The sequence below is a fragment of the Aricia agestis genome, chromosome 6 (genome assembly GCF_905147365.1).
Source record: "Aricia agestis chromosome 6, ilAriAges1.1, whole genome shotgun sequence".
In the NCBI taxonomy this organism is placed as follows: Eukaryota; Metazoa; Arthropoda; class Insecta; order Lepidoptera; family Lycaenidae; genus Aricia; species Aricia agestis.
This window is the reverse complement of record NC_056411.1, coordinates 17,491,549-17,555,934: the sequence shown is the minus strand read 5'-3', so window position 1 is coordinate 17,555,934 and position 64,386 is coordinate 17,491,549. Positions and strand designations below refer to the sequence as shown.

The 64,386-nt window shown below is 35.5% G+C and overlaps 2 protein-coding genes, 1 long non-coding RNA gene and 1 other non-coding gene across 4 annotated transcripts; all 4 read left to right on the top strand.

Annotated features, from left to right (window-relative positions):
* Positions 1-18,817: 18,817 nt before the first annotated feature.
* On the top strand, positions 18,818-21,026 carry LOC121728234. Its single transcript, XM_042116375.1, has 3 exons — positions 18,818-19,139; positions 20,052-20,818; positions 21,018-21,026. Exons 1-3 carry the CDS (start codon positions 18,959-18,961, stop codon positions 21,024-21,026), a joined length of 957 nt encoding a protein of 318 aa, XP_041972309.1. The 5' UTR covers positions 18,818-18,958.
* A 52-nt stretch (positions 21,027-21,078) lies between these two features.
* LOC121727982 lies at positions 21,079-23,002 on the top strand. Its single transcript, XM_042116065.1, has 2 exons — positions 21,079-22,587; positions 22,644-23,002. The coding sequence occupies exons 1-2, from the start codon at positions 21,131-21,133 to the stop codon at positions 22,645-22,647; spliced, it is 1,461 nt and encodes a 486-aa protein (XP_041971999.1). The 5' UTR covers positions 21,079-21,130; the 3' UTR covers positions 22,648-23,002.
* Positions 23,003-34,757: 11,755 nt separating this feature from the next.
* Positions 34,758-63,142, top strand: LOC121727876. The gene is made up of 5 exons (XR_006035739.1): positions 34,758-34,769; positions 45,397-45,404; positions 51,797-51,803; positions 53,859-53,861; positions 63,005-63,142. It is a non-coding gene; the product is annotated as an uncharacterized LOC121727876 (long non-coding RNA).
* Positions 45,187-45,259, top strand: Trnar-ucg. The gene has a single exon. It is a non-coding gene; the product is annotated as a tRNA-Arg (tRNA).
* Positions 63,143-64,386: the final 1,244 nt, after the last annotated feature.

The window sequence follows — 64,386 nt, the reverse complement described above, 5'->3', positions numbered from 1 at the left end:
TGGGCCTCTATCAGTAAAAATCGTCACGTTTATAATAAACAATATTATGTACTTAAAAATTTTTGCCCATTTGGGTCGGGGTCCCGTGGCATTTTGCCAGCCCTATATTTACGCCACTGGACATGGGATACTTTTTGTCTCGGGAAAATGTACGGTTCCCGAATCCCGCGCGGTTACTCCGTTGTGCAAGAGTTATGGCACAACGGAGTTGCGGGCGTCATCTAGTAAATTTATTATATTACATATTATTAATCATAAAAATCAAAGAAAAATTTCTTTGATAATGAAATACATCTGCATTTTCCATTTTTATTTTGCATGTATGGTTGAAAAGTTGGTGAAAATATATTTGTTTAGATTATTCAATACATAGCTCCACTTTCACGTCGTACAGTCGATTACCTACTCTGGTCTGTGGTATTACTTTTACACGGATGATTCGTTCTCCATCATCATGGATTTCGAAGACTTCATGAACATGATTGCTATGGAATTAGTTTGTGCTCTATAGTTGTTAATTAGGTAAACAACCTGTTTTTAGTAATAAGTAATAACTAAGAAGATGATCTTACAAATTAATAAATACAAAGTAAAAATCATATTCAATGAATTTGAAAGAATATTTAATGATCGTGTATATTTAAGTAAATATAGCTTTCGATAAGTACTGATTTTCCGCGGAAAAAGTCTGCGGAAATATTATGAAGTCCACAATCAATAATAATTTGGCTCATTACTTTCTATTGTGCTAAAAATATAAACAATTACCAAAAAAGTGCAGTGACTTGTATGAGAATCATATGAGAAAAGCGCCTGTGAGTTTCCGCCGTCAACCGACCCGCGGCGTTGCCGTAGCTTAGCAACGATATCCAAGAGGCCTATAGGCAGATGGCAGTATATTATGTTATGTCAACTAAATATTAGTCAGGATTGACATAACCCGACCCAATTACGTAGGCCATCTGCCCATGAATGAATTTCTCCATGTTACTACTTGATTGATGAATGATGATACATGTACTATCACAGAAGTTGACTACTAGGCAGGTGGCGGACCTACGTAATTTGGTCGCGCTAAGTCAAACCCACCAGACCGATCACAGCTAACATTGAATTGACATAAGCCGACCAAATGACGTAGGTCCGTCAACTGCATAGGAATCAATTTCTCTGATCATCATCTAATTCATGACAATAAGATACAATAATTCATTGATTTGATGGACGTACCCAAATCAGTGTGTTTACGTGATCAGCTGAGTCAGCATCGATCTCTAAATAGATCTGTCGAGTTAGGCACACGTGTATGTTATAGTTTTACTGAATGTCATTCAATTATATAATGATTAAGAGCCTTTTACAATGGAGCTAGTGTCACAGACTTTGGCGAAAAAGCAGAACTGGCAGAAGAATGAGAGAATCATTCAGCTCTCATTTTTCTGCCAGTGAAGTAGTGAGGAAGATCAGTGCTCTGTGCTATAGATAATTTAAAAGTGCCAAGTGCCAACAGATAAGAAAGACAAAATAACGAGTGCTGTAGAAAGTAGAAATAAGAGACTCACGGAGAACGCTCTTATGACTTGAGCGCTTCCCGGATCCAGATGGCGGAGAGAAACGGGGCTATATTATCCTCCGAAGCCTGATTTAGTGCGTTTCATAGAAATAGCTCGGTGTCTACTCCGTTACGTATTTTCACGGGAAGGCGCGGATTCTTATCGAAAGCGTCAAAAACCAAAATACTTAGAAAAAAGTCAAAATACTTACGTAAAATTTTTACGGCGACTTTGAAAATCAAATATGTATGTGTATATCACACAAGTCGTCATCAACATTTATTTATCTAAACTATAATTTTGACTAAAACCCCGTTGTAATCTTTGTAATATTTGCTCGATAAATCAGAGCCTTATAAATATAGATGACCTTACTTACTCGATACTCCTAATTTTTAAGGCTCTATAATTCCTAATTTGACATAACAATCAAAATATCTTCCTCTGTCTGCCTAAGATTCAATTTATCTGCATGTACAATCCCCTTTATATCGAGACGACCAGCTAGTAACAGACTAGACAGTCGCTGTGTCAGCACAAACCCCGCGGCCGCAGCACGCCCTGGCGCGTGTAACACAGATAACTGTGCCCGTTGACATAACATAATGTAACTATACAGTAGAGCATCATTATGGGCTGAGTGATCTACACGCAGTATAATGTGCAAGATTTTTAAGCTAATGCATAGCTTTTATCGTGGCGCGACAACCGAATCAAGAAATTCGGTACTTAACGAAAAAAACACTATTTCGACGTATTATTATCTAACGTCTTACTAGTTGTCGCAATTAAAATGAGCCCAAACACGAAACCATTGCTCAGAGTTGGTGAGGAGTTGGGTATCCTACCAGGTGATGCTGCAGCACCAGGTCAACTTTCTATTAATGTGTAAATATTCATAAATGTCATGAACTAGAATGCAATAAAGCCCATCAAACGACTGCAAGTTGCTAATCGGCCCTTCACGAACCAGATGAACCGCGATTTTTCAGCACGGAACAGGCTGATGATGATGAACTATAGCTAAGAACACTCTCAATTAAGTCAGCTTTCAAATAAAAAAAACTAGATCAAAATCAGTCCACTCGTTTGGATGCTACGATGCCACAGACAGACAGACAGACAGACCGACAGACAGACACGTCAAACTTATAACACCCCTCTTTTTTGTCGGGGGTTAAAAAATAAATTATGAAATCGACAATTTTGGGTTAGTCGCCTATGATTTCAGGTAACTTTAAAGAATTATAACGATGATGTAACTTCTTGTAGCGCTCATAAAACAATGGAGATTGTCCATTTTTTTTTTAATTTTGCTCATTACAAAAACATTTCGAGGAATAAGGTCAGTGATCGTTTTTCTGTATATAAACGAAAAAAATACCCATTAGTTACTTATATTTTTGAACAAATACGTTTAACCTTTGTTTGACCTACAATGGCGTTAAATTAGCAATAAATTCGAAGAACATTACGTTTCGAACTTTTGGTAAGCTTCTCGTATCAGCTTTCATATAATGAGAACTTGCATTTGACGAACCAGCCATTATAAATAAGATTGAAAGAAAATTTAAAACATAATATGCAGAGGTCAATAATTGGCGGCCGATGATGACGTCAGAGCGAAACTTTAAAAATTTATTGAGAAAAAACTAGCCAATGAATTTCAAAATTATTGAATATAAGTAAGTATAGTCTTAAAATACCCTATTTTAACTAAATAAAATATAAAAAGTACATGTGATTTTTTTTGGACAATGCCCATTATTATTAGTCTCTTCAGTCTTCTCCACTAATAATGATAATAAAATGATCTAGCATAAAGATAATCTACTGTATGTTATTTACATTCCGCCATTACTCACCTAGTCCAGGGGTGACACATTATTATCTATCTACTCGTAAGTACGATGTAAGTGAATCATTGAGGAGTAAACAGTAATTGTAGCTGGAATTCCGGAAGCCAAGAAGGAAATACACATCAGTCATCTTTGGATAGTGTTTTGTGATAACACCTACTGAAGTTAAAAGTTTTAATAGAGAACAAAATATGAAAAACCTTACATTTTAAATAACGCTGTTGTTTAAAATTTCATTCATCCTTTATAATAATTTTTGTGTATCGTAGTCGGTTACTGCTGTCGATTCTGGCTTACAGGAGTAGCAGTAGAAGGAATATGTGTAGTGGGACAGTGCTCATTAAAAAAATATCATTTTAAAAAGTTTAACATTTGAATATCTTGCAATTAGTTATTTAAGTAACATTAAGTACTGCAATGATAACATTTCGATAATTAGGTGAATGTTAAAAAAAAAACATTACCAGCTCTAGCTTTCAGTTATTATTTCATTGACAATGCTAGGTAGAATACATTTTACGTTCACCCCCTGTACTATGTTACCATGCTGATTACACCTGTATTGCAGACGCGAAGCCAGCGAATTAGTATAGGCCAGGCGCCGGGTGTAATTCTATATTATTACTTGGTCATTAAAACCTGATATGAAGTATTAGAAATTAGTTCACACGAATTATAAAATTTTCGATTGTAAACATTAATGTTTACGGAATAAGAAAAAACAAAATGGTGGCCTAACAATGTTCCTATAAAGAGGTATTTTTATAGAATTTTCTCCAAAGCAAAATAAAATTAGAATTCTAAGCATCTTCAACATGCTCGTTTCATCTCTCTTACAATTTTCTGTTCATATTATTTTACATTCTCTACATCTGTGGATGGGCATTGCAAGGAGAGAGTCACTTTTGACTTCTTTGTTTCTGTGAGAAACACCTCAATGCTAAGTCAGGAATTTGCTCATACAAATATTAACACTTTCTGCGCTAAGTACTCTCAGTAAACTACATGCAAGGGACACATACATAACCTAAATTATCATCTCTTTGTTTTGTATCAACATCCGTTATGGATGATTTATACAGTATTTTTCAGAGTGAGGTATCCACTCCTCAAATACTGAAGTGCCTGGGACAAGATTTTTAAAAGTCCGTATGGTTGCCCAAGCGCATACGGCATTCTCGCATCATAGTCGGCCTAGTCCAGAGGAAAGAACTAGTCGATACGTCTGGAACCAACTATGTGCGGGTTTCCTCACGATGTTTTCCTTCACCGTACGAGCGCCCGTATTATGTATTTGAGATCAGAAAATGTCTCATTGGTACACGCCCGTACCCGGGTTCGAACCTGCACCGAACAGCAGCAACAGCGAACGAAAGGTCTCCCCATTAGGCCACGGACGCTCGAGACATCATCAAATGAGGCGAAAATTGTTCTAATTCCTTCAACGAATTCATGAGATTGTAAATATGGAGCACATTTGGTGAATTCGGGACTCGGGGAGTCTAGTCTCTGGGGAAATGTGGGGATCCGGGTTATGTATGTTATATTTTATGAGGATGATTAACATGATGAGCTGAACATCCGCTTCCTCAAAGTTGAAGTTTTTAATATGTAGCCAGTTTAAGTCACAATTTGTATAATAATGTTTTTACTCTAGCAGAGTCTGGAAAAAGATTATAAGGGTCTTCAAAGGTTTTAAATATCACACTAATACATACTAATATTATAAATGCGAAAGTGTGTCTGTCTGTCTCTTACTTCTTCACGCCTAAACCGCTGAACCGATTTTGCTGAAATTTGGCATGGAGATACATTGAGTCCCGGGAAAGGAGATATGATACTTTTTATCCTGAAAAATGTACGGTTCTTGCGTGATAAAATATTATAAATGCGAAAGTGTGTCTGTCTGTCTGTCTGTTACTTCTTCACGCCTAAACCACTGAACCGATTTTGCTGAAATTTGGCATGGAGATACTTTGAGTCCCGGGAAAGGACACAGGATAGTTTTTATCCTGAAAAAATGTACGGTTCCCACGCGATAAACAAATTTTGGCGCAACAGAGTTGCGGGCGTCATCTAGTATTATCTCAACAGCGAATTTAGTAGGAGTTGTGTGTATAATATTTTCCTTTTCCCCGGAAAAATATTTTCTGTAGTAGATTAAAATTGATCTACTGAACCTTACATCAAAATTGATCTACTGAACCTTAAATTTTGCATCTCTCCACGTAAATACTAAATATTAGTTCAAGTATTTCTGAATTTGAAATCAATCATGTCTGCGTTAGCCGGGTTTAGATATGAGTACAGTTTGAACTGGATTAAAAGATAAATACGTTCGAAGTATATTGAGCCGGGGTCAATGAACCGTGACACGCACAGCACTGCCAACTGCCAACTTCGTTAATCAATGAAAGTGGAAATTTACTTCACTTTCCTATAATTGCTGATCGAAATCTATAAATATTATATTTATAAATGGCACAGTAGACTAATTAGATCAATGCTCAGACCCAGTGCCGTAAATAGCCTTTTTTGCGCCCTTGTTTTTTTTTTAGACATTATAGGTACCCAGAGCAAAATATGGCTATTACAACCACCAAAAGACCAATTACAATAGTAGTAGTAGTTTTTTTAAAGAACTGATGTGGGAAAACAAGCAGTCGAGCCATCTGATGTTAAGTGGGCCCTTCGTCTGTTACTACTTACGATTATACCACCCACACTGTGCAGCACTAAGGGCACAGTGGGAACTTATCGGCAAACTAAAAAAATAATAGTCCTGCCTGGTCTGACCATTCTTGCGCCCTCCAGAGTCTACGCCCTGTGCCTGGGCACCGGTGGCACCGCCCTATTTACGGCACTGCTCAGACCAAATTTATAATTTAGGCCGCATTAAGAGTTTAGTTGAGGTCAGCCTGCCTAGCATACGCCAACGAGATATCTCACCCTACATGTTTTCTCGATGTTTGATGGATGTCTCTTCATCTCTATTGACCCTAGCATGACAAACATTTTTTCTCGCGTAGATCTATCATCGAAATAACACATTTTTATAGAGTTTTAAGATTATGTCGAGATTTTGACATTATGAGACGAGTAGTTTTTAATTATATCGAGAGTGAGATATCTCGTTGGCGTATGCTAGGCAGGCTGAACATTTCTCTAGGTTTGTCAATTATACCCCATATTGATGATATGACCCCAGTCAGAATATGCCCATTCCACCTTCGGGTATATTCAGACCACTGACCACGATCGATGCCGCTTATTGTAGATACGATAGAATAGACGGCTTCTATCCAAAACCTCAACGATGATGCAGTTTCAGTTTTTATCTATATCGAGCTCGCAACTCCAATATTCTTCGCCATTTCGTATAGTTTCAGACTTCTTCTACCATGCCTGTTTACAAAATCCACTCTGCATAGGTTTTTTTTTTATGAAATAAGGGGGCAAACGAGCAAACGGGTCACCTGATGGAAAGCAACTTCCGTCGCCCATGGACACTCGCAGCATCAGAAGAGCTGCAAGTGCGTTGCCGGCCTTTTAAGAGGGAATAGGGTAATAGGGGAGGGTAGGGAAGGGAAGGGAAGGGAATAGGGTAGAGGTTAGGGGATTGGGCCTCCGGTAAACTCACTCACTCGGCGAAACACAGCGCAAGCGCTGTTTCACGCCGGTTTTCTGTGAGAACGTGGTATTTATCCGGTCGAGCCGGCCCATTCGTGCCGAAGCATGGCTCTCCCACGTATTTACTTACTAAATTATTAATAAGTATTAGTAGGTCCTAATACCTTTTGAGTAAACTATGTTTTCCGCGTAATTTCTATTCTAGGATAAATCTTTCAGAAAATAAAATTACTTTGTTGTAAAAGTTCCGGAACTTAGTGACCCAGTAGTCCTGTAATATAAGAAATTGCGTCGTGCCCTGCATCTGTGCCCTGAAGGGACCACGATATTTTAATAAAAATATCCTGTAGATCAAATAGGGCGCAGGAGTTTTGAAAGTACCCTGATGTTGAGATTAAATGTGCCAAATATGTGAAAGTTTTAAGATTAGGTATACCGGGTATACGTACGGTACAAATATTATATTATTGTTCAAGATTACAATTTACAAGAAAAGTTACATCAACTGAGTTAATCCTACAGTTATACATAGAGTAAGAGCCTGCGACGGCCAGACTTTCCTGATTTTAGGAAAGCTGAAAATTTACCTGTTTGTGACTTGTGACCTTTACAAAGGTATTAGAATGATCAGCAGGCAGCAACTATAGAGTTCCGGTCGCGGTTACTTTAGGAGGTCTCCAGTTCTGAAGGTCTACCTGACCTTCGAGAAAGAATAGGCTCAATTTCATAGCTTATATTGTTCGCGGTAAGTGGAGGAATCTTGTCTTCCAATGTTGGACATTTTTGACAGTTGCTACCCACTGCCAGACACTTTCTTAAAGTATTAGACTTTTCGAAGAAACTCCATAGTTGCTGGTCGTTCTTACCTCAGTAAGGTCACAAACAGGTAAAATTTCAGCTTTACGAAACTGAGGAACTTCTGACCGTCGCAGGCTCTTGGCATATAAATAAAATGTCCTTTACAACTACATACATCGTTAGAAGATGCAACTTGATATTGGAATTACTCACAAACAAACATCTTCCCTTCAAGAAATTCTCTTGTGTTACTTTTTATCTTAATCTTAAAAATGCATCACTTCAATCCCAAGGCACTTGTCATCTGGAATGAAGATTGAGAATCCCTATAAACAAGGTGTGCTATTTTGGGATTTAGGGATCAAATGGATCATAAAAATTTGGACCATTTTGGTGTATTTTGTCAAAATCAAAGACGCGATAATCATGCCATATAAATCCATACACTTGAAGAACATTACCTTCCTTCTATCCAGTCGGGTATAAGAGTTTTCGTAGTACCCGCTACGGGGCCTCAAACACGAGGCTCCTCTCGAGCTTGACTCAAAGGACAGCACGTACCTACCGTAACGTGGTAATTATTCACGTGGACTACGTTTTATATTGTACCACTACGTGATCTACGTTCGTTTAAAATTTTCCACCGAATTCAGTTTGTATGGACCAGGAGCGCAGGAGTTAAAAGGATTTTAGTTTATATTAATCAGAATTTTTAAATTAAGAATTTTCAAACAGGGAAAAATATGTAGCTTCAGAGTTTAGACGTCTAACTTGGTAAGTGCAAATATGGACCTTAATATTTAGAACTAGGGTCCAATTTCGATTGCTACTTAAATATTTTTGAATGACGAATATAATATTATAATAGAAATCAAAGTGTAGTATTTCCTGTGTACATCGGAAACTGAATGTTTATTTGAATTTGGAATTCTCGTAATGTTTAGGTACGGCCGCGGTCGGGTCGACGCACGGCCTTGTCACTCGCTGTAATGTTGAAGGATTCGATATCTTTTATCAATTATAAATACTATGTAAATGAATGTAAACGTTGGTTAGTGATAGCATTATCGTGTATCCATGAGCACTAGGCAAACTGAACGAGGAAAACGAACAATAATAATATTTAAAAAGTTGCAACTTCTCAGTAGACAAAATAAAAGCACCTCCATTTACCTACTATTTTACAACTCTACTGGCACACAATTTTATAATAAGAAAAAAATTACCCAACCAATATAGTAGGTACTTATGTCTGTCTGTTGCTCTTCACACTGAACTGATATTTATGAAATTTAGAACAAAAATATTCCCGGGAAAGGGTAGAAGATTTCCATTTTCCAGCGCCACAGTAGAATTAATGCGTGAACGAATTTCAACCTAGCTAAATACATTTTGCTACTGTATCTAATGCTAGGTCCACACCGCGAGTGTTTCTCACACGTGGTCGTGTATTAGTTGTGCTAATACAACAAAATATACGACGCTACTCAATGAAATTATTGTAGTGCGTTAATTTGTTGCACACATCCTCATCATGACTATGTAGATAAGTCCGGTTGCCGGGTGAAGGTAACCGATTTCTCTTTTCCCTTTTTCCAAATTCTTTTCCATAGAGCTTTCTGTCTCTTCCGAACATAAAGTTAATATACCTAGCGGAATAGAGCAACAATCTTGAGCTGTCAAACGAAACCGAAATTGGTTTCATCTGTGTGTAAAAATATGTGTACGTATACACTTACACAAGCATGATTGAATAATTATAGAGATTAAATTGTCAACGTGGGGCACGTGCCGACTGGACGTCAAAAAAAGAGTGCCGCTGTCATGTATCACACGTCTCTTTTTACCACGCAGTGTTACTGATAGTGACATCCCGCTTGCTCAGGCCTTTGTTTCTCTATTCCGCTAGGTAGTAGGTATATTAACTTTATGATTTCGAACGAAAATATCGTTGACGGCTTGTCGCTGCTATACGTATTCATACAATAAATGAAAAAGTGTATCTATCTCTTGCCTCATTACGCTTTAACAGATTTAGACAGGTAAGAAAATTCTTTTAGTCCTGCAGGCTTAGCATAACAACATTAGAAACGGGAAAGAATCGACATACTGACATATTTTAGTGATAAAATGGCGGATTACCTTTATATTCTTCCGTAGAAAGAAACCGCTTCTATGGTGACCATGCTAAGCCTAATAGAAAAAGACGTACGCCGTAACCACCGTAACATAGTTTTTATTCAGAAAAAGATATACATTTCCTGTGCGATTCTTAATTTTGGCGCTTCACTCATATCTCGTGAAAGGAGTTAAAAATTCAATTTTCCAACTGTTGTCTTCTTTTAAACCACATTCTTCAGCACACAAAAACAGTAGCTTAAAGCTGTCAGCGATGTTTACCCCTCCCCCCCCCTACCCCCCGGCAGCCATGACACTAATTACGCAGCACTGAAGACGGTAGTTTTCCTTCAATTCATAAGTTTGAATTAGCAGGGTTGGCGCCCCTGAGAAAAGGTATTGGGTGGGGGAGTCCGTGGGAGTAAAAGGAGGAAAATCAAGTGATTTTTTTAAAGATTTTTTTCTATTTTATTTTATTACCTGTTGAGACTATTGGACCGCAAATATATCAAATATATTTGTAACAATAATTATAAATATATTTGATTGAATGGAACTTTGGAAACTATGTTTATTGTGCTTTAATTACTAAAATACTTATAATACTTATGATTAAAAAAGCCTCGTTTGTATATTAACAATTTTATTTTTTCTTGTCCAGCTAAATGTCTTACTGCCGCACTCAGGGCACAATAGACATAAGGACCAGTAGTTCGACTGCAAAGAGACGGACAGGTTTCAATATCTGTCAAATTCGTCGGGTTTCACTAGGATTATAAGCGGAATGTGCCTCGCGCTGGCTGATATAATTTATTTTTAAATATTTAAAATAAAGATTTCAAAATTGGATTCTGACAATTTTAATCGGATCTGCCAAAACACAAACAACAATACGACCAAAGAGGAACACGTCCAGCGAATATGTCATAGTTTTAAATTCGTAGGTAACAAGTTAACAACCCTAGCGACGATTTTCGTCATAATACGTCAAAATTAAAAATTTCAACATCAGTTCTAAGTCGACATACTCTATCATTCTGTCTACTCTGCTCAGGGTGGATTAATTACTTAAATGCAATAAGTTCAAAATTTTGACATAACATACAATATTATCTGTCAAACTCTTCATTAAATCGAAGGTTAATCGAAATTAAATGTCTCTGAGTACAGCGGATAGATAATATTCTTTTACTTAACACTGAATTCATTTAACTATAACAATAATAATTATTATAATAATCGGCCAAGTTCGAGTTGGACTCGCGCACGAAGGGTTCCGTATCATTATAGAGCAAAAATAGTAAAAAATTGTATTTTTTGTTTGGGAGCCCCCTTAATTATTTATTTTATTTAAATTTTATTAAAGTATACAGGTGAGTATTTTGTGTACATTTCAATTGCCTACCTGTTGTCATCATTGATACCGAGCAAAAAATGTTTAAAAAATCACGTTTGTTGTATGGGAGTACCCTTAAATATTTAATTTATTTTGTTTTTAGTAAGTATTTGTTGTTATAGCGGCACCCAAATTCAACTCTCTAGCTATTACCGTTCTAAAGTTTCAGCCTGGAGACAGACGGACAGACATCGAAGTCTCAGTAATAGTGTCCCGTTTTTACGAACCCTAAAAACCGACAATAATAACTTCCGAAAACACAAATTTATTATTTCTTGCACGTTTTAAGATATACTAGCTATTTGGCTGAGCTATGCTCGGTATTCGATAAAACACGAATAAAATGACATTTCTAAAAATGATTCCTAGCTAGATCGATTTATCCCCTATATACTAAGCCCCCGAAACCCCCTATATACTAAATTTCATGAAAATCGTTGGAGCCGATTCCGAGATTCCAATTATAGATACATAATTATTATACAAGAATTGCTCGTTTAAAGATATAAGATATATATATATATATATATATATATATATTTTATTTTGTTGTCGTTGGCAGCCCTAATCCCGAGGGGTATAAGGACTGGCGCGGCGAGTGGAAGCTTTTGGTGCGGCCAGCGTATTTCACTTTTCTATAACGAGTCTACCTTTACACCGTAACGTAATATTAGTAGTGAAATAGTTACTGAGAATTCAAAGAAAAATAAATAGTTATTGAAAAAAGCGAGGTCCCTTCTCTTCCTAAATCCTAGCGCGTCCAAAATATATCCCTGGCCTGTTTACTCGTTTAATGTTTTTTCATTGTTTACTTCTGCCAGAACTGTCGTGAAACGAGTTGTTTTCTTTGTTCTGTCATGAACGAAAAACGAAATTGAATGATATATTATTGTAACCTGTTTTCGTAATACAATATTTTCGGAGGTCAATAATATAATAATTAATAAATAATAATTGTTTATTAACAGAATATTCAGTTGTTTTTCCGACAAGATGTTTTCCGTCTTTTATTTTAGACTTCATGATTTATAACTTGCGATTTCCTGATTTAAATTGTTTTCCCGCTAGACTTGAAATTATTTTTATGGTTAGCTGAAGGCGATTTTTCAATTGTCCCGCCTTTAGCCGGTAATAATTAAAAGATTGTAAAACTTGTCTGGGTCAGCTGCTGATGTTCTATATTATACTGACAATGTTGTATAGATACATAATTATTATTAAATCTTATTTGATGTTTATTTAATGGTACCGTATGAATCGTTCGGAACAAAATTTTAAATTATGTCTTTTCCCATACCTCAAATCATCTACATACCAATTTTATCAAAATCATTTAAACGGTTTGAACCGGTCAGACACAATTCTATACGAATACAATATTATGCGGATAGTAAAAAAAATTGGATCACCAATTTTGAGCGTTCGTAACGGTGTAAATATTCGTCCTCGAGTGTCAAGTGCATTGTTGACTCGGCCTCGCATCGACGGTCCAAGGCTCGGCCGATAAAGTGATTTCCGTTTTAATTGTTCTTCTACCGACTTATGCTAGCCTGGTACTTTCTCATGGTCAGCGGAGCTTTCTCTCGTGTTTGTGCAAAAGTTTCATTGCTAAACGAAAGTTTTTTTTTATTGTGGCAGAAAGAAGATAAACACCGCCAAAGGACAGCAGTATCACTTATCAGAGGAGTTAAAAGTGGGTTTCCAAAATACACGTCTTCTAATTTGGCGAAAATATACAAGTTACACGCTGCTCGGGCTAGCCAATTCGTGTCAAAGTCACTACTACTCATCAATCGCCCAGTAAAAGTTAGTCGGTTGACCGGTTTATTGTTAAAGTCATAAATAAGCGGAAATAAATAAAATCACCGAAATAGCGCCAGGAAATTATGAATGATATTTCGTCGAGCTCTTGTGCTTCTTTCGTCACTCTTGCTCTTCGGGATAAAAAGTATCCTAATATTTCCCTTTCCCGACACTCAAAGTAATTCCATACCAAATTTCAGCAAAATCGGTTCAGCGGTTTGGGCGTGAAGAGGTAACGGACAGACAGACACACTTTCGCATTTAATAACTAGAGATCGCCCAATGGTCAAAATTCGACCTTAGATTCAACGACATTAGGACTACTACCTATATTTTGTAAAAAAATATTGACTTTATCATATATTTTTTCAACTCTTGTCTCTGGGACTCAGCTGATCTCAGACTGGCCGTGTAAGCATTGTCTAATAGCATTTAAGATTCAATAAAAAAACTATAATCCATTTTCAATTTGTCACCTTGTTGTCAACAGACGTCAACCATAAGTAAAAGAGTATAATTCGTATGTATAGGCTTGTCACTCAAAAATCTGTCATTTTCCCTAGTGTGTGTGTTGTAGTGTGTGTGATGTTTTATTTGTTAAAATAATGTATGATAAAAGCATAATTTCAAAATAATATTAGTTCGATGCACTCCTTCAGAATATAAACTATAACTGTGCAAAATTTCATTCACCTACGTTTCCCCAGTTTTCGTCAAAAGGGATACAACGTTTTTGGCTCACGTATTAATAATTATATAGATATATAGATATTAGTATGGATATTATTATGATAAGTATGCCATGCAAGATTGTCTTATATAAAACAAGCGAATACTCTTTAGCAGCCTTCTAGCCTCTCTACATTGCTTGTCAATCAGTTTGGTGTTTGCTAGCGTGTGGGGTATTCATAAATCTGATTAATTAAAAGTTAAGGCCGGCCGCAAATTGTCCGAAATTTCTGATCAGAAACATATGAACTTCCATCCGATCGAGTAATCTTGTTGTGTCGTCCCAACCAAGGTTTTTGGGCCCAGTGGGCCCAAACACCAGATATGAATTTTTAACATTTTTTTCATCTGGCGATTGGTCCCAAGTAATTATTTTTATGACTTTTGGGCTTATGTCCGTAGGGCTAGCAATAAAGTTGTAGATTTGAATAAAAACCAAAATAATTGCTTTATATGAAAGCATTTATAATACACTTATTGAATATAATATGATATTTAAAGAAAAATAATACAATGGACATGTATACAAGGTGTAATAAAAACAAGTGATAATACTTTAGGGTGTGTATGTATTCCTTATAGAGAGTTCACTGTAAAAGTAGCAGCGCTGAAAGACCAAAAATTTTTTTCACTTTTGTATGGGCAAGCGCCCGAACGTCACGAGTTTCCCCATACAAAAGTGAAAAAAAATTTGGTCTTTCAGCGCTGCTGCTTTCACAGTAAACTCTCTATAAGGAACACATACACACTCTAAAGTATTATCACTTATTTTTGTTACACCTTGTATATTAAAATCTCTTATGACATAAATAATAACAAAAGTACTTATTTTCTAAATAATCTAATTATATTATTATTGTATAGTTATTTCAGTTTAAAATTTATTTATAATTATTATTTTTATATAAAGCCTATATATTTCTTTAATTGGCAAATTATAGGTATATTTATTTTTTTGTAAGAGACCGACTAATTAATTAATTACGCGCCATTGTTGTGGCAGAATGTTAAAACTATACGTATTTAATAAAACCTTTATATCAACAACATTCTGGCAATAAAGACATTTGAATTTGAAAATGAAAAATATTTTGTATCACGTAGGTGCTATGGCAACTTTATGCCGATAGGCGCGAGCGGCTATAGCCCGGCTGGGCTTAATCGACATAGTATCGACAATAGTCTCTTTTAACAATTATTATATCTTACTTAAATAAATATTAAATAAGTTATTATTTATGTAATTAATTATTATTATTTTGAATATGAAATATTTCCTGTTAATGCGGTGTTGCAATAATTAGTAAAATGAAAACTCGTATATCCAATACGTGACCTATAATATTATGTTAGATATTTTTTAAATTTACAAAACAATATTATGGTTATAAACTTATAACTTATTATTTTTGTGTGTGTTTTTGTGCCTACTTCAAAATTTCTTGCCAGAAAATAATGAATCATAAAAGTGGGACACATCGCCAGATGATAAAATGTTAAAAATTCACATCTGGTCATTGGGCCCACTGGGCCTAAAAACCTTGGGACGAAACACCAGAGTACTCACCCGATCGACGTCATCTGACACATAATGTCAGATGCCTGCCGGAACGCACTCTGCTCATATATTTTGTATCTGACGTCCGGTCCGGATGAGTTGTCAGATGCCGTCTATCGGATGGCAGAAATTTTTAATTGCGTTCCGGCGGGTGTCTGACATTATGTGTCAGATGACTCAGATGACGTCGATCGGATATCAGTTCAAATGTTTCTGACGGATTGCGCTCTCTCTTACATTTGTACTGAGCCGAGTGAGCTCGAACTCGCCGGAAGGAAATTTCGGATAGTGTGCGGTGTGGCGGTCCGGCCGACGTTCAAATGTTTCGTATCAAAAATTTCGGACAATGTGCGGCCGGGCTAAAGAAAAAATATTAGTACATTACTGATAAGCCCGGCCGCACATTGTCCGAATTCTGATCAGAAACAGTTGAATTTCGCCGGACCGCCACCCCGCACACTATCCGAAATATCCTTCCGGCGAGTTCGAGCTCACTCGGCTCAGTACAAAATGTAAGAGACAGCGCGGACGTTCAACTGTTTCGTATCAGAAATTTCGGACAATGTGCGTCCGGGCTAAAGGGTTGGATCGCGTGATCACCACCGCTACCACATACCAGCAACGAAAGTGGGGTTAGTGAGGGGAGAAGGCTGAAGGGCCAATAACCCTTGAAACAAAAACTTCTATTTAAAATAGAAGTCTTTGCCTTGAAATCAGACAGATTTTCTATTAATTTTTTTCTACATTGACTGTTTTTAGGGTTCCGTACCTCAAAAGGAAAAAACGGAACCCTTATAGGATCACTTTGTTGTCCGTCTGTCCGTCCGTCCGTCTGTCAAGACCCTTTTTCTCAGGAACGCGTGGAGGTATGAAGCTGAAATTTATATCAATTACTCAGGTCTACTGTCCCTTGAAGCTGTGAAAAAATCAAACTTCTAAGCCAACGCAATCAAAAGATACAGCCGTTTATGCCGCAAATTTTCGACACTTGCAAGGGAATCAAAACCTACAGGGTGCTTCCCGTGAACTCAGAATCTTGAAATTTGGTACGAAGCAACGTCTTATAGCATAGATAAAGGAAAAATTACGAAAACCATAAATTTTTAGTTACATCACATAATATATTTTTTTTTAATAATTTTAAACTTACTACCCATTTCCTCATAAACGCGTAGAGGTATTAAATTGAAATTCATACCAAATACTCAGGTCTATAATACCTTTAAGCTGTCGGAACCCTCGGTGCGCGAGTCCGACTCGCACTTGGCCGGTTTTTTTTTTAAATAAGGGGGAAACGACCAGCAAACGGGTCAGTTCACCTTATGGAAAGCAACTTCCGTCGCCCATGGACACTCGCAGCATCAGAAGAGCAGCAGGGCTAAATTGGTCGCTTAGAAGAATCATGATATGAATCATAATATGATTAATTTTTCTAAAATCGCAAAATGATTTTACATTTGTCAGTTTGACAGTTTTGACAATACATTTGCTGAATTGATTGAGAGGAATTGCTAAATGTGACCATTTTAGCCCTGCTGCAGGTGCGTTGCCGGCCTTTTAAGAGGAAATAGGGTAATAAAGTGTTGCATACTTGCTTACATAATATTATTTGTCTGTCTGTCTCTATAACCCAGACTTCTTAAGCCGCTGAACCGATTTTACTGAAAATTGGTTTGCAAATATTTTGAGTGACAGTTTAGATTTTGTTTTGGAAAAATGTACGGTTTTTTTTTATTTCAGCGTAACAGTGAATTGCGGGCGTCATCTAGTATATCCATACTAATATTATAAATGCGAAAGTGTGTCTGTCTGTCTGTCTGTTACCTCTTCACACCCAAACTGCTGGACCGATTTTGCTGAAATTTGGCATGGAGATACTTTGAGTACCGGGAAAGGACATAGGATACTTTTTGTCCCGGAAAAATGTACGGTTCCGCCGCGATAAACGAGTTTTGGCGCAATGGAGTTGTGGGCGTCATCTAGTCATATTTAAAAGAAAAATAGAATGAAATAAATAATGTATAGGTATATGCATAATTTAAATTACGGTAGAAAATACTCGTAATTTCCCTACTAGGATTTGAGTTTCCCGTAACCTGTTATTATTTTTACATTTTCCACGTATCCGCCTTTAAATCAAATTACTCTTTTTGTTAAAAAGCATTTTTGGCAACGAAGCGGCAGAAATATTTGCTGCTGATTGAAATATTAGTTACAAACACACGATCACGTCACGATACAAACAAGAATCTTACAAACATACGTTTTTACAACAATATTATTGAAATTATTCTCTTCTTTGTATTAAGTATACCTGGTGTTCCGGCGTTTATGCGATAGATCCGACGTACACGACCACAGATAATAATTATTGTTCACGAACCTTTCCCGTCCCTTTGACAGCTGTCACCTGTCAGCTGTCACTCTGTCCATGATTCTTGTACAATTTTTCAAGCGCACAAGCAAGTTGAATAATTATCGATTGTAATCTTTGTAATACAAAATTCATAAGTCACAAAAGGTTTTTAATTTGCAAATCCATGTTAGGACTACAAAGTTCTTAACATATTTTGGTCCTTCGAGCCGGATTCCTGCTACTTGCACAAAACGAAACCAGCGAACTTTGGAGACCGGCGTGGTTGGAGGAAGGCGCGTATGCAGAATAATCCCAAGGATATACTCAATTTACGCGAGGGAGGATCCAAAGGAATCAAGGATACTAAAGAGGATCATCAGTTGTGTGCCGGCGCAAGCATAGACTGATATTATACAGATACGTTGCATTCGCGTGAGTACTCTGGTTCTTTCTTTGATTTCCACTATGAGCGTAGAGGGTACGAGTAAACGAGATAAATCTCCTTACAGGTGTATAGAAAGCGAAAAAACCGAAACATTACTTCGCGAATTAATCAAAAAACGTGGCGTTTTGAAGGCGAGACTTACAAAGTTCGCCAGTTATTTAACTACTTGCGTTTCTGAAGCACCTACTAATTTGCATATAGATATTAAGTTGCGCATCCAAGGCGCAGTTGCACTTTTTAACGAATTTAATTCTGTGCAGAGCAAAATTGAGGAAAATGTGCCCGAATCTTGTCTCGAAGAACAATTATTGCAGCGTGAACAATTCGAGAATAATTATTACAGTGCACAGGCTAGTGCCGAGTCCTTATTAAATGCTAGAACCTCTGCTACAGGCTCTCAGTGTCAAGGCCAGCATAATAATCCATTACAAACTATAAGATTACCTACTATCACTTTGCCCGAGTTCGATGGTATGTATGAGAGTTGGCTCGAGTTTCGAGACACTTATATGTCATTAGTTCATAATTCATCAGAGCTTAGCAACATTCAAAAATTCCACTATCTCAGATCTTCGTTGAGAAGTAGTGCATTATTAGTTATAAACTCATTAGAACTAACTTCCGATAATTACATTGTTGCATGGGAACTTTTACAAAGCAGGTATAACAATAATAGATTATTAATTCAAAATCACATCAAGTCTATATTTAATATGCAACCAATAACCAAGGAATCTCATTTATTAATTAGGAATTTAATTGACAGCACATTAAGGAATTTACGAGCTCTGAAAATATTGGGCGAGCCCACGAATTTCTGGGATGCTCTTATCATATTCATTGTTGTTTCAAAACTTGATAAAATAACCGAGCGTGAATGGGAACAGCACAAAGGTAATTTGTTCACAAATAATAAGGATTTAAAATTAACTCTTAATTCTTTATTAGATTTCTTAAAGGGTCGAGCTGATATGTTAGAAACATTGCAAGCGTCAGTCACTAAGACATCAAATGATATTAAAAAACCAAACAATTTCGGTAACTTTCATAATAAATCACATTGCAATGTTACTTCTAGTAAAGTGCATGATCGCCAAAACACCAAGATTAATAATTATAAGCAGTGCTTGATGTGCAAATTAAATCATCCACTCTATTCTTGCACTAAATTTATAGAAGCTAATTATAACACTAAATTAAAGGTCATACGTGATAATAAGTTGTGTTCAAATTGTTTGCGTTCAGGACATACAGTAAACCAATGTAGATTCGGAACCTGCAAAAGGTGTGATCAAAAACATAATACATTAATTCATTCTCATTCTAGTTCAGTAAACTCGGTATCGCATAATGAAGCTTCAACTTCTGCGGAGCTGGACACGCCCTCCGTGCCCGCTCAAACTGCAGAACACTCATCCGTAAGTCATGCACATGCGCAAACTTTATCTATTGAGAAAAATAATAAGCCTCATTCATTACTGCAACCTGTTTTACTATCGACTGCGCTTATTGAGGTAGCTGATAAGAATAATAAATATCATTTTGCTCGTGCATTACTCGATAGTGGCAGTCAGCGTTGTTTTATTAAAAAATCTTTTTGTGACTTACTAGGCGCGCAATTAATACAGTCCACTCACGAAATAAGAGGAGTAGGTAATTCAATTACCCAAGCTAGCCAACTCTGTGAATTAATAATTAAATCTCGCATTAATAGTTACACTACAAAGATAAAATGTTTTGTTTTACCTCAAATTACATCTAAATTGTCGGTATATAATCTCACACATAAAAATTTCTGTATTCCAGAGAATATTGAGCTGGCGGATCCCAACTTTCTGGAGTCACAAGATATAGATATTTTGCTTGGCGCAGAGATGTTCTGGGATCTACTCACTCACGGAAAAATAAGGCTACCTAATGGACCTTATTTGCATAATACTTTATTCGGCTGGATAATATCCGGTGCAATATATCATAAATCACTAAATGATAATGCTGGTCATATCCAGTGTGATTATACACAAACGATGGATGCGCTATTACGACAATTTTGGGAACTTGAGGAGCTACCCAAGCGTCAGGATGCGCAGACTGATGAGGATCAGATATGCGAAAATCACTTCCTCACTACAACTACGCGAAACAGTGATGGTAGGTTTTGTGTTTCTATTCCTTTTAAACAGTCACCTGAGCTTTTGGGAGACACTTTTCCTCAGGCAGAACGACGTTTTCTCGCACTAGAAAGGCGATTACAACGCTCGGATACATACAAGCAAATGTATTCTGATTTCATTCATGAATATGAGAATTTGGGTCATATGACCAGGATTTCCTCTTATGACAAACCTCATTATTTTATGCCCCACCATGGAGTTCTTCGTGAGTCTAGTTTGACCACAAAGCTACGCGTGGTATTTGACGCTAGCACAGCTTCCAGTTCTGGGCTGTCTCTCAATGACATACAGCGTGTAGGCCCACCTATACAAGGTGATTTATTTGCCATTCTTCTACGTTTCAGGCAGCATCGCTTCGTGGCATGCGCCGACGTTGCGAAGATGTATAGGCAAGTCCTGGTGCGCGAGCAACAGCGCCACCTGCAGTTAATTCTCTGGCAAGACACTCCATCGGAGCCTCTAGGGATATATCGTCTAAATACAGTCACTTACGGTACCGCATCTGCTCCCTTTCTTAGTGTACGCTGTATAAAGCAGTTAGGCGTCGAATCTAATAATCTTGACGTTCAGAGAATTATCAAGGAGGATTTCTTTGTAGACGACTTAGTAACGGGAGATGATGATAAATCTAGGTTATTGTATTTATGTAATAAAATCGCTCAAACATTACAGTCAGGATGTTTCCCACTTCGAAAGTGGACATTCAATTTTATGCACAATGATTTAATGTCATCTCATGATTCGCTTGAGCATTTATGTTTAAATAATAACAGTAGTTCTAAAACTTTAGGCATAGGCTGGCTAAATATGTCAGATGAATTTTATTTCAATACGCTTTATGATTTTGATAGTAATTCGCAAGTTATAACTAAGCGCTATATTTTGTCACACATATCACAAATATTTGATCCTCTTGGATTAATTAGTCCATGTATCATGCAGGCTAAAATTATTTTGCAGCGTCTATGGCTGTTAAAAATTGATTGGAACGATCCAGTTCCAATTGATGTCATTGCGATATGGAATAGATTTGTGTCGTCGCTAAGCGTTCTTAATAATATAAGGGTGCCGCGCTGTGTACTAGGTGATAGTTCAAATTATACGACTATTGAACTACACATATTTACGGACGCTTCACAATTAGCGTACGGTGCTTGTATTTATGTTCGCACTATAAGCGATAATTCAAATATTTCTGTGCGTTTATTATGCGCTAAGGGTAAGGTTGCACCTCTAAAACCGGTAAGCATACCGCGCTTAGAATTGTGTGGTGCATTGTTAGGAGCTAGATTATATGATAAGGTAATTTCATCGATTCATCGTAAATTCGATTGTGTTGTTTTCTGGACAGACTCAACAATAGTATTAGGATGGTTGCGCATGTCTCCTAATCTGTTACAAACATTTGTCCAAAATAGAGTAGCTGAAATACATGAACTCTCGGGAGTCTTGCCGTGGCATCATGTTAGCGGGAAACATAACCCGGCGGATTTAGTGTCACGTGGCGTGACAGTCGATGAACTCGCTAAATCTAGATTATATTGGTCAGGGCCTGAGTTTCTACATGATAAACACTTCATTAGCACTAATATATCTCACCCTCCTCATGTTTCACCAGAGTTGTTGCCGGAGACGAAACGTAGTTGTCATCTATCGTTTATCGCTACAAATACAATATTTATTAATTTTGAAAGGTTTTCAAATTTTCTACGCATGGTACGCGCTATAGCTTATATGTTACGATTTTTGCACAATGTTCGTAATAAAAATAATAAACGTACGGATATTTTAAGTACTAATGAAATTATAGAATCTCAAAATTTATTAGCTAAAATATCACAATTAGAATCTTTTCCAGTCGAGTATAATTTATATATAAAAGAAAATAAGGTAAAAGATAATCACTATTTATCAAAACTAAATATTTTCATGGATAGGGATAAAATATTGCGCGTTGGAGGCAGACTAACTAATTCCAATTCATTTTCATATACCAAAAAACATCCTATTTTGTTAGGTAGTAATCATAGTTTCACTAAATTGTTATTTCGCTATGAACATGTTAAATTGTTACACGCAGGTCCTCAAGCGCTATTGTTTAACATACGTGACAATTGGTGGCCGATAGGAGGTAGAAATTTAGCTCGAAAGGTAGTACACGAATGTATTATTTGTAAACGCCTCAGAGGAAAGACTCTCACTCCTCAGATGGGAAATTTACCCACTGAGCGCATAAGTCCTACATATCCATTTTCCAAATGTGGAGTGGATTACGCCGGGCCAATTTTCATGTTAAACCATAAAGGCAGAGGAGCTCGTAAGGTTAAATGCTATATTTGTCTATTTGTATGTTTTGTTACGCGGGCCATACACCTGGAGCTTGTAACCGATCTTACATCGGATGCCTATTTATTAGCTTTAAAACGTTTTATTTCTCGCCGTGGAAAACCATACGAGATATTTTCTGATAACGGGCGTAACTTTGTAGGTCTTATGAACGATTTCGCCAAGTTTTTGTCTAAATGTAGTTCTGATATTAAAGATTATGTTTCTAACGAACAAATTAAATTTCGCTTTATCGTACCTTATGCTGCTCATTTTGGGGGTCTTTGGGAGGCTGGAGTTCGCTCATGCAAGCACCACCTTCGTCGAGTAGTCGGAAATGCGAATCTCACTTATGAGGAATTGAGTACAGTCCTGGCACAGATCGAAGCTGTTCTTAACTCTCGCCCTCTTTCGCCAATGTCAACTGATCCTAATGATTTTTTACCTCTGAGTCCAGCTCATTTTCTTATCGGACGCACCCTAACTTCACCAGCGTGTGAAAACTTGATGGAAGCTAATACTCTACGGCTTACTTGCTATCAAAGAGTGGAGCAGATGAGGCAGCATTTTTGGTCAAGATGGATGAAAGAGTACATCTCGGAGCTTCAATCCCGGACAAAGTGGAAGGCAAACGATGACCATCTTCTACCTAACACATTAGTTGTCATTAAAGACGACAACCTTTCCCCGCTAAAGTGGCACTTGGGCCGAATCGTTAGTCTGATTCCAGGGAAGGACAACATCACTAGAGTTGCTGATATTCGTACGGCATCTGGGATTATCAGGCGAGCATGTACAAAAATTTGCCCTCTGTTTACACCAGACGAGAATAATTGAAAGTCACAACTTTCAAGGCCGGGGCCATGTTCCGGCGTTTATGCGATAGATCCGACGTACACGACCACAGATAATAATTATTGTTCACGAACCTTTCCCGTCCCTTTGACAGCTGTCACCTGTCAGCTGTCACTCTGTCCATGATTCTTGTACAATTTTTCAAGCGCACAAGCAAGTTGAATAATTATCGATTGTAATCTTTGTAATACAAAATTCATAAGTCACAAAAGGTTTTTAATTTGCAAATCCATGTTAGGACTACAAAGTTCTTAACACCTGGGTTCTCTGGAAGAAACCGCTTGTAGCGGTAAGACCGCCAATTTGCGCAAATCCTTTATTTTTATTGCTATATTTTAATTGTGCAAATAAAGAATTTTTATTATTATTATTATACCTTTTTTCGTCGAGAAATTTCTTATCGTGATGGATTGGACAGCCTAGTAAGTGGACGCAGCCCTCATAAGCTCGGCACTCGGCAGAACTGCAACACCGTTCGTGCCCAAGCCACGGACACATCAAGAGTCAAGACCTCTGCGACTCTTACCTTCACAAAATTCACTTTATTACCGTCTCATATTAATGGTATAATTATACAGTGTGTAACAAAAATAAGTGATAATACTTTAGGGTGTGTACGTGTTCCTTGTAGAGAGTTCACTGTGTAAGTAGCAGTGCTAAAAGACGATTCACTTTTGTATGGGCAAGGGCCTGAGCGTCACGAGTTTCCCCATACAAAAGTGAAAAAAAATTTTGGTCTCTCAGCGCTGCTACTTTCACAGTGAACTCTCTACGAGGAACACGTACATACCCTAAAGTATTATCACTTATTTTTGTTACACTCTGTATAATAATAATATCTATTGGACGCTTCACACCACGTCAGTCTGGCCCCGTGGTAAGTACCTGAAGGACTTGTGTTACGGGTACCAGACAACGGAAATATATTTAATACTTTTATACTATACATATAATATTTAAGATTTTTATTATTTGATACACATATTTAATACACATCCATGACCCAGGAACTTTGAAAACTTTTTGTTCCGTCGGCGGGATTCGAACCCGCGACCCCCGGCTTGAGCTACCAACAGCCCACCAACTGAGCCACAGAGGCCGTCAAAAATTATGGCTCCCCTTTGAAAAATATTTCACGCAGTAAATAATAAAGATACCATTTAGATTTTACATGGCTCCATGGCGTTCCATTAAAAGTAAAATTGTTTTGGTTTCCATTATCCTCAAAATTTAGGAGCTCCTACGCTTATTCTTTTATTAACCACACATCTAAAGCCAAGGTCAAAAGCATCCATCAGGTATTTCGTCCAAATTAATCGGGATTTACGATAGGAACTGTTCAGGGCAATGTGATAAGACAAGGCCAAATCCATTGGCCTTGGCGTGGCCTTGGAGATCCACAGGATGCGGTAATAAAAGGTATATCTGACGTTGACAAATCACCAGTAATTCCCTTTTATGGGCCCTGTTATCCGATATATCGGGAAATTTGGCATAAAACGCCGTAAGAGAAAAATATTGTATGTAAAAAATCGACCAAGTGTGAGATAGACTCGCGCACGAAGGGTTCCATACCACAATAGAGCAAAAAAAGGCTGAAAATTGTGTTTTTTGTATGGAATTCAATTATTTAATTTATTGAAAGTTTATTATTAATTATTAAAGTACAAATACAACTGAGTATTTCGTAAATATTTCAAGTGCCTATGTATTGCCGTTATTATATCGAGCAAAAAATTGCAAAAAAATCAAGTTGTTGTATGGGAGCCCCCCTTAAATATTTAATTTATTTTGTTTTTAGACATCGAATAGGGTCCCGTTTTTACCCATTAGGTACGGAAATTTAAAAAAAAGTTCGCTCGTGTCTTTGTTTTTTTTTTAAATCAAGCGACTTACAATTCATCCATAGTAAGCATTTTCTTTCATAGAACTCAAAATATATCCCATACTTACTTAATTTAATCAAAATCAGGTAATTAGTAATTAATACGAGTAATTAATACCAATTATTATAAAATAGAGAAAATATCTGTTTCCATCCTGTATGTTTGTCTGACGCCACCTCTTCATGCTGAAACAGCTGAATCGATTTAGTACGGAGGTACCTCAAGAAACGGGAATGGGCGGTTTGTTGCGGAAAAATGTACGGTTCCCTTGCGATAGAACTAATTTCGGCGGGCTTCATCAACTGTATAGAGCTTCTGCACGAAAGAAACGATTTGAGTACACACGCCAAACGAATTCGAATCGTTTTTCCCCGAAACTGGGTAAAAATGCCGCAAAATCGAACTTTTTCGTATAAAGTACTAGGCTCACATAAGAACGAAAGCACAGAAACTCGTTTCGTAGTCGTTTTTGCGTAAGCTTTACGGAACACTTCGTTTTCGGTGACTAGGCGAACAGGACTTACCGAAAAATTTTCGGAATTCGGATGAAATGAAAGTGAAAATTATTTCTATCTCTCTCTCTCTCTCTCGGGGCACGTCCTTTCATCTTTACGTATCCCGTATTAATTAAAAAAATATAAAAATATAATAAATTAATAATACCTATCTATAACATAATTTACTATAAAAATCAATTATAAACTTTGATAGTTGCTCTTACTCGAGTACGGCTGAACCGATTTGGCCCTAATTTTAGTCTTAAAAATAAATTCGTGGATGTCCAGGAGGGATTTATTTAGGAGAAAAGTGTTCAGATACGAAGTTCACCAGGTAAAAGTAAACATAATATTTTAAACTCATTCGAAATATTATATCGACCTACTACCACATTTTCTACTACCTAACCTCACTACATTAAAGAAACAAAATTATTTTACCATAATAATTTAAATCAATTAATATGGCACTTCTGTGTCCGAATTAAGTTTTCAAGAAATTCAAGAATCCACGGATGTTTATTGTGTCTGTTTCATGCAAAAGTAACTGAATAGCTGATATTGATGAAATTATTTATGCTAGCTGTTAGGTTCTGAAAATAGAGGCAGATTATAGTCCCAAAACGGTAGTTTTACTAGCTATCCTAACGCAGGAGCCGCGAACTTTGCTATTGTTTATAACCATACAAGTTACTGTTTATCACCAGGGGATCAGGAGGGGCAGGGAGTACAAGTGACATCATTAGCTCCTCTCCATAATCCGACACAAAGGGCATCAACGTGACCACGTGTTAAACTTTCCAACATCGCAACCGGCAACCGCTGTATTTTCAGCGCAAATTATGAAATGCGTTATAAAATATTACTACTGTAAGATTTCCTTCATAAAGCTGATGCAAGAGTTAAAACACCATTCCAAATGAATGGTTATGAGTTATGACTTATGTAAGTATTTTGTAACCTTCTTAACAGTAGTGCAATGTTACAGGCTACAGCTATACTAGGATTTGGAACACTAAGGGTAAGGCAGACAGAACTGAGCGCAGCGGAGAGGACGCACTTGAAAATAAACTTTAAAATTATGACACTAAAGAGCGATAAGGGATTCCCGCGTACGCGCAAGCACGCGCGAGCATTTCTCGTAATGGCGGCTCTCGACATAGGCGAACGCGTTGGCCAACGTCTAAATACCTACGGCCAACGCGCGAACGCCCGTTCTACACATTGGGCCAACGCGTCTGCAGACGCGTTGGCCAACGCGTTCGCCTATGTCCAGAGCCGCCATAAGGTTCTTGTCAAGCATTTATGCACTTTAGCATAATTATTTTAAAGTTTATTTTCAAGTGCGATAATAAAATCTTCTCCGCTGCGCTCCTTTCTGTCTGCAATGACCCTAACAGCTAGTAAGCAACCGTCACACAAAATGACACCATCTTTTAGGGAATAGTACGCAGAGGGCGCTCCTAGCACATAGGTACAGTAAACAAGATACTGACTGGACACTGGCAGTTGGCACTCATAATATTAAGCGTGAAACAGCTGTCTTTCTAGTGATCTTGTCAAGCACAGGATGGATTCTACATTGAGATAAATTGATCCTGGTTACAACTTGCAGGTCAAAATATAAAACAAAATATCAAATGTTTGACAGGTAACTACAAAATCTAATTTATATCTTGAACTCTACTAAGTGTTGTTGCCCGTGTACCCATCTTAATTAACGAAATTAAGACGTAAGTGCTGCTCTATTTGAGCGCCCTAAATCACCTTAATTAGTCGTCATAGTTCACCGGCCGTCCTTTGTTCTGAGGTCGTTTCGCTGATCCCAGATACTGGGTCAATACGATAGCTACAAAGAAAGTTATTGCATCAATGTTTGTATTGGAATTCCAAAAACTTATCCCTAAAAGTGAATCTTGGCCTTGACCTAAAGACGGGAATGGGTCAGTTCACACTGCAACGTGACAAGACGATCCATTTATAAATGAGTCATTCAAAAATGAATTGTATTTGTTACACAAGAAGACACACATTGAATTATTGATAAACGTGTCCCCAGTAACCACGGTGCTGAATTACTTATAATATTATATCCACGCCCCGTTGCAATGTGAAATGACCTTAACTAAGACTAAAATAATATGTATATGATTTTATACTTTATATTGTAATTTGTAACCAACTTCCAAAAATAATCTTTGGATCAATTATGTATTAGAAAGCAAGTACCAGCTCTATTACTATTTACTAGCTCTACATTAATTTTTAATCATAATATTTATGATTGTATTATTTTGGTAACTAAAAGAATAATAAATAATAAAATAATAATTATTAATAACGTCATTATCATAAAATGCAGATCTATAACTTATTAACTTCTGCGCTCCTAGTATAATTCCGAATCATTTCGATCGCAGAAAACTAGTGATTCGAATTCGAATATTTTTCGACGACTTGTGTTCTTTGTTCTTTATGTGCTCCTAGTATTATGGTGAACTTTGTCGTAGTCGAAGGACTGATCGGACCGACGAACCTATTTTTTTTCTTTTTTTTCCCCACCGTGGCACTCCCTAACCCACCACCCACGGCCAGCACGCAGATTATCAGAAAGTTATTCAGGGAAGTAGCTAACGGAGTTCTAATACAGCTGAACCTAATTTTTTTTTCTTTTTTCCCCACCCCACTACTCCCACACCCACCGCCCACGGCCTGCCAGCACGCAGATTATCAAAAAGGGTTGTTCAGGGAAGCAGCTAACGGAGTTTTAGTACCGGTGAAGCTACATGACCTCTTTGGTCGCCAGCTCTCCGTCGATTCGGTTCTGTACGACGGACCAGACGTGAGCAGCAAAGACACAGTCATCATCAAAAGTAGCTAATGCGGCAAATGTTGTTATGCCATATAATATTAATAGTGCTTCATAAAAAGAGCCACGGAGGTGTCAACCGAACACATAAAAGATTATAATATAAAAATGGCTATAAAAGACAGGAACGATAAAGTCCTAAGCCACATGGCGGGTAGATTCGACACAGAACGATATCTTTTTAACAACCTAGAAACTCCACCCAGCTTGAGTGACCCCTCTCCACCAAGCCAATGTCACAACATCTAAAGGCAAAGGGTGGAGCAGCATAAAATCTAAGGAAATCGGAAAATGTCGGATCTACTGGCCGCCACACCGACTGGGACCTCACCGTTCAAAACATTAATATTATTATTATGCAATTTATAAAACAATAAATATATATATTTATTTATTATATGTATAACATATTATACTCTATTCTATTAAATATATAAACACATATATATATTAAAAAAAAAAAAGTGTCCATGGCGTGATGGACCACAATTAATTAAAATTCATAATATTATTTCAATTATCCTTGCTGCGAAAAATCTAAATAATAAAATAACAAAAAAAGGATATGGACGAACAGTCCATAGACGGCCTCAATTGTATAATAAAAAAAATATATATTAATAGTGAATTATGACGCAAAATCATATTATTATTATCATTCATGTTACCTTCTTATCCCTCTATTAAAATCCCACATCAAGATAGGTTGCGTAGTTAGAGTGACTTTCTCATAAACTAAGCTTATGAAGTGATTTGTTGAAACGTTTCTTATAATAACGAATACCTAAAAATTAACTTAATAATAACAATCGACTGTCCACGTCACAGATAACAATGAGTCGTTACTTCCGTTGTCGTTTAAAAATAGAGAAATATTCCATTGATAAAGCGAAACTCCGGCCTTAGGTTGGGGTTATCACTGGCGCCGGCCCGCGCACACTATACTCAATCCCAGGACAATAAATAAAGAAAAGAAACCCCGATTAAAAAAACCTAACTTTAACATTTCCACCTGTACTGTACCCAGCGCACGCTATACTTGATCCCGATAAAGGTAAATAAATAAAGAAAATAAATTTAAAACCCCGATAAAAAGTTCAAAACTAAAATTTTGCAGCTTACAGTGCCTATCGCACACTAATTATATACTCGATCCCGATGAAGGACAATACCAAACATATTATAATAATTATATCCCGATAAAGACAATTAAAGAAGTTTGACGACCTCTGTGGCTCAGTGGTGAGCACGTCGGTAGCTCAAGCCGGGGGTCGCGGGTTCGAATCCCGCCGACGGAACAAAAAGTTTTCAATGTTCCCGGGTCTGGATGTGTATTAAATATGTGTATGATATAATAAAAATCTTAAATATATGTATGGTATAAAAGTATTAAATATATTTCCGTTGTCTGGTACCTGTAACACAAGTCCTTCAGGTACTTAGCACGGGGCCAGACTGACGTGGTGTGAAGCGTCCATAGATATTATTATTATTATTATTAATTGAAAACCCCAAAAAATTCTAAATTCAAATTTTCCAGTGCCCAGCGTACATTATACTCATTCCCAGTGAAGGACAAGAGTTGCAACTAAAACGAAAACACTCCCCGGATTTGAATTTAAATACATAATTTAGAAACCCCGATAAAAACTCTATCTAGATCAAATAAATCTTGCTAAAACTTGAGACCGACTGAACTGATTTGTCTAATTTTAGTCTTGAAATATTCGTGGATGTCCAAGGAAGGTTTATATTAAGATAGAAGTGATACGAAGTTCACTGGGTCATCTTGTGCACCAGGTCATGTCGTTATCAATATTTTTTTATAACCAACTTTCACGCAAGAACTACTGAACGGATATTAATGAAAATTTTAATTTTAGCCTATTATTGGTACTTTTCTTAGTATTTTAGATTGATACTCGAGTTTGTCAAGCGATTTAAAAAAAATCTATACTAATTAAATATAATATATACTAATATTATAAAGCTGAAGAGTTTGTTTCTTTGTTTACTTGAGCGCGCTAATCTTAGGAATTATAAAAATAGTCCGAATTTTAAAAAAAGTCTTTCAGTGTTATATTTATTTCTAAATTATCACGCTAAAACTAATAGGCCCGAAGAAACAGAGGAAAATGTGGAAAAAACGGGAAAAAATATTAGAAAAGGTTTATCTCACAAACTACTGGATCAATTTTTATGTCATTTGGCACGGATATAGAGTAGACTACGTGAATAAATAAAAATAGCTTATGTCCCATAACCTATTTTTTGCGGGAAAATGTACAGTTTCCGTAAAATTAATAATTTACGCGGGCGAAGCCACGTGGGAGTTGGGATATCTAGTAACTTACAGTTTGAGAATAGTGCGACCTCTTCATAAATTTGTTTATATTAACCCAATTTAATTAACCTTTGATTATTAAAGTTTGAACCGAGTTAATTGAATATTATGTCAACTGACAACTACGAAGTGACTTGCACAGTATTTCATTAACCTATTCTACAAATTATATTCAAGTACCTGGATGACCGAGCTTTGCTCGGTATAGCAAACACTCATTGACTTCATGTTACTTAATAATCTGCTGCCCCTCTATCATGAGCTCTTAAAGCCAGCCAGAATACTGACTGGCTCGCATTTTGGTACCATGACCTCTATTTTCCAGCCAGTCAGTGGTCACGTGACACAAAACTCACTTCTCCATTGTTAACTGAGTAATAATTTCGTATCATGACAACACTTCTGACATAAGCTCGCTTGCTTTTACGTCAAATACAGCAATTCAATAAACACCAACCAACGAGTAGCTTTTACTGAATAGTTTACATTTTAGTAATTTTATTTATTAATATTACATACTTTTTAGTCTTAAATTATATTGCGATTTAGTTGGTTAGTTACTTAATAAGTTATATTTTAGTCTATAGCATATTATATTTTAGTGAAAATAATTCGTTATTAAAACCAAAAAACTAAACATTCGAAGTGTCCAAATTTTTGGAAAACGATTAAGTATTATCAAGTTAATCACGAAGTGATACATAAGTAAAGACGTAGAGACCTTAGTAATCCATTTAGTGTTAGTGAGGTTTCAGAATAATAACATAAGTGAGGTGTAGTATAATAATACAATATACCTATAATATGTCTAGTCAACAATAAGGTTTGCATTTGTGCGATGAGCTAAGACTGCATTGATTTAGTACACAAGAAACACATACAAGGTATAACACAAGTGTTGTGTATAATTACTTACTGTAAAACAAGTATGAATTTTCACCAAAAACCTACAGGTACAATCTTATAGTTGCATTGTAGGTTTTTGTGTTATTTCACAAACTATTTCCTTGTAAATCTGAAGTATTATTGGTATATGCATGATAAACACTGCACCAAAGAGGTAAATTCAATATTACTTACTTTTAACAAGAATTTTCAGAACACAACCTTTTAAACTTTAGATGTATGTATAACATGCTCCGGATAAACATTGACACACCTAAACTACTAGAAAAGTTAAATAATTGATAATATCATAGAATCCCAATTAGCTAAATTCTCATATGAGCACTTTTTCATTTAAGTATAACTTCTTCTCTTGACTACAATATGGTATTATATGATGGGAATAGTGTAAATCACTAAATTTTACTCAAAAACAAAAACCTACATTATAGTACTTTTCCAAAAAAGACTTAAGTACTTAATGTTAATTGCATAACAAACTTATGGAACTTATTGTTCATAAAACATAATATTATCATAGGAACATATATTATTATGTATTACCAAAAATACTTTTGTACTTAAGTACCTCAATAATAATAATAAGTATTAGTTTTATATTAAATTAAAATTTAAAATACATGAGGACTTACTATGTACTTCTTAGGAACCTATCTTAGGAGCATTTCGTACAATCTTTTGATTGCAGTAGGTCTTTGTGTTATTTCACAAACTATTTCCTTGTAAACCATGCATGATAAACGCTGCACCAAAGAGGTAAATTCAAAGGTATTACTTTCTCAATAACAAGAATTTTGAGAACACAACCTTTGAAACTTTAGATTCATGTATATTCACGAATAAATATTGACACACACACATACACCTAAACTACTAGAAATGTTAAATCATTGATAATATAAAATCCAAATTAGCTAAATTCTCATATGCACTTTTTCATTTATAACTTCTCTTGACTACAATATGATATAATATACAATGGGAATAGTCACTAAAACTCAAAAATATAATCCTACATTACTTATAGTACTTATTTCAAAAAGACATAACAAAAATTGCATAACAAACATACTTATTGTTCATAAAACATAATATTTTCATTGGAACTTATATTATTATTACCAAAAATACTTTTGTACCTCAATAATAATAATATTAGTTTTATATTATTACATTTAAAATTTAAAATACATGAGGACTTACTAAAGTCCTCATGTATTTTTAAAAAGATGTGGTCGTTTTAGGGACCTATCAGACAGAGTGGTCATGCATTGAAGCATTTGCGTTGGAGCAGTCAGTGTGTGACTGAGGAGCAATTCTGACACATTCAGAACTCCTCCTGTGTGAGTATATAGAGATACTCACACGGGAGGCATTCTACAACATAATACAACACAAAGAACACAAAACCCTTGACCGCTCTCTGTCTGAGATATCCCAGGCAATTTCCCATAGTTGCAACTTGCAATGCAGTTTCTAATAATTGTTATTGGTTTGCCAAATAAAAGTCTGAAATTATAATATTGTTTTTATCTTTCATCAAAAGTTTGTATTTGAACTCCTTTAATAATAATAAATTAATATTCACACAAGGGATGTTTGATTCATCTTCTTTGATTTTAAGTGACAAGACCTTGTTTAAGATTTCCGCTGTATAAATATGTTTATAAGTATAATATAAAAGAGATTTAACACTTGCCTATCTGATACTAGGTTGATAATAAGGTGTAAGACAAATATAGTACCTATTGATGAAAGCTGTGTATGAATATGTATCTAAGGTAGGTATATTTAAGTGAGAAAATAAATGAAAAAACATTTAAAAACGAGTATTTATTAAATTTCTTTTAATTAAAGCTTTTGAGTGAATATATATTATCTTCCTAGGACTTCGTCATCATTACACTTGCAATTCTTTATTATAAAATGTAGTACTTATAGTATCTCAGTGTTAGCAATCATCCTTTATCCTGAAAAATATTTGGTTCAGCGTACACAGTACTAATAATGTAAAATGCCTTACAAGGCACGAAAAGGGGATTATTAAACTTATAAATTGCCTGTTTATGTTACAATAATACCTATTTGAAAGCTCAAAAAAACGTAGGTGTTCAAGAATGAGTTCAAGTTCAACAAACTATGTTCAACTCATGACATCAACTCTGTTGTAATGCATGTAATTGTAATCCACAAGTTTGATGCATTTCTAAGACTTTTTTATGGTAGATTATTTAGCGTAGGTATCAAATAGGTATAGGATATAATAAACTTATCAATTTCTTGCGTAAAACATAATCTCTATAAACTAAAATAACAATATCTAATTATCTTTTTTTTTGTCTCCTTCTTCTTATTTTTTTTAATTGCCGACTCAGTTAGTTGCCAATGTCAGAGAATTCTTTCTCTAGATCGCCATGCTTGTGATAATATAAACATGAGGGAGTGTTATTTTCTCAGTGTTTTCATAAAGGGCTTATAAAATACCAAAAAAATATAAATAAAACCATTTACACATTTATAATAATTACCTTTAAATACAATAAATCGGTGCAAAAGTAACTATTCCTACATTGACCACGTTATATATTAGAAAATAGTATATTTTATAATAAAAATATCAATCTTTTTTTAAACTATATTTTCATCTTGATTTACAATTTTTCCGTTAGTCATTATGGCTAAGCCATTTCAATTCCTAAAAAAAAAAAACAATTCCGTGAGTCAAATTTGACGTTCGTGTTTGACATTTCTTAATCCAGTTCAGAGACAAATATTACAGGTTAAAACCATTCAGAAGTAAAAGTGGATATGATTCCGAAACAGAACCACTCACTTTACAACTGTTTACATACCTGCGCGGATTAGCTCAGGTTTTGACAAAGTTAATGATAGGGGGGCTGGTCGTTAAAACAATTAGTTGCTTACAAAATAGTATTATTATTTGCCAATAGATGTCAGGAAGAGTCATATTTTTCTGTTTATCGATTATCGATAAAACACGCATAAAAAGACATTTTCTGAAAATGATCGCTAGATCGATTTATCGCCCCCGAAACCCCCCATATACTAAATTTCATGAAAATCGTTGGAGCCGATTCCGAGATTCCAATTATATATATATATATATATATATATATATATATATATATATATATATATATATACAAGAATATATATATACAAGAATTGCTCGTTTAAAGATATAAGATAACATAGGTATTATAGTAATAAACTAATTATGGCGTATTGTTTGTAGAATTATTATTACTCCCAGCGACCTTGTACGCGCAAAATGAAATTGTGCGAGAACCGTACATTTTCCTGCAATAAAATGTAGTACATGTCCCTCTGCGTGGTCTACTCTATATCTGTGCTAAATTTAATCGCAATCGGTTTAGTAGTTTCGGAGCATTTTCGATATAAACAAACAAACTTCTCCTCTTCATAGTATTATACTCCACTCGGGCTAACTTGTCGCTAGCGGTCATTGACTCACTGTCAAAAACTTTTCATTTTCCATATAAACCGCGATTGACAATGAAATGTCAGATATTGTTTATCGTGGTTTTATATGGAAAATGACAAGTTTTTGACAGGAAGGCAATGACCGCTAGCGACAAGTTAGCCCGAGTGGAGTATAGTAATTAGTATACATCAGCGACTCTTGAACTTTTAAGGTGGCGGGACCCTTTTTGACGGACCTCCAAAAAAATAATGTTTTCTAAAAACAATTATTATTATTTATGTGTCGCTAGTGAAGCCCCTAGTAGCCTGAGAATGGCTGGTATAGACAGTAGAACTATCATTACTAATTTGTGATTATTATAATACTAGATGTCCCGCGCGGCTTCGCCCGCGTAAATTAGGAATTTTACAGAAACCGTACATTTTCCCATAAAAAAATATTTTCCCCGTTTTTCCCGCATTTTCCTGAGTTTCTTCGGTCGTATTAGTCTTAGCGTGATAATCTCTAAATAGTATAAAACAAAGTCGCTTTCCGCTGTCTGTATGTGTGTATGTATGCTTAGATCTTTAAAACTACTCAACGGATTTTGATGCGGTTTTTTTTAATAGATTGAGTGTTTCAAGAGGAAGGTTTATATGTATAACATATGCATAATATGGTAGAGAAACACTGATAATTTTAGAGGTTTCTAATGTTATGTCGTAAATAAATTCATTTTTTTGCGTTTATATTGCAAACGCTGGCTAAACCCTACGAGATAGATCAAAATAATGTACTACAGTATTGTACACCTTAATTAGGTAAACAAAAAAGTCCGCGATGGTATATGTCTATTTCTTAGGGATAACTCACAATAGCCATTTTTGTTCTTTACTTTTTACGAAAAATAATGGCTTATTTACGAAGCGATTTTAACAATTTACAACATTAACCCTTATCCAAATAAACATGTTTGGAAGCTAAGACATTAAATGTAGATTATAATTGTCTTTTACACTATACAATTTCGATCAATACTTTAGAAGTTTTCAAACGTATAAACTTACGCGGAATCAAAAAATATGTCGCGCGGCGGCGGCCGAGGGACATAGCGGTTACGGCAGAACCGGCCGGGGGCTCTCATAAGCTTCGGGCTTATGTTATTGTAGTAGATAGTGTATTTCGTCATTGTGTGGTTGTGCAGACGGTAACGCAGAGGAGCAACCACAGCGCTTTCTTTCAGATATTCATTGTTTCTGGTTCTTTGGTTTCTGAATTGTCGATAAAAATATATTTGACTTGCGTTAGAAAAACGGACTTTTGTTTTTGCTTTGCGATTGGGTTATTTGTTGCTTAGGTCGTAGTACAGTGAATGCCAAAAGAGCACGTTCAGCAAGAGATGAAGAATCGTCAACGGAACGTGAGACTCGCCTCAGCCAGAATAGTGATAGAAATCGGATACAGAGAGAAAGAGAATCGTCTGTAGAGCGTGAGGCTCGCCTCAGTCGGAAAAATGATAGAATTCGGATACAGAGAGAAAGAGAATCGTCTGTAGAGCGTGAGGCTCGCCTCAGTCGGAAAAATGATAGAATTCGGATACAGAGAGAAAGAGAATCATCTGTAGAGCGTGAGGCTCGCCTCAGCCAGAATAGGGATAGGCATCGAATACAGAGAGCAAGAAAATCATCCGCACAGACACATAGCAACACCGAACAAAACGAACAACCAAACAGCCACAGACCCGAGAGAGTAACTAATTCATGGGTAAATAAAGAAAATTCTGCCAATTTTTGCGAAACTTTTATCGTTTACGCAGCACAATAGGAAAAATCACCCGATTTTGAAACATTCTTCATTGGTGCTCCGCTTCTATTGGTCTTAGCGTGATAATATATTATAGGCTACATCCTACTAATATTATAAAGGCGAAAGTTTGTTTGGATGTATGGATGTGTGGATGTTTGTTACTCTTTCACGCAAAAACTATTGAACGGATTTTAATGAAACTTTACAATAATATGGCTTATACATCAGAATAACACATAGGCTACAATTTTAACCGACTTTCAAAATGGGGGAGGTGCTATGTTCGTTTTCTTATATTCAACGATTACTCCGCCGTATGTTACCCGATTTTTATATTCACAAAAGTGGTGATCTGATGAAGGATCCATAAGTAATCGAGGGAACTCCTCAAAACTTATAGGGAAACGTGTGGTGACTTCGGTTACGTGAGAAGTATTCTAAGCATATGCTACCAACAAGTAAGATTTTGCACCGAGATATACCTGGTATACCGTGGTTCGGAAGGTGCTGAGAGAACTCTTGATTCTTTATAGATACAAGTTTGGGAGTTTCGGCGTTGTTTTAAGAACAGGAACCATATGCTACTATGCAAATTACATTCATCATCATCATCATCATCATCATCATCATCACTACCATATTATACCATTTCATAGTCTTTTAGATCGAGACTCGAGTTTGTCAAGCGATAATTAAAAAAAATCTTTATTTTATGTCTAAAAATAGTTTGACGACCTCTGTGGCTCAGTGGTGAGCGCGTTGGTAGCTCAAGCCGGAGGTTGCGGGTTCAAATCCCGCCGACGGAACAAAAAGTTTTCAAAGTTCCTGGGTCATGGATGTGTATTAAATATGTGTATCATATAATAAAAATCTTAAATATATGTATAGTATAAAAGTATTAAATATATTTCCGTTGTCTGGTACCTGTAACACAAGTCCATCAGGTACTTACTAATATAACAACATTGAAGAGTATGTTTGCTTGAACGCGTCAATCTCAGGAACTACAGGTCCGATTTAAAAACTTATCTCAGTGTTAGATTGATCATTTATCGAGTAAGACTATAGGCTATATTATATAATATATTATCACGCTAAGACTAATACGACCGAAGAAACTCAGGAAAATGCGGGAAAAACGGGGAAAATATTTTTTTATGGGAAAATGTACGGTTTCTGTAAAATTCCTAATTTACGCGGGCGAAGCCGCGCGGGACATCTAGTATATTATATAATATAGCCTATAGTCTTACTCGATAAATGATCAATCTAACACTGAGATAAGTTTTTAAATCGGACCTGTAGTTCCTGAGATTGACGCGTTCAAGCAAACATACTCTTCAATGTTGTTATATTAGTAAGTACCTGATGGACTTGTGTTACAGGTACCAGACAACGGAAATATATTTAATACTTTTATACTATACATATATTTAAGATTTTTATTATATGATACACATATTTAATACACATCCATGACCCAGGAACTTTGAAAACTTTTTGTTCCGTCGGCGGGATTTGAACCCGCAACCTCCGGCTTGAGCTACCAACGCGCTCACCACTGAGCCACAGAGGTCGTCAAACTATTTTTAGACATAAAATAAAGATTTTTTTTAATTATCGCTTGACAAACTCGAGTCTCGATCTAAAAGACTATGAAATGGTATAATATGGTAGTGATGATGATGATGATGATGATGATGATGATGAATGTAATTTGCATAGTAGCATATGGTTCCTGTTCTTAAAACAACGCCGAAACTCCCAAACTTGTATCTATAAAGAATCAAGAGTTCTCTCAGCACCTTCCGAACCACGGTATACCAGGTATATCTCGGTGCAAAATCTTACTTGTTGGTAGCATATGCTTAGAATACTTCTCACGTAACCGAAGTCACCACACGTTTCCCTATAAGTTTTGAGGAGTTCCCTCGATTACTTATGGATCCTTCATCAGATCACCACTTTTGTGAATATAAAAATCGGGTAACATACGGCGGAGTAATCGTTGAATATAAGAAAACGAACATAGCACCTCCCCCATTTTGAAAGTCGGTTAAAATTGTAGCCTATGTGTTATTCTGATGTATAAGCCATATTATTGTAAAGTTTCATTAAAATCCGTTCAATAGTTTTTGCGTGAAAGAGTAACAAACATCCATACATCCACACATCCATACATCCAAACAAACTTTCGCCTTTATAATATTAGTAGGATGTAGCCTATAATATATTATCACGCTAAGACCAATAGAAGCGGAGCACCAATGAAGAATGTTTCAAAATCGGGTGATTTTTCCTATTGTGCTGCGTAAACGATAAAAGTTTCGCAAAAATTGGCAGAATTTTCTTTATTTACCCATGAATTAGTTACTCTCTCGGGTCTGTGGCTGTTTGGTTGTTCGTTTTGTTCGGTGTTGCTATGTGTCTGTGCGGATGATTTTCTTGCTCTCTGTATTCGATGCCTATCCCTATTCTGGCTGAGGCGAGCCTCACGCTCTACAGATGATTCTCTTTCTCTCTGTATCCGAATTCTATCATTTTTCCGACTGAGGCGAGCCTCACGCTCTACAGACGATTCTCTTTCTCTCTGTATCCGAATTCTATCATTTTTCCGACTGAGGCGAGCCTCACGCTCTACAGACGATTCTCTTTCTCTCTGTATCCGATTTCTATCACTATTCTGGCTGAGGCGAGTCTCACGTTCCGTTGACGATTCTTCATCTCTTGCTGAACGTGCTCTTTTGGCATTCACTGTACTACGACCTAAGCAACAAATAACCCAATCGCAAAGCAAAAACAAAAGTCCGTTTTTCTAACGCAAGTCAAATATATTTTTATCGACAATTCAGAAACCAAAGAACCAGAAACAATGAATATCTGAAAGAAAGCGCTGTGGTTGCTCCTCTGCGTTACCGTCTGCACAACCACACAATGACGAAATACACTATCTACTACAATAACATAAGCCCGAAGCTTATGAGAGCCCCCGGCCGGTTCTGCCGTAACCGCTATGTCCCTCGGCCGCCGCCGCGCGACATATTTTTTGATTCCGCGTAAGTTTATACGTTTGAAAACTTCTAAAGTATTGATCGAAATTGTATAGTGTAAAAGACAATTATAATCTACATTTAATGTCTTAGCTTCCAAACATGTTTATTTGGATAAGGGTTAATGTTGTAAATTGTTAAAATCGCTTCGTAAATAAGCCATTATTTTTCGTAAAAAGTAAAGAACAAAAATGGCTATTGTGAGTTATCCCTAAGAAATAGACATATACCATCGCGGACTTTTTTGTTTACCTAATTAAGGTGTACAATACTGTAGTACATTATTTTGATCTATCTCGTAGGGTTTAGCCAGCGTTTGCAATATAAACGCAAAAAAATGAATTTATTTACGACATAACATTAGAAACCTCTAAAATTATCAGTGTTTCTCTACCATATTATGCATATGTTATACATATAAACCTTCCTCTTGAAACACTCAATCTATTAAAAAAAACCGCATCAAAATCCGTTGAGTAGTTTTAAAGATCTAAGCATACATACACACATACAGACAGCGGAAAGCGACTTTGTTTTATACTATTTAGAGACTATATCTTACAATAATTACAGCTGTATCTCATAATGAAGATCATAATAATATATAATGTAGTGTGTAAGTTTATCGATTATTGTTAATGTTAAAATGTTACTTGGAAAAATCATAAAGCCACTAAAATATTTAAAATGTCTTAAATATTACATAATTCTTATGCAACAAGACTCTAATAAATTAAGTTATTTGCGATGCAATAACTTATTAAATTTTATGGTAGCTCGTAATAAATAAAAAATATTTTATAGTTAACGAACAAGAATTGCATCTTATTTCATCTTTAAATAAATTAAGCATATTATCATGGAAAAGTCCCAATTTTGTTTCCAAATGATAATAATTATCAACTTAATGACCTGGTGAACTTTTTATCATTTTTCTTCTAATATAAACCTTTTCTGAACTTCCACGAACATTTCAAGACTGAAATTAGCTACATCAGTGCAGTTGTCCTCGAGTTTAAGGGAGAAAAAAAAACTCCTTTTTGGAAGTCAGTTAAAGACTTCCAAAAGGAGGAGATTTTTTTTTCTTTTTATACTGATTTTTTATTTAAGTATTTAATAATAAATACTTAAATAAAAAATCAGTATAGACATTTAATTAACCGACTTTTAAAGGCTCAAATTGATAATAATATCAATTTGAGCCTTTAAAAGTCGGTTAATTAAATGTCTATAATGTGCGCAGATCCTTCTGGGCAAGAATGGCTCCAGTGTGGCACCAATATTTCACACAGGTTGAGATATCAGATACGCGTCCTTCACATAATATCATAACAAAAAGAGGAAAAATGTTAATTTATCTGAATATAGTACAAATAAACCCTGAAGTATACCTAATATGTGAAATAAGTTCCTCTCATACTTACATCTCTTTAATATTATGAAACTTGGCACAGTCTAATAATTGTTTGTTAAACCTGAAATTTTAAGCTACAAAACTGAGATGGAATATCATAATATGGAGATCTTTTGAGTTTCGGGTATAGACTAAGGAAAATCGTCTATGGTCTCGGGCATAGACTAAGGAAAATATACTTTCTTTATTCTATGCCCAAGTACATAGGTTAGTTTTAATCTGGAGTAATTTAATTTCTATATATTTTGTTAATATTTTATTTATACTTAACTTAAATGTTTATTTTTATGACGTTTTTTTTTCGATTCGAGTTTATCGAGATTCGAGGCACAAAACTTATTTTCCATTCCTCATTATTTTGATTGTATAATGTGGTATAATGTAACATTAGCGATTAGAAATACCCCGGTACTTTGCTTCACAGAATGTAATCCCCATAAAAATAAAGAAGGGATTCATAAAATTAAATAAATGTACTTAAACTTAACCGCCGTACTCAGAGACATTTAATCCGATTAAACTTCAATTGAATGAATAGTTTGACAGATAGTGTATGGGGCTTATGTCAAAATTTTGAATTAATTACATAATATAAGTAATTAACGCTCCACTTTGAGTGCGACAGTAAGGATTGTCAAAAAAGTTAATTCTTTTTTTTAGGGTTCCGTACCCAAAGGGTGAAAACGTAATAATTAGCTAGATCGATTCATGGCCCCCGAAACCCCCTATGTACTAAATTTTATGAAAATCGTTGGAGCCGATTCCGAGAATCCAATTATATATATGTTACTGCTAATAGCCGAAGTGCGGCTACACCTACTTTTACCCGGCTACAACTAGGTGCAGCCCGCCACATGCGGTTAAACTTAGGTATAATATCCTACTTATCTTCGGTTACAACTAGGTTTAGCCCTCATTATAGCGGCTAGTACTAGGTGCTGCCACACATTGTTGGTTAAACTTAGGTGCATCCTATTTATTATCGGCTAGAACTAGGTTTTCAGTTCAGTTGTTTTGAGATTCAAACATTCAAGGCAAATAGGATACACCTAAGTTTAACCATCGGTGTGTGGCTGCACCTAGTTTTAGCTGCTATAATAAAGGCTAAACCTAGTCGTAACTTCGGTTACAACTAGGTTATCTTCGGATAAGTAGGATATACCTAAGTTTTACCGCATGTGGCGGGCTGCACCTAGTTGTAGCCGGATAAAACTAGGTGTAGCCGCACTTCGGGTATAAGCCGTAACATATAAGTACATACAAGAATTGCTCGTTTAAAGAATATATAAGATATTAAAATAAAATAAAAATTTAAGAGGGGTTCCCAAACAAAAACACTATTTTTGGCCTATTTTTATTTAAAACGGTACGGAACCCTTCGTGCGCGAGCCCGACTCGCACTTGGCCGATTATTTCTTTACACAAAATAAGGGAGGAAACAAGCAAATGCATCACCAGATGGGAAGCAACTACCGTCGCCCAATGACACTCGCAACATCAGAAGAGTTGAGTTGTCGGCACGTTGTCGGCCTTATATAGGGTTGCCATCACCCAAAATTCCCTTCGCCGGGAATTTTGTCGTGCCGTGACGACAAAATTCCCGGATATTTGGCCGAAATGTGGTTATTTCCCCGGACACCTCTTAAACAGTATTTACGATAACGTCTTGCTAATTTATGCTTTTCCAACAAGAATTTGTAAAAAATCGTGTGTATGCTTAGCGAGTTTTTATCTTTCGTTTGTTGCTGCATGACATAAACGTTAAATTTCTCTCATCAAGTGTTTGGATTTCACCCGGACACTTTTCAAAAAACCGGCCGGACGCACCCCGGACGCCCTTCAAACTAGGACAAATCCGGGGAAACCCGAACGGATGGCAACCCTAGCTTTATACGCTCTCTTCCGAAGGATTGCTGGTGGTATTGGTCCTGATTCCTGAAATACTGCTGGCGACAGTTCGTTCCAGAGTTTATTCTCCTGCCCCCAATACATACATAAGACATCTTTTATAGCTATTGGTCAATCTTCGTACATATTGTATCATCCTAAATGTGAGTACCCTACATACGTTTTCCTTCCTCATTTTAGGGTTTTTTTTCAACATCGTCAGAATACTAAGTCCGACGCATGTACATGTTTTATTCAACTTACTATTGTTATTCAATACTATTGTAGTGTACGTCTGTAGTTCCTCGTATTTATTTGGTTTTTCCGATAAAACATCTTAATAGGCTCTATTAACATGGGCACACTGAGGGATTTAATGACCACTTTACTGTAATTTAATGAAGATTTTTATGTTAAATGTTAAAATTAAATAGTAAATATCTTGTGTACTTATTTATTTTGGTAGGTATGTAGGTACTAGGCAGTTATGTACTTATTCTCCATTTCAAATAATTGTAATCTAAACAAAGCTGAAAAATGGGCATTAATCATAATGCTACCAATTTAAATATTAAGTTGTTACTATGAAGGAACTGGCGAACTAGAACCGGATTGAGAAAAAATTACACAGTGGCTAAAAATAGTATCAACTTACTACTACTACAACTGAACTAATCTGATTTTGTTTGAAAATTGACTTTTGAAAGCCTTCCGGTTTTGATTGAAAAATCAAAATATGTACCTATTATATTAATGACTAGCTGTTACCCGCGACTTCGTCCGCGTCAAATGTAAAATAAAAAAGTAAAAATATGTCCTCCTCTTTTTTGGAAGTCGGTTAAAAAGTAACCTTAGTTACTCCTTATTACATCAGCTATCTACCAATAAAAGTCCCGTCAAAATCGGTCCAGCCATTTCGGAGATTAGCCGGAACAAACAGACAGACATAGAGACAGACAAAAATTCTAAAAATTGTTATTTTGGTGTAAGTACCGTCTAAATATTCATATGCATGTGGTAAACAACGGTTATTTTAATATTACAAACAGACACTCCAATTTTATTTATATGTATAGATTGACGCAGATGGATCAAGAGAAGATATTACGATTCGAAACAAAATATTATGCTTTCGCACTCTGGTGGACTTATCCGATTTTGTTCGTCAGCTCCTCATTATGAAGATATAAAATAGCCAATGAATTAGGTCAAATTTTAATTTGGTCTAAGACTCAAAGCATCTCCATACCAAATTTCAGCAAAATCGGTTCAGCGGTTTAAACGAATGAAGAGGTAACAGACAGACAGACAAACTGAATTGAAACGGAGAGTTGGAACAATGAATCGAGGCGTGGAGATAAGAGTCATCAATAGACGTAGGGCGCAGTCAAGGTCGGGGAACGACCGCGTTACGTAATAGTGACGTCACTGCGGGAGGCTTGCCGCGCGGCAACACATCGACTATTTCAATACACAACGTATAGACCGTGTGGCCTAATGGATAAGGCGTCGGACTTCGGATCCGAAGATTGCAGGTTCGAGTCCTGTCACGGTCGACAGAACTTTTTTGTATTTTTTTCTGTACATTAAGTTAGTTTTATAGCATTTGTTTTAAAAAAATGTAGTAAACATTGGTTTAAAAAATATATTTTTGAAATACTTTCTTTGTACTTTAAAACTTGAGGAGTCGAAGTTTCGCGAGTTTTACCAACATATAATATTTCTAGATAATATAGATTATAGAGCATATTATATGGCTACAGCATAAAAATAAAACTTAAAGTTAACAATTAGGTCATACAAGACTTAGTCAAGTCTTACGCCATACTTAATGTATGTATTTTGATTTTTAAGTGTATAATATGACGCAATTCCGGTTAAGTACCTTGTGTTCGGTATTCTATCCTCGTATAAGGACATTGTTTGAGGATAAACAAAACATTTGGGTTCTACAAAAGACGTAACAGAAATAAATAAATAAATTACCTGTTATGGTTATTCATTATTGGTTTCTGTGATAAAAGGCAATTGATTCTTAATGGTCATGGAATGAAAAAAAATAATTTATGGAGGTCTCAGGTACCCATAAATACCTTTATCATAGTATAGTATTTTCTTTTATACTTATATCCTACTATCCTTCCTACTAATATTATAAAGGCGAAAGTTTGTTTGGATGTTTGGATGTGTGGATGTATGGATGTTTGTTACTCTTTCACGCAAAAACTACTGAACGGATTTTAATGAAACTTTACAATAATATAGCTTATACATCAGAATAACACATAGGCTGCAATTTTAACCGACTTTCAAAATGGGGGAGGCGTTATGTTCGTTTTCTTATATTCGACGATTACTCCGCCGTTTGTTAACCGATTTTCAACATTTTTCTTTTGGTATATAGGGTATCATCCCAATTTCGTTTTATATTCACAAAAGTGGTGATCTGATAAAGGATCCGTAATCGAGGGAACTCCTCAAAATTTATAGGGAAACATGTGGTGACTTCGGTTTCGTGAGAAGTATTCTAAGCATATGCTACCAACAAGTAAGATTTTGCACCGAGGTATACCTGGTATACCGTGGTTGGGAAGGTGCTGAGAGAACTCCTGATTCTTTATAGATACAAGTTTAGGAGTTTCGGCGTTGTTAGCATATGCTACTAATTATATTCATCATCATCATCATCATCACTACCATAATATTATACCATTTCATAGTCTTTTAGATCGAGACTCGAGTTTGCCAAGCGATAATTAAAAAATCTATACCTACCTCATATTATAAACCTGAAGAGTATGTTTGCTTGAACGCGTCAATCTCAGGAACTACAGGCCCGATTTAAAAACTTATCTCAGTGTTAGATAGATCATTTATCGAGTGACTATAGGCTATATTAATATATTATAACGCTAAGACTAATACGGCCGAATAAACTCAGGATAATGTGGGAAAAACCCGGGAAATATTAGAAATTACGAACTACTGGAGCAATTTTATGGCAATATTTGGCACAGATATAGAATAGACCAAGTGAAGGGACTAGGGACATAAGCTATTTTTGATGGGAAAATGTACGGTTTCTGTAAAATTCCTAATTTACGCGGGCGAAGCCGCGCGGGACATCTAGTTGTATTTATTTGTTAATAAAAGATGAAACTAAATAATTGAAAATAATGCTTACCTTAAAAATTTTAATCCTCTTTAATTAATAATAAATAAAAATAAAAATAAATAATAATAAAAATAAAAATTTAAAAACCATAAATAAGTAAAATAAAACATTTATTGTTTTATTTAAAAATAAGTTGAAAAGTAAACTAATACTTTGTCATTTTCCTATACAGGTGTAACAAAAATAAGTGATAATACTTTAGGGTGTGTACGTGTTCCTTGTAGAGAGTTCACTGTGAAAGTAGCAGCGCTGAAAGACCAAAAATTTTTTTCACTTTTGTATGGGCCCTTGCCCATAAAAAAATCGTCTTTTAGTACTGCTACTTACACAGTGAACTCTGTACAAGGAACACGTACACACCCTAAAGTATTATCACTTATTTTCGTTACACACTGTATACGGATCGTGGGAGAGCCAGGCTTCGGTACGAATGGGCCGACTCGACCGGAGAAATACCACATTCTCACAGAAAACCGCGCGAATGCCTGGCGCGAAAAACCGGCGTAAGAAATTCCGACGAGACAATAAAATGAGAATATTGTTCTCTATCTGTTCGCTGTAATTGTCACCGAGCCGATTTATTCACTGCAAAATATACAATTCCTACGTGTACTATAAATGTCAAACAAAGGAAACGGTCCATAGTATTTGTTTGTTTGACCAGTGACCCCACAATCCCGGAGTAGTGGCCTGCCGCTCCTGTTACATAATGTGCACCTGGTGACCTCATATTATACTGCGATAAACATAATATACAGTGTAACAAAACTAAGTGATAGTGCTTTAAAGTTTAGGGTGTATACTAGTATGGAGTACCTATATACGACTAATACGAGTATTTTAATATAGGCACTCTATAGTCTATACATACTCGAGTATACTATAATATGTATGTATAGATAGATACTCAATACACCCTAAACTCTAAAGTATTATCACTTAGTTTTGTTACAACCTGTATATTATGTATAACGGACTATAATATGAGGTCACAATAAAATTTAACTCTTTCAGCGCTACTATTTTCACAGTGAACTCTATAGTTCCAGTTTTCATTCAAAAGTAAAAGAAAGTTGCTGCTTCTGTAGGCCTACAGACTTCTTACATGGGGCGGGGGGGGAAATAAGGTGGCTCTACGCTCAAAAAAAATATAAATTCAGCACTGCTGTCATATAATTTCTCCAATATACTAGAAGACAAGCAGACCTTAGAAGTTGTACCCCTATATTTGCTGTATATGCCCTACAGGACAGGCTATGCTTAGTGTGGGGATTTGTCTTAATCTGAAGCTGTATAATATTGTATTTTTCTGGAAATAAATTATTTGTATTTGTATATTTTTATTGGTAAGGGGATTAACCTCTATTCTGGTTACATATTTAATGTAACCCTGGAAACGTTCTTGGAATAAAGAATTGGAGCGGACTCCCGTTCCTCAAAAGTTCAGGTTAAGAATACATTGTTTTGTAACGGTTTGAAAATACGTTTTCCTTATTTTCGGCCTACTTGGTTTTTCTTGGTAAACGGACATGATATTAATAATGTTATGAAAATCAGATTATGTGGGAGCTGTGTCACAGTTTTAACTAGTACAGCTCCCAACGCTGAAATCACTGATCTCGTATTGAAATTAAATATGCCTTATTTATAAGCTTTTCAATGTATATGATTGGAAATAAATAAATTATTATTATTATTATGTCGTCACATCCACGGCCGTAACTTATGAATCCGCAAATCATCATCATCATAATATTAATACGCGAACGAAAAACTTTGTAACCCTTATTACGAAAAATGAGGAAACGTAGGTGCATGAAATTTTGCACAGTTTATATGGTGAACGAGTGCATCGAACTAATATTATTTTGAAAATATGCTTTTATCATACATTTTTTTAACAAATAAAACAATACACACACTACAACACACCCACATGAGAAATGACAGATTTTTGAGTGACAAGCCTATATATACGAATTATACTCTTTTATTTATGGTTGAAGTCTGTTGACAACAAGTTGACAAATTAAAAATGGATAATAGTTTTTTTTTATTGAATCTAAGATACTATTAGACAATGCTTACACGGCCAGTCTGAGATCAGCTAAGTCCCAGAGACAAGAGTTGAAAAAAAATTATAGTCAATATTTTAAACAAAATATAGGTAGTAGTCCTAATGTCGTTGAAACTAAGGTCGAATTTCGACCATTGGGCGATCTCTAGTATTATTTAAACTGCATAAATTATTAAATTGATTAATTCATACTCCAGTCCCCTAGATATACAGGCTGTAACAAAACTAAGTGATAATATTTTAGGGTGTATAGGTATTGAGCAATTTTAACCTCGGATCGGAAAATATCCTATGTCCTTTTCCGTCACTCAAAGTACATATCTCCGTACCTTTCAGGAAAATCGGTTAAGCGGTTTGGGCGTGATGAGGTAACAGACAGACACTTTCGAACTTATAATATTAGTAATATGGATAACATTTGCCCTACTTCTCAAGACGAAGGTGTATATTATGTCATCCCTAATGCACCCCGTACTTGACACTTCGTGGGCGGGCCTGGAGTATCTACACCTCTACACCATAAAGGTCAGGAATGTTTCCATTGCACCATGGTGTATCATTTTTATTAGTTTCCCAAAATTAGCTCGAGCAAATCCCTCGATCGCGGATTCTTGGAGATCTATTGTTATTTATTATATTGTTATCGCGGTCGAATCCGACCGCTTGGGAGTTGATAGGTTTAGTGTTGGTAGCATCACAAACATTTGTAACCCATAGGAAATGAGTTTTGTTTACATTAAGATCAAAATGAATTGAAACAGATTATGGGCTTAACATTAAACTTAGGCGAGAATATATTATACTATGATTGTGCGTCTTCTTACAAAAAATAGGTGATTAGAAAACAGGCTTTAAACTCGCCTTATTGCATATCAAAAGCATAAAATGGCACTTCTAAGTTGAAACAATAATTGCACTCAGGCAAGAATATTTAGCGTCAAAATATCAGGGATTCAATTCTACAGCCACATAACCTCCTCATTTTTGAAAGTCAGTTAAAAAGAATAAGGCACTTAAGGAAGTTTGAAGTTAACGTAACGTGTATGTGAATGGAAACATTAACCGAAGATTTCCACGAACCATTCAATTGATGAGCCGCACCCATGGGACCACATGGTTAATTTTCCCATTAAAAGCTGATGCAATACGATACACAAACAGAAATATCTATTAGATTATCCAGTACGAGGAAAAAATTGAGACACCACAATGATATTAATTGTTGTAATTAGGGCTAAGTATTTTTTCTTAGTAAAACGCTTTGGCCTATTATGTTACAATTAATGAAAATAAAGGGGGCCAGTATACCAACCTATAGGACCGTATCATATGAAAGATTTAATTAGCTTAAAAACATTTTAAATTATTTCTATGGGCCTCAGACCGAATTATTTCTGTGTGGACCTCAGGCCACCCGTGACCACGGCCGCTGTAAAGCAGCCGAATTACGTCGGGATTAATAAGTGTTCTTGCCGCCCGCGCCAGTGATAAGCAGGAACGATTAGGTGCGAAGAAAATTATTTTCGACTGATTTTCTATTGCAGAGATAGTAATTTTTAGGAGAGAGAAATAATACGTCTAGCCTCAGTGACAGAAATTTAACGTATATTCAAATTTTTACAAATATCATGAATAATGGAAAAATTGGGGAACTTCAACTCTCCAAAAAATCACTATTTCGGCAGTAAAAAATCAGTCCAAAATTAACTTTCTTGGCACATAACGTTGCTAAACCCGTTTACAATATCTGTGGATATTGTTAATTAAATATTATATTGCGCTCAATACGCACTAACGACTACAAGGTGCTAACGGCCTTTCACGAACCAGATAAACCTCGATTTTCCAGCACTGAGCAGGCTGATGATGATGATTGATGAACTATCTCTCGATCATCAAAAAACTAGATCAAAATCGGTCCACCTGTTTAGATGCTACGATGCCACGGACAGACACACACACAGACAGACAGACATGTCCAACTATAACACCCCTCTTTTTTGTCGGGGGTTAAAAAATCAATACACGAAATGCCGTACCGTACTAAGTACGGTATCTAACAAATATACAACCATCTAACGGCTAACTTATAGGTAAGTAGGTATGTTATTGTTACCCCTACCTGTGTTACCCAGAAAAATCTCCCCGCGCTGCGACCTCCAGTACCAGGACAACAGGAGTCGTGAAAGGGGTGGTTTTACAGGAGACCTTTTCACATGGGCTGAAATCAAGCTTTAGATTTACGTTTCGTACAAAGAAGCATTTTTTCCACTTACGAGCGACGATAAAAAGTTAAAACTAAAGAATGTATATGTATAATATAATAATATAACAGGATGAATATTTACTCCAGAATTTTTAAGCAACTATTTCTAAGGGCGTATAAAACCGTAAAACGGAATAAAAATACAGCTTGTATGTACTACCACGAAACCTTAAAATATTTGACAAGGTAACCAACTGACCATTCAATGAAATACGCTTACCCAAACTAGCGTCGTAACTGGTAACTTTCATGAAAATTCTTTCAGTGATTGTGAAAACGCCCACTGCAACTATGTAACTGGGGGAGGGACGTGGAGGTCGGTGACCTATGTAAGCGGCATTGCGCGCCGTAGCGCTCACTGCGCAAACCGACGGGGGCAGCATGATGGAAAATGGATTTCCCGCACCGCCAGCAATCTATGCGGTCCTAGTAGCTGTTGTTTTCGTTTTTGTTGTCTCGAGGGGTTGGTGATTTGATTTATGTGGTAGCCCTGGGAAATTTCTTTTTTATTGCGCACGTTATTTAGCTTTTATGAGTGTGGACTGTAAACTTTTTACTTTCTACATACTAAAAAGCATTCATGTTTTAAATACAATATTTATCTTTACTAATAATATTATATTGTCTGTCTGTCGAATGTCTGTTACCTCTTTACGCTCAAACCGCTGAACTAATTCCGCTAAAATTGACGGATATCCGGGAAAAGACATATTCTAAGGCTACTTTTTATCCCTAGGTTTTTGTGTTATTACTTATTATTAATAACGTCAAACGTGAAACGATGTTCTAAAATCTTAATCATAAAGATTCTTAGAATATAACTTAAAATATTATTATTACAAGTCAGTACAGTCAAACAATATTTTTGTCAGCTATGGTGAAAACTAAAAACTATAAAGAAAATGTCTGGAATCAGGTGATTTCATTACCATTTATTAGTGTCTAAAATTATGACACTCTGAAATAGTACATACTTAGTATAATTTTCAGGTAAGTTAAATAAAAAGCTAGTTCGTAATAATTCGTATAGTAAAATCGGATTACCCCGCCCGTGCCGACTGCCAAAATTAATTAAACTGCCTAACGCAAACCGCAAAACAAATAAACTACCAGGCGCTCATGTTTTTTGCAAAACAAATAAATATTTTTACATTTTTTCGTCAACAATTTTTATTGTGACCAGGCATACAGAAACAAAAAGAATTTAACTGTTGTCATCGAATAGATTTTAGACATGATGACATTCAATTATTATTAAAAACTAGAGATCGCCCAATGGTCGAAATTCGACCTTAGTTTCAACGACATTAGGACTACTACTCTATATTTTGTAAAAAAATATAGACTCATATTTTTTCAACTCTTGTCTCTGGGACTCAGCTGATCTCAGACTGGCCGTGTAAGCATTGTCTAATAGTATCTAAGATTCAATAAAAAAAACTATAATCCATTTTAAATTTTTCACCTTATTGTCAACCATGTCAACAGACTTCAACCATAAATAAATGAGTATGATTCGTATGTATAGGCTTGTCACTCAAAAATCTGTCATTTTTCCTAGTGTGTGTGTTGTAGTGTGAGTAATGTTTTATTTGTTAAAAAATGTATGATAAAAGCATAATTTCAAAATAATATTAGTTCGATGCACTCCTTCACCATATAAACTATAACTGTGCAAAATTTCATTCACCTACGTTTCCCCATCTTTCGTCAAAAGGGATACAAAGTTTTTGGCTCACGTATTAATATATAGATATTATATATCTCTCAAAGAAAAGTAACAGACTGTTATGTAATAAATAATATTAATTATTATTAAGAGCAGGATTTTTCAACCGCGTTAAACATGTTTTCTTCATTACTATTCTCTACCTTTGCACCAAAATACGTTTATCACCCGGGAACCGTACGTTTTTCCGGGATAAAAAGTATCCTATATCCTTTACCCGGAACTCATAGTATCTCTAGTTTGGGCGTGAAGAGGTAACAGACAGTAACAGGTAGTCCCTGACGTAAAAAAGCGGCCAAGTACGAGTTGGAATCGCCCATGAAGGGTTCCGCATCAGCAAATAGGAAACGTGTATAGGAAATCAAAAATATTTTTTTAAAATATATAGATTTTAATCGGCGAGGTACATTATATATTATTGTCGATTGGACAAGTAAGATGGATAGTAATGGGGGGGGGGGGGGGGGGGGGTCCGGACGCCCAGGATAACCCCCTTATACATATACGCCCATGAGTCTGGGCATGTCGGCCTGCGGTCCATCCGGAACGATCGGCCTTCCCATACGCCTTGCAATGACATGCAACTTGCAAACTCTCATTGCAATGGATAGAATGACGAATCTAAAAGTACCATAATATTATAATTATCATATACATTATACAGAGTGTAACTAAACTAAGTGATGATACTCTTGGGTGTGTTATACAGAGTTCACTGTGAAAGTTGCAGCGCTGAAGGAATAACTCTTTCAATGTTGTATGGGAAGATTCATGACGCTCGGACGCTTGTCCCTACAAGTCACAAAAAATATGCTTTTATAGCGCTGCTATACTTTCACAATGAACTCTACAAGGTGTATAACAAAACTAAGTGATAATACTTTAGGGTGTGTACGTGTTCTTTGTAGAGAGTTCACTGTGAAAGTAGCAGCGCTGAAAGACCAATTTTTTTTTCACTTTTGTATGGGCAAGCGAGCGCCCTAGCGTCACGACTCACGACTCACGAGTTTCCCCATACAAAATTGGTGTTTCAGCGCTGCTACTTTCACAGTAAACTGTCTACAAGGAACACGTACACACCCTAAAGTATTATCACTTAGTTTTGTTACCACACCCATCAGAACATCACTTAGTTTTGTTACACCTTGTATAAAATACAATTTAGGTCAATGTGTCGAAGTCCGTCTGGGAGGTAAGTCCGTCTAGCGGCAATAACTTCCATATTTGAACGACTAGTTTCATATGGCTCAGTGGGTAAAACAATATTGCAAAGTTAGTTTGATCTAAGAAACAGACATGTCGCTACTAACTACCTGTTACGAAAAAAACGATCTCAAATTTTTTTCCGTTTTGTACTCGCAATCGGAGTGTAATCTGCCAAAAAAATTAAAAAAAAGTGGGAATACGAAGGAGTTTTTGGAGTCCTTTACTTATTACTGGTGTTCGATTCGTTAATATCGCTTTAATTTCGTTATTATCACCTGCAGCATGTGTCTAACCTAAAATTGCAATAATTGGGAAGTCCGTCTAGTTTTCAGGAAAGGCCGTCATATTCGGTCTTGCCTCGAATCAGATATTGTCAACCTTTTCAAATATTCGTCTTTATTGTTAATTTGCATTTAAACTATGGACTACTAAATCATAGCATTGCACAAATTTTACTGCACGAAAAGAGCATAGAAGAGGGGCTGATAAAATTACAAAAGTTATAAACTACTAAGTAAAAAAGAAGGGTTTGGGGTTTTTAATATTCCAGAAACCAAAAATTATTTGAGATAATCAAAATTAAAAAAAAGATCCTTAAAAAGCAGGAAATTTTCTTAAAAAACCTACCTACCGGACCAACAACCTTTATAATTTTATTTGACCGGCGAAAATAATGGTAAAAACGTGTAACTTTCGATTGCATGCCCCTAATCTGCCACGTAAAAAGTTATTTCAACTAACTAAATATTAATATGAAGGAATAAAAAAAAATAGGTACTAAGTAGACATGTCAATAACAATAATCAAATCAAAATTAAGTAGGGGAGTATGTTGAAAAATGTCTCATCCCATAAAAATTATGATGAAGCAAAGTTGTTGATTTTACCGGCACTAATTAATATAATTTTGTTGTAATAAACATTTATGTTTATACTTAGTGTTTAATTTTTCAAAAAATGCACTATAATTTTAATGAAAATGTTTGCAACCACTTAGACTTACGATATGCCGGACTTGCCTTAAAATGATATAAAATTAATTTTCTCTGTACTGCGAACCTTATTACCGACACCTTAAACACATATTTGAATGGCCGTTTCGCGGCTTTGCTAGAAACCGTTGCCATGCATTTTACTTCACAAGTTATAGCTATACTGCTGCTAGACGGACTTACCTCAAACTGTAAGAGAAGTCCGTCTACACGCCGAGTTTTAAAAAATACCACGTAAGTAAAAAATACGACAACTGACATTATTTTTAGATCATTATAGGTCTAATTAATATATAGCCTATAATTTCCGATGACACAAGTTACTTTAAAAAGCGAATCTCAAGTCAATAAATTATGTTAAACTTAAATTTTAGAAAAGTATGCCGGACTTCGACACATTGACCTTACCAGAATATTGTGATAAATAATATAGGTTGATTATATTGTTTAAGATTTTAAATAAGAAAGCTACGGATTAAATTAATATTATTTTTTAATGTCAACTAACGGCCGTTCCCAATATTTGATCTATCTCTGGTTTTGCTGCTATAGATAGGAATAGCTCACAATTGACATAAAATATATGTCTCTAATGTCTAATCTGAGCTATTCCTATCTCTAGTAGGGCAAAACCAGAGATAGATCAAATATTGGGAATGGCCGTTAATCCGTAGCTATCACTCGTATCACCTGACACCTCTCGGTACGCAAACGTCCAAAAACTTATTACAACTATTTCCACAATTTTCTTTTTAGTTATTTTTGATATTCTTACAATGTCTTTAAGACATATAAAGTAATTAACTTTTTTTTGTTTTTCCGTCAGAACTTCTAGCGAATTAGCGATAAATAACGCCGAGCAGCGATCATGCTTCGTTTCACTTCAGCTACGTTCCATTTCGTTGGGAGTGCCCTACGGTTGTGTGCACCTGCGAGGGATGGGATATTGAATATTGATCGGTTCGGAAGAGCTCCACACGGGTCATGCTACCTTAGTACTTTCCGATCACTTGTCCATTATCGATGATTGCCAATACCTTGATATCGGGACTGGACACTGGTCAACCGATCGGAAGACCTCGGAAGCCCGTTCAAGCGTAAAGGGGAATTTTTATTGGATGTTACTGAATTTATAAGGCTTTATTGAAAAACTGTTATAGTCTGGGATCCCTAGAACAAAATTTTATTTGATTACTATCAAGCTAATTTTTTGTGAGTATTTTATCTGCGAAAAATCTCTAAAGTGGTAGCTAACAGGATAGAAAGGATTTCATACTTTGATTTGATGATCCTAAAATATGGATTGTTCAATTTGTAGGACACTGGACAATGTTACTCTTAAATTATATACTTCACTATTAACCTATCAATATAAAAAAATAAGCTGGTTAGGGTTCCGTTTTAGGGTTTTGTAATCAACAAAACTTAGTTGACTACGGAACACTAAAACGGAACCCTAACCATCTGATTTCTTGTACTTATGTTGATAGATTAATAGTTAAGTAAGTATATAATTATTAGAACAACATTGTCCTACAAATAGAACAATCCATATTTTGGGACTATCTAATCAAAGTATGAAATCCTTTCTATCTCTGTTAGCTACCTTTTTCGAGATTTTTCGCAGATAAAATTGTTGTTCGTCTTATCAAAACCAAGCCAAACCACCAAACCAAAAAATTAGCTAACATAATAAAAAAAAATTGTTCTAGGGATCCCCCTGACTATTACTTTTATTGATGTAAAAATCTAATTTTTTTATAGTTCGATAATAATAATTTATGTTGTTTGATTAAGTTTGTCGCTCATTTGGTGTTTTTGCTAATGACAAGGTTTTTTGCTAGGCGCGTAAATCATTAAATAACATAACATGTCGAAATAAGTACAAAAAAATAAAAATCATTCAAGATCATGATTCATGACTAACTGCTTCTAGTTCTTTAAGAAGTCTGTTAATAATAAGCACGTTAATAATACATTGCGAGTTAAAAATAAATAAAAATAAATATTCGTCCTAGTGCGAGTCGGACTCGCGCACAAAGGGTTCCGTACAGAGGAAAAATAGGCGAAAAATTGTGTTTTAGTACGGGAGCCCCCCTAAAATATTTATTTTAATTTTATTATTGATTATTAGACTAAGTACATATAAAATTAAGGATATTGTGAAAATTTCATGTGCCTCTATTGCCATTATTGATTACGAGCCAAAAAGGTCAAAAATGTTACGTTTGTTGTATGGGAGCCCCCCCTTAAATATTAAGTTTATTTTGTTTTTAGTACTTATTGTTATAGCGGCAACAGAAATACATAAGCTGGCAGAAGTATAGCTATTATAGCGGTTACAGCCTGAATACAGGCAGACGGACAGACATCGAAGTCTCAGTAATAGGGTTCCATTATTACCCTTTGGGTATGGAACCCAAAGAAACACTTTTATTTTTGTGAGCCTCACCTAGCGTTGCCAGACGTCCCGATTTTGGCGGGACGTCCCGATTTTTCCATCAAAATTAAATGTCCCGCGCGGGACAGGCTCCGTCCCGCTTTTCGGGGAAAGCCAACGTACGCGCAGAGTGCTGAGAAAGAAAGGTGCGTAATGAAGATAAGAGTGTGGGAGGTAGAGGCGTGGACTTTATATGGCTACTTTAGCTATCTATTGTCACGTAAACGTTATTTTAACGCAAATAAAAAGATAAATATTCAAAAAACTTTTGATTTTATATTTTTTTTTTACTTTGTCCCGCTTTTGACTGAAAAATCCCGCTTTTTCACTCAAAAAGTTCAAAAGTCCCGACTTGGCACAAAAAAAAATTGGCAACGCTGGCCTCACCTCACTTTTTCATAACTTGAAACAAATGTACTTAATTTTAATTATTATGGGATTGCTTCAAACGATCAGTCCCCTGCCTTCCCCTGTTGTCATGGACTCATGGTTCATATTGCACAATCAAGCGTGAACCAGTCCAATTTGGATCGGGACACCAGGAGACGATAACTACATAGAAGTTATAGAAATAGCAAACGCTCTTAGCGGGATTCGAACCTACGGCTTGCAGGGTCTGACACTTACATCTCTAGTTTCTGAAGGATTAATAAACACTTTAACTAATCATGATATTAATCTTTTGTCAAGACGAAAGTTCCAAAAAGGTAGATTATCAGCGTCCCAAAACTGCAAGTGACCAACGTAAACTGCAATCAAAAATAATAAAAACAAACATTTTATGTTCCCCTAGAAACCGACATGACCGAGGGTTCGTCCTTAAAAACTGCATTCGCTTATCCATACTAACTAATATTATCAATGCGAAAGTGTGTCTGTCTGTTTGTTACCTCTTCACGCCCAAACCGCTGGACTGATTTTCCTGATATTAGGTATGGACAAAATTTGAGTCCCCGGGAAAGGACATGGGATACTTTTTATCCCGGAAAAATGTAATGTAACGAATTATGGCACAACGGAGTTACGTTTCAATTTCATTTCGAGAAAATTCATGAGAAAATACTTTTAGAATTGAAATTAATTTGTCGACTTTTGTGGCTGGGATGTTGTGAATTGCGGTATTCTCAACTTAATTGAAATCTGTAATTGGAACGATCAATTACTTTTTACACCACATAAGGCGGTTCAACCATTCGTAGCATGCTATACTTTGCTATAAAGGTAAGAAGGTAAGTAAAAGTTACAAAAACTGAATTATTATTTTTTGGTCTATGCAACAATGAAAATTAATTTTGAGGGAATGGAAATAATCGGCCAAGTGCGAGTCGGACTCGCGCACGAAGGGTTCCGTACCATTATTGAGCAAAATTAGGCCAAAAATTGTATTCTTTTTGTATGGGAGCCCCCCATGATTTTTTATTTTATTTTAATATTAATATTGAATATTAAAGAACACATATAACTAAATACTTTGAGAAAAAATCATGTTGCCATTATTGATATAGAGCAAAAAAAGCCAAAAAAATCACGTTTGTTGTATGGGAGCCTTAAATATTAATTTTATTTTGTTTTTAGTATTTGTTGTTATAGCGGCAACAGATATACACAATATGTGAAAATTTCAGATGTCTAGCTATAGCGGTTCTTGAGTTACAGCCTGGAGACAGACGGACAGACGGACAGACATCGAAGTAATAGGGTCCCGTTTTTACCCTTTGGGTACGGAACCCTAAAAACAGGTTTATGAAAAGTTTTTTAGAAGAACAAATTACAAAATATTGATAGATCAGCGCTACGAGCTACGGCCTACGCGAGCTATGCTACGAACGCACTCTACAAACTAATGTAGAACATTTCGCTTTGCAATCCAAGTCATGACAAAATGCAGGTTTTCATGGTACTATGAATATACCATACTAATAAAATAAATTAATTAAAACTGCTACATCTATTAAAGCGAGTAAGGACAATAATATGTTTCCGGGAGAGGACATATTGTAATAGTTAGGGAGGCGAATAGGGGAATTTCCGGTAATACTCGAGCGTGGCAGTTTAAGATATGAGAGATACCTTGGCCCTAATAGAACAACCTTGTAAAGTATTTAGCTCTATATGTAGTGACGCTCGCCTAGTATAGACGATCAGATTAGTAAAAAAAAATCGATAGTCTGAAATACTCGAGCGCGTCAGATTAAGATATTGGGGGTTGATTTTAGTGTTTTAAGACTAAATTTAACTAATCTGACAATAAGTCCTTGACGTCGCCGAGTTATAGGGTCGCAAACTTGTAAAAAAAACGTTAATCCGGCATTCTCGTGCGCGATTTTTGAATTTTTTATTTTGAAGAATATAATCCAAAACTTACTAAAAATACAAAATCTGCCGGTTTCCTCATGACCGGAAATGTGGAGGAGCCATTTCGTCTTCCGAAAAACGCGTTGCGGCATATAAGTCGCGAACGATACATTTTACAAAAAAAATTGAAATAAACAAAAAGGTAATTTTATTTTACACAAAAAAGTTCTCTTTACATTTTTGTCCAAAGTTAAAACTTTTTGACTTGAAGCATCATAAAAACTCAAATTCCCGGTTTTTTGAGTATATATCTCGAAAACTGAAGGTGTTAAAAAAAATTGATATAAAATAACGATGATTAAATTGAGTATTTCACCAAAATTATTTTTTGTGATAAATGGGAAGATCACATATAAGTTTTATAACAAACAAACATTTTTTTTTGTTTTTCGCAATAATTCAAAAGTTATTTTAAAATAAAAATACCGAAGACATGAAGACGGCAGCTCCCGCACTACCCTAGCGCGTGTGACGTCACATTGTTAATGTTTACCACAGAACACTAAAAACAGTAGAACTGACATACCACGTATTGTTTAACAAACGAATGTTTTGATTGGACGCGTACTTCTAAACTCAATTAAGCCTTAAATTTATTAAAACTGAAAACCAAAACACATCTTCAATACTTAAAATAGAGTTTGTTTTACAATAAACAAAACGGGCACTAACCACATTTCTCATTTCGAGTCATAGGAGCATCAGTTTGTGGATTTACTAAAAAGTTTAGCTACGTAGATTGGTATTATAGTTAGCGCAAACGATTTTGACCTTAAACTTCAACGAAATAAGGTAAATATTGGCGTAGACTATTGAAATGTATACACTGTGACGTCACATCTCAATCATGGCGCGTTTATAAGTCACGTGATTTTATTTAAATTTCATGAATTTTTAATTGTTTATAATTTAATTGAAAAAACATTTTTTTAAGGTTTTTGCATTCAATATCAATATGATTAATAATAAGGTTTTAAAATACATTAAAAAATTCAATAATTATTTTTTTCTGAAATACTCAATTATGTGACTTTTGTTATATAATGGGACGTTCTTCTTTTTTATCGACAATCTTTGGGACAAATTTCGGCATTTGTTAAAAAAATAGATATGTGATTTGTTTAGAATTATGTAATTTAAATTTTTGCCTCGTTATTGTAGATTTCAAAAACATATAATGCATCGAAGTATTACTTTAATTTTTGTTTTATTTCAAATTTCGTAGGAATGGTATGAAAAAAATAACACCTCGGTCACAAAAATGTTTTTTTTTTATTTTCCATTTAAAATCAGATCTTTAGTTTCTCGGTAATTTCTTATCAAGAATATAAACATTTATTTTTATTGAGCTTTATTGGACGGAATTCTTAAAATAAACATTTTAAATTAATTATCCAATACCACTCTGTCACATTCTTGCTTCTAGAGACATAAAACTATTTAATATTACGAAAATAGCCTAATAAAGCAACTGTAAAATATAGTTAATACTTTTATTTTTTTGCAAGTATTACTATAAAACGTTATTTTTGTAAATATTACCAACAAAGCGGTTCGTACATAACTTTGAACTAAAATTATTAGGGGGACATTTGTGACAGAGTGGTTAATGAAGTGACGGAGTGGTCAAAATGTATACCTTCCGAACAAAGTTAACCTTATAACAATTTTTAATTTTAGAAAACAATAAAATATTATAATATTCATTTAAAATTACTATGAATCTTACTGATTGGTTTACATTTTTCTTTCTTACTGATTGGCTTAAATTAGCAAAATAATGGACTATATAATAATCAACATAAAAAACTAACAATCATTTATTATGAATATTAACTATAAGGCTCTAAGTTCCATACAAAAATGACTACTTCGTCACGAATTATACCATTCCGTCACATTTTGTGACAGAGGTGCTTTGTGATGGAGGTGTAAAATAGTAGTGTCCGAGATTTTCAGCATTTTCCTAATTATAATTTACGCATAAAACTGGACACATATGAAATATTTATCAGGAATTAAGAAAATAATATTAAAACATTGAAATTACAATAATATTTGGAAATACATATATGTTACGTGACAGAGCAATTGCCGAATAAACACACGCACCTCTTTTCACTGTTTGAGAGCGAACGACTGGTATTGTGCTGGGCGTAGGAACGCATAGCGCGGGTGCGGGGCGGAGGAGAATTACTCTCCTGTCCAGTGACCAAGATCAAAATTACTAACGCACATTATTTGTACCATACCATAAAGTAAGTGACAGAGGGTAGCTATAAAAATCATATACGTCGGGAGATAGCCAATAAAATATTTTTTTATTTAAAACTAGAAACATTAAAAAACATTCTTCTTATTCATTTAATAACAATGGTTAAGTAGTTCAGTAAATGTTTTTGGATAGAAATTTTCAATATGGTTATTTTTTACGAGAGCAGTTTGTTTACACCAGTGGTCATAGAGAGACACACTTTATTTGTATGTAAAACACCTCTGTCACAATTTTTGTACTCTATGTCACACTAATTTTGTAAAAAATATTGATAAAAAAATCTAGTTTTGAGGACATTATAAATATTCCATTGTCAACTGTATTTTTTATAAAAAAAACGGAAGTTTAGTATTTAGGAGCAATATATTAATTTTTTTGCGCCGAAGACAAGTCATTGTCGACAAAAAAGAAGAACGTCCGATATCTCAATTTTTTTTTCTAAAGCTTCTCGACAATTTTCGTGGACTCGGAAAAAGTTACGCGTTTCTGTATACAAAAGTATTGTTAACATGTACAGTTTCATGTATGTATATTATTCAATAGCCTGTTGATCCTCAAATTGTTTTTTGGACGTACCGTAAGCAAAACGAAGTGAAGAATTGAAGCAAAAAAAAAAGGAATTTGCCATAAACATGTAATACAGACTGAGATAATACAATTTTTATATCATTTGATTTTTTTTATACAATAAATAATACAATTCTTACTTAATAAAACATTTACGTTGGTTGTCTCTATCGCTTTATTGTCATTCTTAAATTCCCCGTTTTATCAAGGAGAAAAAAAGGAAAAAAAAGAAACCAAAAAACCTTTCCGGTCAGATTAAGAGAACCCACCAACATTTTTGTCAGATTAAGAAAATATGCTTTCAGGATACCGAGATAAACCTCCCCTATGAAAATCTGACGCACTCGAGTATTTTTTTTTTTGCATTTTTGACTACTTTATATGTCCACCACGCAAACCGGCAGATTAGTACACCGATGTTATCAGATACACTTGGGGCATACGTAGTATGAATATCTGACGCGCTCGAGAATGCCCAAGTAACTGTTTTTTTTTTTAACAATTTTGAAAAACCGTACACGCCAAACCCACCGCTAAAATGGTTTTTACCATACGAGCTTTTCTTTTCGAAATTATTTTATCTTTCGATTTTGATAGGTCTCGACGATGCCGATTTTGCAATCCAGCAAAACATGGCGTATTTTATAATTATAAATCGTATTCCTTCTACGAATTTTCTACTGCTATCTACTGGTTCTATAATATTCTATTATATAGTTGGTATCGTATCTCTTGTAGTGTACTCCGGCCTGGAAAGCTCTGGTAAATGAATACGTACGAGTGCTCCTTAATTAACAGTATTGAGTTTGATTTAGCACCTCGACCTTGTTGCTATTTTCCCCGCTGACCCGAGTTGTTGCTATAATGTTACGCAATGTTGCTAGAAGTTTTCCTACATTAGCTGGATGTTTCTTGTAACTTTGCGTAGGGATTCGTTTATCGCGGAGGCAAACATCTTATGTAATGGCCGGTTTACAGTATTTTTATCCTAATCAAAGCGCTGGGCTAGTATTGCAATAATGTAAACGAGCACTGGCAAGCTCTGGAATGCAATTTTGCAAAAAAAAGAGCTGGATTAGATCACTGGATTGGAATAATATAAATATACCTGGCCCTGTAGACATGTGGCAAGCGATTATCGTAAACGCCAACAAAATGTATGGGATTTGACATTAGTATTCGCTAGCGAAGCGATGACATAAGTCAAATCACATACCTACATTTTGTTCGCGTTACCAATGATATTGTACTTATGCAGATATGTTACGTCCATACTATTTTCCGGCTTAAATCTCTTCCGAACAATTTTCAAATTCAAAATTGCAGACATTGACAAATTTGACAGATGAGTGAAACAAAAGATATGAAAAACCATTTACGTAAAAGAGACAGTTCTATTTTTAAACGTCGAATTGTATCGCTGTCTCTTTCTTCGCCTGAGCTATGACGAAAATTCGATTTTCTCCAGGTTGTTCGAAAAAATAATTGAAAATGTAAATAATCGAGGTAGAGAAGAGATTCCATGTGTTTTGTTTACTTTCGAGTCATTCGATACACGTACGCGGTACGACGTCATTTTCAATTTATTTAGGTAAGACAAGA

Coding starts and splice junctions, on each gene's coding strand:
- LOC121728234 (XM_042116375.1), top strand. CDS start 18,959: ATGCAACCAATAACCAAGGAATCTCATTTATTAATTAGGAATTTAATT. Junction 19,140..20,051: donor TGAATGGGAACAGCACAAAG/GTAATTTGTTCA, acceptor TCTGTATTCCAG/AGAATATTGAGCTGGCGGAT.
- LOC121727982 (XM_042116065.1), top strand. CDS start 21,131: ATGCACAATGATTTAATGTCATCTCATGATTCGCTTGAGCATTTATGT.